Source organism: Morus notabilis, unplaced genomic scaffold (assembly GCF_000414095.1).
Source record: "Morus notabilis unplaced genomic scaffold, ASM41409v2 Scaffold87, whole genome shotgun sequence".
Lineage (NCBI taxonomy): Eukaryota > Viridiplantae > Streptophyta > Magnoliopsida > Rosales > Moraceae > Morus > Morus notabilis.
The window spans coordinates 216250-283995 of record NW_010366183.1 but is presented as its reverse complement, the minus strand read 5'-3'; the positions used below and the strand labels follow the sequence as shown (position 1 = coordinate 283995).

The 67746-nt window shown below is 34.8% G+C and overlaps 9 protein-coding genes across 13 annotated transcripts in view; 5 read left to right on the top strand and 4 right to left on the bottom strand.

The window, feature by feature from the left end:
* The first annotated feature begins 8984 nt into the window (after positions 1-8984).
* On the top strand, positions 8985-14907 carry LOC21405926 (glyoxylate/hydroxypyruvate reductase HPR3). Its single transcript, XM_024173276.1, is given in 8 exon segments — positions 8985-9225; positions 9228-9297; positions 9299-9452; positions 10434-10515; positions 10518-10691; positions 14207-14391; positions 14394-14474; positions 14824-14907. Coding segments are annotated over 8 exon segments (1071 nt in total).
* A 945-nt stretch (positions 14908-15852) lies between these two features.
* LOC21405925 (leucoanthocyanidin dioxygenase) lies at positions 15853-17387 on the bottom strand. The gene is made up of 2 exons (XM_010109764.1): positions 16885-17387; positions 15853-16426 (listed from the first exon to the last, which is right to left on the bottom strand). The coding sequence occupies exons 1-2, from the start codon at positions 17385-17387 to the stop codon at positions 15853-15855; spliced, it is 1077 nt and encodes a 358-aa protein (XP_010108066.1).
* Positions 17388-24347: 6960 nt separating this feature from the next.
* LOC21405924 (PGR5-like protein 1B, chloroplastic) lies at positions 24348-27468 on the top strand. Of its 3 annotated transcripts, none has more exons than XM_024173274.1 (11): positions 24348-24693; positions 24998-25113; positions 25265-25361; positions 25476-25576; positions 25685-25741; positions 25856-25932; positions 26187-26238; positions 26431-26541; positions 26660-26757; positions 26851-26927; positions 27074-27468. In XM_024173274.1, exons 1-10 carry the CDS (start codon positions 24501-24503, stop codon positions 26918-26920), a joined length of 972 nt encoding a protein of 323 aa, XP_024029042.1. In that variant the 5' UTR covers positions 24348-24500; the 3' UTR covers positions 26921-26927; positions 27074-27468. The 3 variants fall into 3 exon arrangements, with proteins under 3 accessions (XP_024029042.1, XP_024029041.1, XP_010108065.1); XM_024173273.1 differs by having other exon boundaries at positions 27060-27468; XM_010109763.2 differs by having other exon boundaries at positions 27047-27468.
* Positions 27469-27716: 248 nt separating this feature from the next.
* LOC21405923 (histone deacetylase complex subunit SAP18) lies at positions 27717-29481 on the bottom strand. Its single transcript, XM_010109762.2, has 6 exons — positions 29255-29481; positions 29128-29160; positions 28472-28582; positions 28294-28389; positions 28064-28138; positions 27717-27969 (listed from the first exon to the last, which is right to left on the bottom strand). Exons 1-6 carry the CDS (start codon positions 29429-29431, stop codon positions 27937-27939), a joined length of 525 nt encoding a protein of 174 aa, XP_010108064.1. The 5' UTR covers positions 29432-29481; the 3' UTR covers positions 27717-27936.
* A 1556-nt stretch (positions 29482-31037) lies between these two features.
* Positions 31038-33112, top strand: LOC21405922 (expansin-A7). Its single transcript, XM_010109761.1, has 3 exons — positions 31038-31212; positions 31561-31870; positions 32800-33112. Exons 1-3 carry the CDS (start codon positions 31038-31040, stop codon positions 33110-33112), a joined length of 798 nt encoding a protein of 265 aa, XP_010108063.1.
* A 1727-nt stretch (positions 33113-34839) lies between these two features.
* Positions 34840-36005, top strand: LOC21405921. Its single transcript, XM_010109760.2, has one exon. The coding sequence runs from the start codon at positions 35073-35075 to the stop codon at positions 36003-36005; it is 933 nt and encodes a 310-aa protein (XP_010108062.1). The 5' UTR covers positions 34840-35072.
* A 2877-nt stretch (positions 36006-38882) lies between these two features.
* Positions 38883-43336, top strand: LOC21405920 (protein FIZZY-RELATED 2). The gene is made up of 10 exons (XM_024173292.1): positions 38883-39589; positions 39707-39829; positions 39962-40066; positions 40587-40766; positions 40977-41039; positions 41145-41339; positions 42011-42112; positions 42201-42263; positions 42344-42412; positions 42800-43336. Exons 1-10 carry the CDS (start codon positions 39056-39058, stop codon positions 42851-42853), a joined length of 1488 nt encoding a protein of 495 aa, XP_024029060.1. The 5' UTR covers positions 38883-39055; the 3' UTR covers positions 42854-43336.
* Positions 43337-44915: 1579 nt separating this feature from the next.
* On the bottom strand, positions 44916-47508 carry LOC21405919 (protein STAY-GREEN, chloroplastic). 2 transcript variants are annotated; one of them, XM_010109758.2, is made up of 4 exons: positions 47015-47508; positions 46704-46877; positions 46270-46437; positions 44916-45611 (listed from the first exon to the last, which is right to left on the bottom strand). In XM_010109758.2, exons 1-4 carry the CDS (start codon positions 47174-47176, stop codon positions 45192-45194), a joined length of 924 nt encoding a protein of 307 aa, XP_010108060.1. In that variant the 5' UTR covers positions 47177-47508; the 3' UTR covers positions 44916-45191. The 2 variants fall into 2 exon arrangements, with proteins under 2 accessions (XP_010108060.1, XP_024029073.1); XM_024173305.1 differs by having other exon boundaries at positions 46270-46431.
* A 20122-nt stretch (positions 47509-67630) lies between these two features.
* Positions 67631-67746, bottom strand: part of LOC21405918 (agamous-like MADS-box protein AGL14) — a 12736-nt gene continuing 12620 nt past the window's right edge. For both annotated transcript variants that reach the window (XM_024173300.1, XM_024173301.1), the window contains exon 7: positions 67631-67746. This exon is cut by the window's right edge and continues 352 nt beyond it. The gene's annotated coding sequence lies outside the window, so the exon portion shown is untranslated.

Here is a 67746-nt window from a genome sequence, read left to right as displayed (position 1 = left end):
ATATATATACTTGCCAACTATGTTGTTAAACCGGCCCCTAAAATAAAGTCTGTTAGATCTGATATTACGTCTGATGTTCCAGATGATGTTGGAATACTGTCCGGAATACGGCTTGATTAATTAAAATCCGGGTTTCTTACTATTCAAATTAATTACTAAGGAAAGACAGTAATGCAGAAAGTAAAATAAATGCACAGGATATGATATCGCAGTTCGGTACGCATACCTACTCTGCGGGGCCACGCCCACACAATAAACAGTTCACTATGTTCCAGAAATTACAGACACTGGACGGACTTATTCACTCAAGGACTCCCTCCTAGACAATGACGCCGCTGTGACGAATCTCCACAGTGATTTGTTTAGCGTGCACCATACGTCTTCTTAACTGCACAGTGAACTCCCTTCGACCGACAGAGCTTCCTCCCAAAAGCAACAAATTCTTCTCTCGAAGAACGATCTCAATAATGCACAAGGCTCACAAAAACTCACCGACTCTTTTCTAGAAATATTCTATTAAACCCATGTATCACAGAGCAACCTTGAGGCCTTTACTTTTATAAAGCTTCTAAACTTCCCTTATTTCACGTTAATCACATAGGCCCCATAACAAATCTCTTAACCCACCAAGATAGCTTATTCAAATTCTCTCCATGATCTTCTCCAAGTAATATGCATGATATCTTATCTACACAAACAACTTTGCTTCATTATCTCCTTGATTTTCCAAAAAAAACGTCCACCGAGTATTGCATGTAAGCCAAGTAGATAATGCCAAAGTAGATTGAAAACATCCAATTGCTTCCAGCCCATTATTGCAGCACAAACATTTATTCTTCAAATATAATTCAAACTTCAAATCTCCATGCGCATAATATCTTCACAATGGCTTAGCCCATTATTGCAGCACAAACATTTATTCTTCAAATATAATTCAAACTTCAAATCTCCATGCGCATAATATCATCACAATGGCTTAGTTATCACATTGGCTCCATGTGGATAACATCACATAAATTCCAAGTGCCAATATATATATATATATATATATATATATATATCCCAAAGATAAACTAAGCTTGATCTCCACTTTAAATTCAAATCCATATCCCCTTTATCTCTTTCTAGAATCACATTTAAATTCAAATAACCAATGCATTATCTTTCTTTGACCAAAGCCTTATCCTTATCTCTCAAAATTTGATTCTGAATCTTCTTCTGCAATACGAAATCTTCTTGAACTTGTTTTTTAAATTTTTACAAGATTGTCAATAAATTTCCAACTAATAAAAATACCTAACAATCTCCCCCTTTGGCCTAAAAAAAATTCAAAAATGACAAAAAATATATGAAATTACATTGTTCTCCCCCTTTTTTGACAAAAATAAGCCAAAGACACAAAAATAAAAAATAAAAAATAAAAAATTCACACCATAGAACCGTCTTCAGCAGCTGATGTCGCAGATCATGTTGTAACATTAGTTGGAACACTCAATGCAACACTTCGCACTAGATATCTTCGAGGGCATTGATCTCTGTAGCTTACTCCCCCTGATCTTTTTATGTGTCTTACTCCCCCTAAATTAGTACATGCTTCTAAAGAAGTATAAGCCTTATGACATCTCAAATCAGATTTCTTTACCCACACACGTCTAGAAAAATTATTTTTCACATCAATCTTCACGTTAGGTGTCTTCTTTGAGTTTGCAGACTTTGGTGGATTAATAAACATACCTTTCTTCAAAGCATTTAAATATTTGTAGCATCTCGGTCTTATGTGGCCAGGTAAACCGCAATAATGGCATGTGGGGACAAACCTTCTATGTCGAAGGGATGAGATAGTAACCTTCTTATTGGAGAAAGTTAGAGGCTTAGGGGTAGGCGTCTTCTTCACAAACACTATTTTGGACGCTGAGCTCTCACCAATATAGCCAAGGCCATGTTGATCACCACTCACTTTTCCTGTCGAGAGAATGTGATCCAATTTTGTGGTGCCAGAATTCATCATCTTCAATGACTTTTGAGTGTGCTCCAATTCAGCTCTTGTCTCCTATAACATTTTCTCTTTTTCAGTAGCCTGCTTAAGTACATCCTTTTCTTTAATAAGCTCATCGACTCACTCCCGCAAAGACTTATTCATTTTAACCACTAAAACCCATTTGTTGAACATGGTTTCATATGCCTCCTGGATTGTTTCCTCAGTCAGTTCTTCTCCATCACTGGATCCGTCAGAATCTGAAAAATCTTCGTTTTCTTCTGATTTTCCAGAGTGTGTTGCAGATGATGTTGCAGATGATGTGTGACACGATCTATAACACTGCAATTTGGAACATCTTGGTAGACATTGAACGCAACATAGTTATTCACATGATCATCATCTTCCTGGTTGCCTTCAGAATCCTCGTCACTCCATGTGACGTTGAGAGACTTATTCCTCTTCTTGAGAGTGTTAGCACACTCAGACTGAATGTGACCGTAACCGTCACACTCCCGACATTAAATTCCCCTATTCTTCTTCTTATCATTGGAGGAATTTGTAGCTCCCTTATTTTTCTGAAAATTGTTGGAGTTGTTGAAAGTTGGAGTTTGGTTCTTCTCGTTGAACTTTTTCATCACCCTGTTGAAATTTTTAGTCAATTGAGCAAGAGACTCCGCTAAGTTTTCATCATCTTCTTCAACATTATCTTCCACTTCGGCTTGGAAAGCAATCCCCTGAGAAATCTCATTCTCCTTCTTATTTTGACTCAGATTCATTTCAAATGTCCTCAGTGATCCCATCAATTCATCAAGTCTCATAGTCTCAGTGTTTTTCGCCTCTTCAATGGCAGTGACTTTGTAGGCAAATCTTTGTGGTAATGATCTCAACGTCTTGCTAACAAGTTTTGCCTCAGGAATTTTTTCACCAAGAGCAAAGGATTCATTAGCTATATCACACAATCATGAATTAAATTCAGAAATAGTTTCAGTTTCATGCATTTGAAGATTTTTGAACCTGGTTGTGAGCATGTTCAATTTTGATTGTCTGACTGCGGTTGTTCCTCCATGCGTTACCTCCAGAATTTCCCATGTTTCTTTTGCCGATTCACATGTGGATATCATTTTGAACTGGTGAACATCCACTCCATTGAATATTGCATTGAGCGCACGTGAGTTGTACTAGCCAACCTGTCTTCATTAGTGCTCCATGACTCTTCAGGCTTGAGAATCTCCTTTCCTTCTGCATCCTTTGTTTCTGGATGCTTCCATCCGATCAGGATTGCACGCCATGCTCTTTCATCTTGAACCTTGATGAAAGCCTTCATCCGAGCCTTCCAATAAGAATAATTTGAGCCATCAAGGAGAGGGGGACGCACAACTGAACCTCATTCCTTAGAAAATCCATTCCAAACATAACAGATCAACTCTCCAAGATCTCACCGAACTTATGGTCAGTGAACCGCTCTGATACCACTTGTTAGATCTGATGTTACGTCTGATGTTCCAGATGATGTTGAAACACTGTCCGGAATACAGCTTGATTAATTAAGATCCGGGTTTCTTACTATTCAAATTAATTACCAAGGAAAGACAGTAATGCAGAAAGTAAAATAAATGCACAGGATATGATATCGCAGTTCGGTGCGCATACCTACTCTGCGGGGCCACGCCCAGACAATAAACAGTTCACTATGTTCCAAAAATTATAGACACTGGACGAACTTATTCACTCAATGACTCCCTCCTAGACAACGACGCCGCTGTGACGAATCTCCATAGTGATTTGTTTAGCGTGCACCACACGCCTTCTTAACTGCACGGTGAACTCCCTTCGACCGACAGAGCTTCCTCCCGAAAGTAACAAATCCCTCTCCCGAAGGACGATCTCAATAATGCACAAGGCTTACAAAAACTCACCGACTCTTTTCTGGAAATATTCTATTAAACCCATGTATCACAGAGCAACCTTGAGGCCTTTACTTTTATAAAGCTTCTAAAACTCCCTTTATTTCACGTTAATCACATAGGCCCCATAACAAATCTCTTAACCCACCAAGATAGCTTATTCAAATTCTCTCCATGACCTTCTCCAAGTAATATGCATGATATCTTATCTACACAAACAACTTTGCTTCATTATCTCCTTGATTTTCCAAAAAAAAACATCCACCGAGTATTGCATGTAAGGCAAGTAGATAATGTCAAAGTAGATTGAAAACATCCAATTGCTTCCAGCCCATTATTGCAGCACAAACATTTATTCTTCAAATATAATTCAAACTTCAAATCTCCATGCGCATAATATCTTCACAATGGCTTAGTTATCACATTGGCTCCATGTGGATAACAACACGTAAATTCCAATAAGTTATTTTTTTACAGGTTTGGATTTTTGGATCATATGAAAAATAAGTCGTTATGTTGCCGAAATTTAGTTAGAATTTAAGAATTTTAATAAATGTAATTTATTTGACAGGTCCGTACAGAGACCTAAGAGCCGATGTCTGCTATAGACAATTGGACGGACATGCATCGTCACGGGGACTCTTGGGTTAATACCCATGCTAAACAGACTTTCGTAAGTAATTTTACTTTTCATATTAAATTTTTTTATACTGAAATAGTGGTTTTATAACACGTAAAAATAATTATAATGTCTTATTATGCAGAACACCCTGGAGGAGGAAAGACAAATGCAGAGAACACAAAGTACTGCAAGCTCGACTAGACCCCCCCTTGATGAGCATGGGGTTTTGGAGCAAGTTCTTGGCATGTGTAAAGGACATAAGATAGGAGTGGGTCCGACGCTCTCCCAAAAGCATTACTCCGAGGCTTCTCCTTCATCTGCTGGTTCATTCTCGGACCCACCTCATCGGCTCAACCTAACACACGTATGGATCGTTATTTAAAGAAATCATACCGGGAACAAATGAAGATTTATGACAATCAGGTGAAGATGTTAGAGTTGGTGTCTAAATTGCAACCCAACATCCAATTACCTACGATTGCTCATCCAGAACCAGTTGACCTAGACGCTCCTCTGCCTCCTTCAGATGATGATATTCCTGATGATGATTCAGCTGTTGGCGATGCTACAAACTTAGACGAATAGTGCCGATATATGTTCTATTTTATTTTTCACTTTATTTAGACTTTTATATTTTTTTGAACATTATATATGCACTTCATGTAGTATTCATAATATATTTTATAAATTTATTTAGATTTACTGTTTTTAATATTAATTTATATTTCACTTTTAATGTATCTTAATAAATTATATTCAGTATGTAACATAATAACGTTTAATTAAAATTATTAAAAATTAATTAATTGCCATTTTTAAAAAAATTAAAAAAAAATTTATTCCAGTTTTTTGCGACGACTTTTTTATACGTGTTGTCGGAAAAAAGGAAGATTATTTGCGACGACATTTTAAAATTGTCGTCGCAAAAAATATTATATCACGAGAATTTCAGAACGGCGTATTAGCAACGCTTGTCATCGCAAAAAAAATAAGTCGTCGCAAATATATTTGCGACGACACTGTGTCGTCGCATAAAAAGTTTTTGCGACTAATTTTTTGCGACGACATATCTGTGACGACATGTCGTTGCGAAAACTATTATTTGCGATGACACTGGGGTTTTTGCGACGACTTTTTGTCGTCGCAAAAACCCCTTTTTCTTGTAGTGAGTGCCAATATATATATATATATATACATATATCCCAAAGATAAACTAAGCTTGATCTCCACTTTAAATTCAAATCCATATCCCCTTTATCTCTTTCTAGAATCACATTTAAATTCAAATAACCAATGCATTATCTTTCTTTGACCAAGGTCTTATCTTTATCTCTCAAAATTTGATTCTGAATCTTGTTTTGCAATACGAAATCTTCTTGAACTTATTTTCTGAATTTTTACAAAATTACCAATAAATTACCAACTAATAAAAATACCTAACAAAGTCTATGATCTATACATAGCCACTACAAGCACAAGTTAGACGAAGTATCTCAGTTTGGCCTTGCTTTCAAGTTTCATCTTATTAAAAAAGTGATCATGATCCTTTTCCTCATTAAATTTCGCTATGTCGGCCTGTGTATACACATACACATATACATATACATATATTTATATATATATATATTTATAGTTATTCATCTTATATATACATACATATATATCTATATATATATATATATCCAGTTTTGGACCTTTTATACATATTTGCTTACTTTTTTATACGTTCCTTCTTTGACAGTACTTAATTAAATGAAGCACCTCTGTGTGCGTGTACGTGGTGTAAAAAAAGATATTATAATATGATATGATCTGTTTAGGAATCAGCTAATATAATTTATATGTCTTCAATGGTTCGGATGATATATAATTTATTGCTGTCAGCTAGGTCATGATCAAAATCAGTTGTACTTTAATTTATTGCTTCTTTTGTTAAGGTAAGGTCTGCCAAAGAAAGAAATAATCCCTTTTTTTTTCCCTTAGAAAAAAAATAACAATACTCTTTTCCCTCCCAAGTTTTTTTACTTCTTTAATTTTTTATTCGCATGTGCAAGTGCTAGTTGTTCAGGTTTATGCCTATCAAACTCATGTGTGGACGCTTTTATTCAAACTTTCTGTAACTACGAATCCATATTGATCACTCCACAAGAAAGCGCGCGCACACACACACACAGAGTACATACAAAAACACATATTAATTAATAACATATGTGTGTGTATTTGTACTAGGGATATGCAAAGTATAATTCTGGTTCAATTGTTTATGTGTAATAAGTTGTTCCACTTTTCTGGTGATGATTCTCAGTATACACGTGTAAGCTGTGACAGTAGCTAGTAATTCATGCTATGGAAAGGTGGGGCTACATTATTATTGACATGAGAAAATGCTAGCGTTATTTTTTCTGTTATTTTTTTTTGTTATTTTCTGCATTTACTATTTGATATGTGGATTTCACTATTTCATTTTATGTTTAAATAATAATATATCATGTTAATAGAGTTCACATGTTAAACAATGAATGTAAAAAGTGATAAAAAGAGTGACAAAAGAAATAACGTTAACATTTCTCTTATTGATATATAGGCAGGAAAAAAAAAAAAGACGATCGCTTTCTCAAGCTTCAATATACATTACCTATCACATCTGAAGAACGCTTATACGCATGCGATATTTGCAATTTTGTTGAACAACATTAGTCAATGTAGTAGTACTTCTGCAAACAACCGTACGTATGTAAATGAGCCCCTTGGCAAATATATTACTGCATTGAATGTGGCATACGATTAATTAGGTTTAGTTATAATACAGAAACTCCAATAACAGCATTATGTGTCAAAGATGTGTGTATATGTATGTGATACATTTTCGATTTTGCCTTTTCTTTGTCCATCATGATCATTTTTGTTTCTATACTAGTATTATTTCTTATACCTTATTTACCCAAAAAAAAAAAAAAAGTTCTTATACCTTTAAAATAGATTTCCTGTTCTCTTTCTTTTAGATTTTTATTATAACCTATATCACAAATTTTTTTTTTCTTATATATAAAGAAAATGTCTGGGGTGGGGACGACCATCGCTAACATTCTTTCTCTAAATGTTACTGCATGATACCCCGGACGCTGACTTGATCAATTGTTGTTAAACCACAAAAATATTATAACTCAAGCAAAAAACTGTGATTTTTGTTAAACGACATCAAATTCCAAAGACATAAGTACAGGATTTTCTTCCTAAAAGACAGTGAAACAACATATATATCATTCAAAAATAAAACCATAACAACTTTGAAAAGAAAAGAGTATAGTTGAATAGTTGATAACATTCCAACATCAACACTAAGTCGTCTTTTTTTAAGTGTACGACAACAAACTTAAAATTTTTAGTGTGCGGCATTTTAATTTTCCAATGGTCTAATTTTTTGTTGTTGTTGATAGCTAGTATCATTTTCTCCCATGTAGTAGTGGTTCCTCATAAGTGTGCAGCATTTTAATTTTCCAATGCTCTAATTTTTTGTTGTTGTTGATAGCTAGTATCATTTTCTCCCATGTAGTAGTGGTTTCTCCATTTTTTGTTGTTGTTGATATCTAGTAGTAGTGGTACCCATGTAGTAGTGGTTTCTCCCATTTGATAGGGAAAGATCATTTGATTGTGAGTGTGGTTTTTTCTATCATTTGATAGAAAAAGATCATTTGATTGTTGAGTGTGGTTTTTTCTACTTTGCCACGTTCAATGGCTGTGTATCACAGAGTTTTAAGAAATTTTGATAGGAAATGAGAACTCTGAAATTATGATATATCTCAACTGAGGAGTGAGGGTCCCTTATGTAGGGTTTAGAGAAGATTATGATTTCGTCTCTTTTCAATGTACGGTACAAAATGCATTTCCGCTTTTTTTTTAAATTTTTTGAGAGTTTTCCATTCGGTTTTTTCAACTTCACAGGAGCACTTTGAGAATCAATTTCTTATTCACCCGTTCACCATTTTAAACATATAAATATATCTTTTCGATATTCTCATAGCGGAGAGCACAATTCCAAATTAAACCGTCACTAACACGAAGTAGATTCAGCTCAAAATCGAACCTCAAAATAGTACCCTGAAAAAAGGGTTTTCAAGTCATTTTTCCAACATCGTTCACTCACTTTGGTCAGTTCACTAATCTTAGAGTGCTTTTTTTTTTTGGTCGTCGTTTCTAATTATTGGTATCGTTTTCACTGTATTGCATGCATTGTCTACTTCGGTATCGCTTTCTCACTTTCTTGTCGTTCAATCATTTTGTTTTATTTTTTATTTTTTTAATGTGCGTTTTCGTCTTGTCATCGTTCCTCATTATTGTGGTCGTTTTTACTGTGCTGTTTTTTCTCTCTATTCAGGCATGGATATGGATTTCCTTTTCCGATCAGCCGCTTATTAGTTACTATATTGTTGTTTTGTATTCACTTCTACTAAGACCTGTCTTCCTTCTCTCACAAACTTCCATGGAAGCTGAACAAAACTCCATTTTCCACCATCATTCCGAAACGAACGATCTTCCATTGCTGCTCATTCAACGCCTTCCTTCCGTGGACCTCCCTTCTCTCACCGATCTCCTCCGCCCCCATTTCCGCCTCCTCGACCCCCACAACCAACCAACCTCCCCTCCCCTCCCTCTCCAAGCCTTCCTCTCCCTCCACGCGTCCACCGCACGTGCCGTCGTCATCTACGGCCCCTGCCCTTTCACCGCCTCCTCCCTTCTCTGGAGCTCGTCGCAGCCACCTCCGTAGGCACCAACAGGATTGACGTCGCCGCCTGTGGCCGTCACCAACGCCGGTGGCGCCTTCACCGAGGACGTCGCCGATTACGCCGTCGCTCTGCTTATCGACATTCTGGGGCGAGTTTCCGCCGGCGATCGGTACGTGCGCTCAGGTCTGTGGCCGGTTAGAGGAGAGTACCAGCTTGGATCTGAGGTCAGTTCTTTTTTTTTTTTTTAATTAAACGCTAAATATTGAGTTTCTCGTTGTGTTTAATTTAAATGGTTAATCTTGGATATTAGTTGGAATTGATGGATTTTTTGGGGATGGTTAATCTTTAATTAGTATTAATAAAGACACAAGTTTGAATTGAGCAATTTTGTGGGGGATTTTACGTACTAGATGGAGGTGAATTTAGTCAACTATTTTCTTAGTCAATCAATCTAGTAAAAGGACAAGCAAGAAATCTACCAATGATGTGTTAGGAATTGATAGTTGTGACAGTTACTAGCTCTAATTAATATTGTTGGGTTTAAATTTACTAAATCCGGTACGGTGAAAAAGAGTAGAAAGATAGCAAATGTTTTCCTAAAATTGAAAGAGAAAACAAATGACAAGATTGCAACTTTTTCTTGAATTCAACCAAAAGATTGAAAGCAAGATTTGTTTCTTTTTCATGAATTCGACCAAAAGGTAAAGCATCTTGGAATTATGACAATCCAAAATAATTTCCTAGTTGACTTTCTACAAGGGGCACTAATCACTATAGTTATTTTGTATCCTTTCCTGATCTAATCTAACAGAAGCTTCTATAGTTATTTGGTCTATTCTAGTATTCTCAATAATAAAATAAAAAAATAAAATAAAATAAAATATATGTAGTTATTTGACATTGGGAAGTTTGGATGGTTGTAAAATTTCTAATTTAAAAGAGTTCTTTTACTTACTAGTTTCCTTTTCTTTGTGAGCTTCTTGTTTGTATAGGAAATTCAATTAAATGTATGTTTGTACCTAAATTTTGAAGGAAATAAGACGATTGCCATGAGGTATTTCAGATTATCAAAGTCGTCTTCCCATTTCCCTGTTCGGCTGTTCCTACTGTTAGGCTCTACTTTCTTGGATTCTACAGGGAATTACTTTGCATAATAATCCAAAATGTTTAAGAACCATTGCAGCCATAACATGTTATGATTTCAGTTAGGAGGAAAGCGAGTTGGGATGGTGGGGCTCGGGAAAATTGGCTCGGCGGTCGCTAAGAGGCTCACGGCCTTTGGCTGCAGGATGCCTACAACTCTAGGACGGAGAAGCAAACTGTGCCATTCCCATTCTTTGCAAATGTCTGGGATCTCGCCTCTGAAAGCAACGTTCTTGTAGTGTGTTGTCCGCTGACGGTGGAAACTCACCACATAATCAACAAAGACGTCATGAAGACGCTTGGAAAGGAGGGAGTTATAAGCCCCGTTCATTTTACCGATTCGAGTTTAAAATTCGATTGCTACATAAAAAAATTTTCAGAAACAGTCATATTTAACTTTTTTACTACAGTAAAAAGTTCTCGCATAAAGTCACATTTCAATCAACGTGGGGCGGGGAGCTCAAGTTGGTGAGCAGAAATTGGTTCGGTTTCTTACGCGAGTGGATGAGAAATTGGTGGTGCCTGATGTGTTTGAGAATGAGCCTGAGGTGCCGAGAGAGCTATTTGATTCGGATAACGTTGTACTTTCTCCGCACAATGCTGTCATAACTCCAGAATCCATGGAATCCCTGAACCAGATTGTCTTAGCCAACTTGAAGGCTTTCTTTTCAGATAAGCCCTTGCTGTCGCCAATTCAGTAAGATTCAAATTTAACGGCTTAGCTGTGTATAGGGAATGCAGGAACATCGTATCCTATCATATTGGTCTTTTCAATAATCAGATATCCACCTTGTGGAATTCAACGTCATTTTAACGTCCATGATGTACTTTGTCAATGCTCATTGGCAATATAAACAAGTTGGAGGGCAATAATATAATGATTCTTCGTGGAAGAGGGAAAAAGATGAGAGATTAGTAGAAAGATTTTGGTGCACAAGCGGGCGTTTTTGTTGTTGTTGTTGTTGTTATTTTTTTTTTTCGTATTTATTTATTTTGAGTAAATATATTGGTATCCGGTTGTCGTCTCTTTTATTTTTTATCCTTGGGTTTATTTTTTTTGGCACTGTTCACTTAGTACTGTCGTTTAACTATTTATGTCGTCTAATATTTTTAATGTCGTTGTGGTCCTCGTTTACTGATTTTCTCGTCGTTTAGGTCTGCCCATCGTTTATTCATTTTCATGACGCCCACTTATTTTTGCGTCATTGTCTTTCCCCTTTTATTATTCTTGCTTTCCAATTATTGTAGGCAATTACTTTGGTGGTGTTGTTGTCCTTTGTTTTATTGGCAATATTTTCTTCTTACGACTTAGTTTGATCATATTTTGTAGGGTGCGTCTATTGACATCCCGTTTGTACTTTTCAGTCATTTTTCGTAAATTTTTTATTATTAAATTACCCATTAATAAAATTACTCTTCAGGACAATCATATTTTGAAAAAAATACTCATTACACACCTCACCTTAAAAAAATTATAATTTTTTAAAATAATTAATAAGAATTTTCATATATATCATTCATCTATAAAGCTAATCTTTATATAGCTCCTTAATTGCCACTTTACTCTTTCTAAAATAAATCGATAATTGATGTATTGAGTAAATAACTGATTAATCAATTTTAAAAAATTGGCCAGATTTTGGTTTTTTGAGTAAACTCTACTGAACTGTTGGTTGCTTTAAAATCTAGGAGTAGTGAATGAATGGAGTATCTAAGCAGGGTTTAGTTCAAAAGAGAGTTTCAAACCTTGGATCAACGACTTGTAAGACCAAATTCTGTAAAAATAAAAATAAAACAAATAAAACAAATTTTCAATTTTGAGTAATCTTCTGCATTCTTGTTTTGTTGCTAGCCGTTGGTGGATAAAGTTAAAATTTGGGGACCTTCCTTGTCACTGTAATATGCAATTTTCTGATAGATTTGAGTTATGGGGAATTTTCTGGTAGTTCTTAAGTCCCAAGATTATGATGCAAATACAGCTATGTATTTGTGTCTATGAGTATGATTTAGTTGAGGATGTTTTCTGGTATGTCTTGTGTGAGGTGTATTTTTTTTTTTTCTTTGAAGGAGAAGTTCTGGATTTTAGCAACTAAATATTGTTTCTGTGATGAAAACCATAATGTGGGTAATAGATCTTCTGTTCAACTCAATACGATTTTTCTGTGAAGGAGTTTTATACTCTTCTTTAGTAAATTGCCATTCTTTTGCTGCTAAGGATGAAACGTACGGCATACTAGATAGCATCATTAAGGGATAATCGCGTCGTGAACATGCTGTAATCCTCCAACTGGAGGGATTTTTTTTTTTTTTTTTTTTCAATTTTAAGAGGGTGTAATAAGTGGCTTAAAAATATGTGTGAAAGGTTTTATGTGGAGTGATTTAATTAGAGGGAATATTTTGAAATTTTAAAAGGAGTGTGTAACAAGTAGAATGGATGGTGGATTAAGAATGCGTATGTAAATACTAAAACGAGGAGCGTCTATTACCCTATTTTGTAATGTTTTCCTTCATATGTCAGTTCTTGTCGGTGTCGTTTACTAACTTTACTGTTGGTTTTCTTCTTTGTGTCGTTTAGCTATTTATTGTCGTTCATGTTCTAATTTATGTCGTTTATTCACTCTTGTGTCGTTTTTCCTTTTTCGTTGTTCATTCATTTTAGTGTTTTATGCTTTTTATTATTTTTGCATTGTTTTCACAGTACTTTTTTGTTGTCGCACTTCCATTTTCTTTTTTTTTTACTCCCCAGTTTAGTGTCGTTTTTAGCTTTGGTTGCGTTTTCTTCTTTGTAGTCGTCTTCATTATCGTACTGTCTTTTATTCCTTTTTTTGTCATCTTTTCATGTTTCCATTCTATTGACGTTTGGATAATTTTGTCGCTTATTCAATTAAGTGTCGTCAGTATTATGTTTTCATTTTCTACTTGCATGTCGTTTATGCCTTTTAAGGTCTTTCATTGTTTTTTTCTAGTGCCGTCTTGGTGTTTGTGTCGTTTATAAATTTGTCGTCCTTCATGCTCGCTGTCTATTCTTTCCTGTGCCGTGGTTCCGTTCCGTTTTATTGTCGTTTTTCAACTTAGTGTAGTTCAATTGTTGTCGTTTTTCCTCTTCTTGTCATGTCGAGTTTCTTTGTGAAATGGACGTCGTGTTGTTGTGTTTTCGCTTTACTTCTTCGTCTCCATCCCATAACGCTCTTATCATTTCATTAAAAAAAAATAAAAACTCAGTGTGTCCCGAGTCTCCTGACGCGTCAAAGTCTTACCCAAAAGTGGACTTACAACACAAGCAACTAAAAGTGGACGTTGTTCTTATATTGAGGGTGAAATATTATGAATTTTGTTTGTTCTGTCTTGTTTGTTCATTCTTTCATCTCTTTCAAAGCCAACGTGGAGAATTAAGCCGTTTAATTCTTAACAAAAAAATTTCATTAGCTTCAATTACAAATATACCATGATATAAGATGGTTATAACATCATTTCAAAGTAATTGGACAAGGTATTTTTTTTCCCCCTACTTTCCTAATTCTTTTTGGCATCATATTGTATTAAGGTTCCAATGATAGTACTTACGCTTGGAATTGCAGCTAGGAGGAAAGCGAGTTGGGATAATATGGCTGGGAAATATAGGCTCTAAATTAAAGTTGCAAAAACACTTGTGCCTTTCGGCTGCAGAATCGCATAAAACTATAGGAAGAAGAATCCATCGGTTCATATCCTTACTACACAACTGTTCATGATCTTGCAGCTAATAGTGACATTCTCATTGCTCGTTGTGCACTCACAAAAGAAACACACCACATAATCAACAATGATGTGTTGAAGGCCTTGGGAAAATGCGGAGAACTGGTGAATGTTGGACGCGGAGCGCTTGTCGATGAGGAGGAGCTTGTCAAGCTTCTGGTGCAAGGGGAGCTTCGTGGGGCGGGGCTCGGTGGGGCGGGGCTCGATGTCTTTGAGAATGAGCCTGATGTTCCGAAAGAGTTGTTTGAATTGGATAACGTTGTGTTTTCTCCTCATTGTGCCGTTGTTTTACGCCAGAGTGCTTTGATGCATTGGAGGAGCTGATCATTGCCAACTTGAAGGCCTTCGTTTCAAATGAGCCTTTGAGGGTCAGTGATCAACTCCTGAATGAGGCTTCTAGATATTTGGTGTTAGAGATCCATTTTCGGTATTGTGTGTTTCTCAATGTTAAACTTATGATTTTAGAATTAAAAATTATGCAAATTTTACGAGATTTGATATGTTATTTATTATTATTGTTGAAAATGTAATCATTACATATGTGTTAGTGCGTCAAAACTGTCACATAATAGTGTGAGACTTGATAAATTTATTTTTATTTTTTATGATCATATAATAATTCTACTGCTACAAGTAGGATGATGCATTATTGTGGTGATGATCATAATAGTATAACTTGTGGATGTATCGGTATAATGTTTTGTTATTTGGTATTAGAGTCAACTTAAAAACACTCTGGTTGTGATATTGTGTTTAGTACCGCAGTCAGTTTCACTTTCTGCGTGTGAATCATCTTGGTGATTGTGACCGTTGTAAAAAAATGGACAAAGATGGTAATTCATCTGCCCAAGTCTCTCTATTCAAGGAAAAAAAAGAAAAATAGAATATGTCTTAACTTCCTTTTCCAACCGCATTAAGGATGGTTGGGTGGATGTGAGTGTGATTGAGTTTACGAATTTTGATTAATATAATAGAAGTTATAGACAACAAAACATATATATATATATATATGTATAAAGGGGAAAAAAAAAGAAAAAAAGAAGATGGTCTAAAATTTCTAGATCCATCATCTTTGCAGACTATATATGTACGCTTCTTTTTTTTTTTTTTTGAAAAGTATTTTTATAATTTTGGTGTCTGAAAAGGGCTATACTTGCATAATGCTATTTTGTATAGGATATACAAGAGACTTTCATTACATAAAAACGACAAACTCCGAGGCGCCTAAAAACGACACCAGGAGCTCTTGACAAAGGAGCTGCAGGGTACAAATTATCATCAGATTGAATACCCAAATAACTTGATACATAAATAAAATATACAATTATAATTAGCAATTAAATGTTATAAAAAAAACTTGTTAGCGAAATTGAAAGTCTAATTAGAATTTACAAGATTCCTTAATTCAAAGCAAATTTTTGGTCTAAAAATTTATCAATCATCGAAGGCTGCAAAGATCTCTCTGGATAATGATAAAGCAAAGCCCTGGTCTCAAAAAGAAGAGAAGAAGACGTACTACAAGAGTATAGCAGATTTACAATTAAAAAAAAAAGGGGTAAATGTGCATAGTTAATTTATTCAAAGCCAGGAGATAGTGATCACAAACAGAAACAATGTGCTTAAGCAGCCACACTGAAGGTAAAATAAAATCGAATAAAATTAAAACATATATATAAGCCCTCCAAGGGGCAACATTTATCAATCATGCACAAAATATAGTTCATGAAAACCCAGCCAAAGAGTCTTTTATTTGGAAATTCTGTTGCTATGAAGGTCTTGAGTCTTCCTGAACAACTTGTGCTCGATATGCTGCGCAAAGGTGCGTGGAGGGTATCGCGGAGGCTCCTCCTCGGAGACCGTCTCTGGCAGCGGCTGGAGGATGATCTTCTCCTTCGGTGGTTCGCAGAAAACCGCCCAAGAGATCCTCACCTTCTCCTTGTTGACGAGCCCCCGGTGGAGAATACTCTTGTACTTGCCATTGCTCAATATCTCTATGGTGTCACCAATGTGCATGATGATTGAGTTAGGAACGCATTTTGCCGTCACCCATTTGCCTTGATAGAAGAGCTGCAGGCCGGGCACCATGTTGTGGAGGATGAAGGTGAGGGCGCTCACGTCGGTGTGGGCCTCGACGCCTAGGGCTAGCTCCGGTTGAGGGCATCTCGGGTAGTAGTTTATCTTCATTTGGAGAAGAAACTCCTCCATCCCTCCAACTTCCTTCTCTAGTCTTCCTTCTTCCAACCCTAACCCTAGGGATAACGTGGAAAGTATGGTGGTCGCAAGCCCCCGCAGTTGCCTAGCGTACTCACTCGTCGCCTCTCTATACACAACACAAGGCAAAAATAGAAAATCAATTATAAAAAATGGTAGTGTATGTTAATCAATTTAATTGTTCAAAATTATTCACCATTAATAATATATAAAGCTATATAAAGATTGTGTTTTTTATCTTTTTTTTTTTTTATCTAATCAATACTCATAGTGTAACAGTAAGGATGTTTTTCCTTTTTCTCCTTTCAGGAATCGTCCAATCTCAAACTCTATAGCTACAATCAGAGAGCTTGCCCCACCAATGAGATATGCGAGGTCGAATTCATTGGTGGTGTGAGTGAAACTGGACCTATTCTTCAGGTGAAATAGAATCAAGACCTTTCTCATTTTATTAACGGATTCCGAAATTTCTTCTACAAATGATGAGAATGGGGATGAGATGGTATATTTTTAAAAAAAAAAAAAAAAAAAAAAAAAAAAAAAAAAGGAAGAGCAAGAAAAACTCACTTGTAGTCAGTTGGTGTCTTGGGCCAAATGGACAAGTCACGCTTGTCCTCAGGGTAAACAAGGTGAAAGAAGTAGTCCTCCCACTCAAGCTGCCCACAAGCATTGTTTGCGAGCTTGCTTCCATAGCCTTGGATCTTCCCTGTTGCCTGGTCGTTCGCGTACTTCTCCTTCTCCTCGATCGGAAGGTCAAAGAATGTCTCACCGGCCTTCTTCACACGCTCGATGAGCTCGTCAGGGATACCATGGTTGACAAGGTGCATGACACCCCACTCCGCGGCCGCCTTCTTTAGCTCCTCATTGCATTTCTCCCTCTCAACCCGGTCCTCAGAGTTTATGCTCTTCAAGTCAATGGTCGGGACCCGAGGCCCTTCCTCTTTTTTCTCTTCTTCGAACACATTTCCGATGCTTGCCAGCTCCTCTTGTGGCCTCACGTACTCTTGCGGGATCACCTCAATCCCACTGCTCGCCAACCTTTCAACTCTTGGAGCCACAGAGATCACCATTATATTGATGTTATATTAGCCTAATTTGTACCACTACTTTTCTTTCTTACCGTAGTACTTGACGTGCTTTGTTTGTGGCTTTTATAAGATGAGTAGGGAAATTAAAGGTGGGTGAGGGAATGAAATAATTAGGGAAGAAATTGTTACTATAATTATTATTTTTTTAAAAAAAAAAATCAGTACATGGTACTATGTTTGTATAGTTTAATGGAGGAAAATTGGATTTGTGGGAATGGCAGTTATTCACGTGACTATATAGTTTGCCAACCTCTATTCTCAATGTCTCCACTCTCCATGGAGAGTAGTAAGAGATATATGAGGCTTTGACTGGAGGATTGAGGCATGGTGGAAGAAAACCCATACTGTTCCAAGAGTCACTCTCTCTTGAATTAATTAACGACTAAAAATTGTTGGGCAAAAACGTCTCCAAAGATAGGAAAATATTCGGACTTTCCAAATTTACATTGTCGGATTTCAAAATGGGAATTTATAGGATCGGTTTGGTAAACTAGTTCAAGTGGTTTGAGCCAAAAAAAAACATTTCAAACTAGTGTTTGACAAATCATTGTAAGTTTTTGTTCAAACCATTTATTTGATATTTTGAACCAAAAAACATCAAAGAAATCTGAGTTTAACCCTCCTTGTTTCAAGTGGTTTGAATCATTTTTTCTTTTCAAACTTTCAATTTCAATAAAAAAAAAATTCAAAACACTACATTTCTTACATGTTTACTAAAAGGACCCATGATAAAAAGGGTAATGATATGGGTGCGATCATACGAAGTTGTGATTTTAGTTTACTTGCATGATAAGAATAATAATATTGTAGAGTTCAGTGACTGAGATTCTGGTTTTGTAGAAAATCATCTCTATGAAAGATCAACCATCATTCTCAACGCTCAAGTGGTGGAGCAGCTTAATTCCAAGACAAATAAAAATAAAAAAATAAAAAAACAAGAAAAGAGCAGTGGGGCAGCTAACTTTGTCATGTAGCTCCTATATTATGTATGCCATTGTAGAATTTAATTTCCTCTTGAAATTTTAGTTTCATATATATATATAGTGTGTGTGTGTGTGTGTGTGTGTGTCGGAACAAAATTAGGAAACTCCAATATTCTATAAAATAATATGATAACTAAATGTGGGGGAGATATCTGAAAAAATTAAGATATTGTCTAACTAGTTGGGGAGTAACGGTTAAAAAATAGATAAATGAAAACAAAATACATTGCGGTTTAAAACATTTAATTAATTACTTAAACAGTTGTTTTTTTATAAAATATATAATTAACTAACTGTTATTAGTCACAATATCTTTGAAATTTAAGATCACACAAATAAGCTTCTCTAAATTGAGAGAATAAAAGTGACCAATGGAACCACTTCAAACTGTATTTATCTCATAATCGCAAATAAAATTAATGTGATTCATGGTCCCTTGTTAACTATGGCAGCTAAAGAACCCAGTTTAGCAGGAAAAAAAAAAAGATCAATGGAAATAACTGATCGGTTTATCTTTACAATCTTGGAAATTATGTATACGCGAAAAGATAAAGCAAAAGTGCTAACAAAACGTGTAGATTTTTTCTTTAAGAAACGTGCTACAATTAACAATGAAATGAAAACATCAACGTTACTTGTACTTAGGGTACAAGTATGGAGCTTCTTATATATGTATGCTTTCCATTGATATTCCTCTTTTTTCAGATAAAAAAATATTAAAACTTTGATATAAATATATTAAAATGAAGTTTATAATATCTCACCGAAACTTTGATATTTTAAAGTCTATTCAGTAAAGCTTTTTTTAGAAGACACGTTTGGTAATTGTAATTAGAAGCTCTGCTAGATATCTAAATTAGCTCTTCTCACATATCATTCAAACACTTTTAAAAATAGTTTTAACACGGGCTTGTTCATTTGCATTTTTTGAATTAGGGTGACTTGAGTTCAGATCTTGATTTGAGTTAAGGTGTATTTGACTATGGTTTGAGTTGAGACTCTAATTTGAGTTTGTATTTGGATGTGCATATTTTGAGTTATAGTTTGAATTAAAAATCTATTTGAGTTTGTGTTTGGGTGGGTCAAAACTTGAATTTATATTTATATAGTATTTTAATAAAAGCTCAATGGTGATGGAAAATTTTAATAGGGTATATGGATGGGTTTTTTTTGTCTTTTCGTTGTGAATGCATAGAAAAAAATCATCTCAATTAGAATTAAAATGAAAAAGTTATGACATTTTGAAATTTTGAGAAGAAAAAAATATGTTATTAACTTTTTTAGAACTGAGTTTCGTGAATGGGATCAACTCAAAAAATGCTGCTGAACTTGAGCCTTCACTTGAGTCTTCACTCAAGTTTGTCCCCCGTGAACACAAACTTGAGCTTGAAATGAGACTCAAATTGGGCTTTCTTGAGTTTAGCACCCCAAACGAACAGAGAAAGCCGAAAACAGCTTGAGGAAGCACCATGATCAAAAGGTCCATAAATTTAAGTACTCTCTTATACCTAATCTTTCGAAGTTACTTTTGTTAATGGTAAAGTATCAGTAAGATTTTTATTTACCCTCACTATTTTTGGATGTAATATAAGTATATATATATATATATATATATATATATATAATGATTAGCCTGCCTTTCATTAAAAACAAAAACTAAATAGTGATTTTCACTTCTTATTAGCTTCTTTATATATAGGGATGGCATATAGAATTTATTCCCAAGTTCCATTTGTTTTAAATTAGCTTGTCACAATAACTTTTTTTTCTGCGATGTATGTGCGTAAACATTATACAAATATATAGAGGAGATTGACTATATAAATATATGTGTATTTGTACACATGCATGTTAGAGTTGGATAATGGAAAACTTGGCAAGAAAGTACACATTTATATATGAAAGTGATGGTCTTTGCGGATATCGCACCCCCACCAATCCATATAAGGAACTTAATAGATTTTCATGCATCTACCAAACATCATTATAATCACGTTTCAGCTAACGCCTTCACCTACCAAACAAGTCAAAACAGTTTTCCCAACCCAAAAAAAGAAAAAAAAAAAAAAAAAAAAAAAAAAAAAAAAAAAAAAGACCAGCAGTTTTAGATGTGTCTTCTATGCAACTTATGTCTTCTTGGTATTTTGAAGTACTTGTAACATGATATTGATATATTGGAAAAGGCAGTGAGTAATGTGAATGACAAAACTTTTGCTGTCTCAAGTGAATATATACTTTTTATCAACCACGTGGAAGTATGTACATGAACAAAATAAACCATATCCCAAACACGAGCTGCATAGACATAAGGTTGAGATCTCCTTTAAGAAATTATTTCACTTGATTACTCCCAACTAGAGCTATAAGTTTGAGTCGAGCTAAACGGGCTGACTTGAGACCGTCACTGTTGGCACGGCCCGGCCCGAACCTTCAGATCGGACTGAGATTTTAAGCCTAAAACCTTACATGTCCCGAACACCCCTTATTTTAATATTTTCTTGAAAATACTTTATAAAATTTCGGGCAGAGTTGACTCTAGGCCAATCGGACTTTAAGACTGGGCTAAGTCGACTATCCTCTCTCTATAACAGGACCACATTGTCCCGAACTTTCTATCCGAGCCGGGTGGCCGAACTTCACCTCTATTCTCAACAAGTCGAAACTGTCAATTACACTATCATAAAACGTGAGCAGAAGTGACATTTTAAAATTTGTTGATTCTAAAAGCTCATTTAGTTCGCTGATTCGAGTTTTTAATTCGAGTTGAGATGTGACTTTATGTGAGAGCTTTTTACTGTAACAAAAAAGCTAAATGTGACTGTTTCTGAAAAAATTTTACTATAGCAGAACTCAAATTATAAACTTGAATCGGTGAAATATACGGGACTTAAATGGGTATAGTACTGTATATTAAGAAGTTTAAAATTTCTTTGCCTTGAGAAGTATAACTGTCGGTAAAGACAATGGTTGTTGCGGAAATTACGAGTCTTCTTATTTAGCTAAGATAAGACTATTAGAAGTCTTTTTCAATAGTCTTAAGGAGAGTATAAATAGGGGGTTTAGTGGCTAAGGAGGGGAGAATCAGATTTGTAGAGAGTGTCTAGTGATGTGCACTATTTTGGAGGTCGGGAGTCCTCGAAACTGCCCATTTATCTTATAATTTTCCATTTCTAGTATTGTTAATGAAGCATAGATTTTCAGGATCCTAACAATGGTATCAGAGCATCTACGATCCATGGAGCTCTTTGAGTTGAGAGAGAAACTTCGGGCTGCTCTAAGAGCTAATCACAAGGTTTCTGGAGGGAGTATGGGGAAACTCCAAGACCATGTGGGGAAGATTCGGACCCAGATGGGTGGCGTGCAGGTGGCGCTACGGAGGATGGAGGCACTGCTGGCGGCGCGGCCGATGGCCGGGGAGGCCGAGTTGGGTCGCGACGGCGAACGACGGGAGGGGGAGAAGTGAGATCACGCGCCTCGAGGTGAGGAGAGCCCAGATTGTGTTGACCCAGGCGGAGTGAAGGTGCCAAATCGGGCAGATCTTCGCCGGGAAGCGCTGATTCGCGAAGATCGAGGCCGCAAGAGGGAGTTCTGACGCCGGAGAGACATGGGTCTCCTGGAGGAGCGCGAGATCTGTTGCGATCTGGGGCTAGGTGGTCCGGATCTACAGCGCGAGGGTTTGTTCGATGATGGGAGGAGGGCAGAAGGAGGTCGCGACCGTCGGGAGAGGGCGGCGGAGCTTGGTCGGCGACGGGAAGTGGAGTGGGAGCCGGAGTTAAAGGAGGAGAGGCTTGCTCCGAGACTGGGACGGCATGGGCACCCTCGGAACAGGGAACCCAGCCCTGATTAGGTCACGGTTGGGGCTGATTCTGGCCCGGTTTGGACCATACCTCGCGATCCCGGCATGGAAGGGGTTGGTTCCGGTGCTACAGAGACAGATTCTGGCGCGACGGAGGCTGGGCTCGACGATTTGGCTGTTGTTTGGACCGGGCCTCGCGATTCCGGCGTGAAAGGGGCTGGTTCCGGTGCTACGGAGGAAGATTCTGGCAGAATTGGAGTGGGGTCCATGAATTCTGATGCCCTTAAGGCTGGGTTTTGTGATTTTGACGCCATTGGGGCTAGCTCCGGCGAGACGATGACTAGGACAGGGAATTCTGATGCGAAATCCGGTGATTTTGGGGCTGAATCCCGAAATTCTGTTCGGAAGTGGGCTGGGTCTAGTGTTTTCGGTATGGGCAGAGTCAATTTTGGGGTTGGGCCTCGTAATTACAATATTAGTAGGCCTAATTCTGGTGCAATGGCAGTCGAGCCTCAAAACTTTAACACGTTTGGGGCTGGGAATGGTACGATTGCAGATGGGAATGAAGAAATTGGTGAGAGTGAGGCTGTAAGGTTGATGTCCTGGTTGGCTAAGAAGGAAACTCCCTTAGTGAGGATCGATTTGCCAATATTTTTTGTGACCATTGATGAGCTTGCGTAGAGAGTTTCAAATGAATTGATAGACTTTGTGGTTGCTTTTCAAGATACAAAGAAGTGGAGAAGAAAGTAATTGATTGGCTCCAATTTGAAGATACGACTTACGAGGATAACATCAATTTGGGGACTCAAATCAAGGAACTAACAAAGCCTTTTATTCTTAATCATTTAGATGTTATTTTTCAATTTTATTTCTTGATTTTCACCTTGAGGACAAGGTGATTCTTTGTGGCGGGGGGAATGTTAGGAACCTAATATTTCGAAGTCTTTTTCAATAGTCTTAAGGAGAGTATAAATAGGGGGTTTAGTGGCTAGGGAGGGGAGAATCAGATTTGTAGAGAGTGTCTAGTACTGTGCACTATTTTGGAGGTCGGAGGTCCTTGAAATCGCCCATCTATCTTGTAATTTTTCATTTCTAATATTGTTAATGAAGCATAGATTTTCAGGATCCTATCAGTCCCACATCATTATGAAGTAAAAAGAAAGGGTTTCTCAGGTCTATACAAAGAATCCAAAGTGTTTCAAATTGTTAGCACGACTTCAAGAATTGATTTTTGGCTTTAGTTGAGGATGGTGGTTACTAAGGACCATATTTAGGATTATGAGGTGTTATAATCCAACAATTTCTCCCTTAACATTTTATCATTTATCATATTAAAAAATTTTCATCCTCTCATCCTTAATATACAATATCTGTTACGTAACAACTAAATGCATCATTGTATCGTAATTATATCCAATAACAAAAATAATCCACTTTTCTTAGTAAAAAGAAAAAGTACTTTTTTTTTTAATAAAAAAAGTCACATCTTAGACATCATATTGACATTAATGATGAGCTCAATATCTTCTATTTATACTCTGTAAAAATTTCTGTTTGGGTGCATAAAAATTCTAATACATCCTTGATTTGCATTAGACATGTACGGGGAAAATTCTTACTTAGGCAATGTCATTGTTATGAAACAAAACTCATACGGGTCCAATTTGAGCAGAAAAACACTTCTAGGCTACTCTCAGTAGACGGCGAATCACATACAAAATATAAACAATTTAACATTATTTTCTATTAAACCCACTAGGCAATAGATTTTAAAGTTTGAAGAGTCGATCAAGATTTACCAAATGTAAGAAGTTCAGGGGGCATATGTGGACTGTGTAAAAAAATATCTCGTTCACTTCACCGATTCGAGTTTAGAATTTGAATTTTGTTACAGTAAAAAGTTCTCAAAAACAGTCACATCTAATTTTTTTACTACAATAACAAGCTCTCACATAAAATCACATTTCAACTCGAATTACAAAATCGAATTAATGATGTGTGAGGCCAGCAAGGAAAGACATGAACAGCATGAAAACGACCAACAAGCTGAGGTGTCAGATTTATGAGACGCAAAACAAAACAAAACAAAAACTGTTGTGAAACGAAACTGTTTTTTTGTGTTTGATATTTGGAAAGCAGAGGACAAAAAAGCCGTTGCATTTCCCTCCACACATTCCACCATTGCCTTATCTCTTGAGTTCTCTTCCATGTCTCTCTCTTTTCTTTCCCTCCAAACACACAAAATAATCAATCCACTCCTCTTCACCTCCCTAGTCCCTGAATCTGAGCCTCCAATTCTTCTGTTGTTTCTCCAAAATGGCTAGCAAGTTAGCCTTCACTTTGACATCTCCAAGACGACCTTTCTCTTCACTTATTCAAAGACCCTTTAATCCTCTCTCTTCTTCTTCTTCGGCAAGAGTTCAGTCGTTTAACTTCAACGGACGACAATTATGCCTTCGTCGCAGGCTCTCTGTGCTAGTTCCCACTAAGGCCACTGCTGACCAAGAAGGTTAGTCATGATCATCTCTATCTCCCCGAGACTTTGATCTCCAGTTTTCTATATGTGTGTGTGTGTGTGTGTGTATATATATATATATATATATATATGTATATATACATATATTTATCTATTCTATTGATTGAGAAGAATATTCCCGTAAAATCTTAGGAATTTTGAAATCTTGTTATGAATAAGATGAGCATTTTGTTTGCAGTAAAATGACAAAATTTGATGAGAATGTTTGGTCTTTATGAACTTTAGATTTATTTGCTTATAAATCCATATACTGACTGACACCGATGTGTTGTTCCAGGCAAGGTTGAAGAAGATGAGTTTGTTGACAGCAAAATTTTGCCATATTGTAACATAGACAAGAAAGAAAAGAAGTCCTTGGGAGAACTTGAGCAAGAATTTCTTCAAGCTCTACAAGTAATTTCATGTCAAATTTTGACTAGAAGAAGTTATTATTCATTTGGGGTGCTAAGGTGTTTTTTTTTTTTTTTTTTTTTTTTTTTTTTTTTTTTTTTTTTTTTTTTTTCTTTCTTCTTCTTAATTTATTATTATTCATGTTCTTCTACAGGCATTCTATTATGAGGGAAAAGCAATAATGTCAAATGAGGAATTTGATAATCTCAAAGAAGAATTAATGTGGGAGGGCAGCAGTGTTGTCATGCTAAGTATGGACTCATTAAATATATATATATATATATATATATACTGTTCAAGATTAAAAAATAATAATTTTTTCTAAGTTCTAACTTTGAAACCATTTTATAATTCTGCAAATGCAGGTGCTGATGAACAAAGGTTTCTGGAAGCTTCAATGGCTTATGTGTCCGGGAACAAGATTATGAGCGACGAAGAGTTTGACAAACTGAAACAAAGACTAAAGGTTACATCAATATAGTTTCTAGCATCAGCTTAACAGATTTATGGAATTATTAGTTGTTCATCTTTCTGGCAATGACATGAAGCTCATTTACTCTTACTTGCTTTACAGAGTGAAGGAAGTGAGATTGTAGTCGAAGGTCCTCGATGCAGTCTCCGCAGTAGAAAGGTGAGTCGATTTCTCTGTGATCTACCTTCCCTTTAAGTTTGGTTTTGCAGAGATCTCAATTTTCTATAGAGGTTTAGATTTCAAAGTCTAATGAATTTTCTTTTTACCTTGTAGGTTTATAGTGATTTGTCTGTTGACTATCTCAAGATGTTCCTATTGAATGTCCCGGCGGCCGTTGTTGCGCTAGGATTGTAAGTGATAACGTCTCCATTGAATTCTCAAACGCTTATCTTAAACATTTAGAAATCAACCTCTAGAGAATAGCCACTGTATGTTGTGCCATTAAACTTCTTTTGATTAACAGAAGAAAGTTGAAGTTTTTAGATACCAGAATGTAATGTCCTCCTTGCTTTGCTGGTGTTAACATTTCCTTCTTAATCAGACTAAATCTTTCCTGCTAAAGTACTAAATTACCTAACTTGTAATTGGTTTCTGATCATACAAGGTTCTTTTTCTTGGATGATATAACTGGATTCGAAATCACATATCTCTTGGAGGTATGTACCAGTACTCATCGTTATATTTGCATATACCCTGTTCCAATCCTGCAAAATAGAAAAGGATTCAGCTGCAAATTCTTCACTTTTTTTTCCGCGCCTTGCAATACTTTTCTAGTACACATCAACATGCTTTACATTTTTCATTCAATTTCCGAACTAAAATTTGTGTAAATTGATTTCGAGCTGCAGTTGCCAGAACCATTTAGTTTTATTTTCACATGGTTCGCCGCGGTGCCCCTCATAGTCTGGCTATCTTTGACATTCACTAATGCTATTGTCAAAGACTTTCTGATCTTAAAGGTAGCCTTTTCTTGTGAATTCTCGGAAGCCATTTCAAGCAAACAACAAGATGTGTTACGGTTTTTTTTCTTTTTTTTTTTCAATATTAACATGTTTAAGGTTCTTCTCTACCATCTAGGGCCCTTGTCCCAACTGCGGAACTGAGAACACCTCCTTCTTCGGGACCATATTGTCGATCTCCAGTGGCGGTACGACCAACAAAGTAAAATGCTCAAAGTAAGTTTGAAGCTATCACCATAATTATAAAGGTGTGATTTTTAGAATAGACTGTATATTCAAACTGACAAAAAATGAAAATTTGTTCCTCAGCTGTGCAACTGAAATGGTGTACGACTCGAATACCCGCTTGATCACATTGCCAGAAGGAAGCAGCGGTTGATTTGCAGGTACATTTTCTATAATGAGATTATAGATTTGCTAATAGTTTATACACATGACGAATCATATACACATTGCTTGTGTGTTTATCCTTGGACAAGAACTTTTTAAAAAAATTATGCGGCAGTTGACAAATACAGGGATATATAACAAGGTGCAGAGACAAATGCATTCTATGGGATATAAAGCTTGTGTCACTGACTTGTTAAGGTGGAAGCCAAGGATGTCACAAATACCTGTATTTAATCCTTTTTGTGGGGAAGGGAATTTTTCTTCATTTTGTAGGGTTGAGCGACATCTAAAGTATGTTGTTATGTGAATATTGTACAATCTGTGTGTATGCTTCTTTACATACCCAACAAGCTTATTTGTAAGGGGACCCAAAAAAAAAAAAAAAAACAGAAAAAAAAAAAGAAAGATTTAAGGGACAGAGAACATAACTAAGCAGGCTGGTCTCCACAAGAGAGAGTGTGTAAACATCGTGATGTAATTCCGTTAGATAATAACATCACATGTACAAATTCTTAGCTGCAGTTTTTTTTTTTTTTTTTTTTTTTTTTTTTTTTTTTTTTTTTCCCCCCTCCTTTGAACACCCGAATGCATACCTCTCTTCAAATTCTTATTTAAGTAATGGATTTGAAATAGCATAGTTCAACTTCCATACAAATTCACCACATTCAAAGCCAGATCATACATTTGAGAAGAGATCTCTTCTTTGGTAGTCTTTGTTTAGTTTTTCATATTTTATCTTTTCTTTTAAACAGTAAAATGGGCCAGAAGATTCTGAGGATAAGCTATTCAAGCAGTAAGCATCCTTCTGTACTAAAAATTCATATAAAGCAATATTTTCCAATGTTTAACATACTTATAACCTACAAATCAGCACCTACACAGCATTGTAGCATATAAACACATCCTCCTGAAACAGCAAATCAAACTAACTCCCAAAAACGACTGATAGATCAGAGACCCCTTCCAAATATGGCACCGAAAAGCAAACATCACCAACTTTATTCTCTATATGATAGCCACATCCAAATAATCCCCAATCTGAATCATCAAAAACCACACTTGTGAGAAATAAGAACATCCATAGAATCAAATTGTGTTGATGTAGTTGGAAGCTTGAAATTCTATTTTGTACCTGGAAATCAAGCCCACCCAATGCCTTGTCATCGTCTATTCGTCTCCCATTTCCACAAGAATGTGTCATCCCCACCTAGAGAAAAGCCATAAAAACCCACAGCGTGTTAGTAAACAATCAGAATAGCTTTAACAACTATGTGAACAAATGGGAAGATTGGAAATTCACTCGACTAGCTAGTATTCAAAAGCATGGAATTCTCACTTCAAAGGTAAAGCTGTACCCCTTACCTGTTTCAACACGAAACGACCACGTTTATCAGGGTATACAAAGGCAAAGGATAGTTTTGCATTTCTTCTCCTAGCTGCTGGAGCTACCTCTTTGACCTGGAAAATAACTGGAATCATTTACAGAACTAAGTTGGTGAAATATGGAACGGGGGGTTACACAACGGTATGGAAGACATACAAGATCAGTTAGCTCGCGTAGTGTTGCATCTTTCCATGTATAAATTTGAACCTCATCTTTGGGTTCCTTGCCCCTCACTGCAAAATCTTCTTCGTTGTGATGGCCTCCAAGCTGCATGGTGTGCGGGAAACGAAAGGCGAGTAAAGAAGTTGAAAAAAAGAGCAAGTGATAATGAAAGTATTTGAATTTTTGTGAAAAGAAAACAAACATGAGTTGTGATTCGAATTAGCGGGCAGAACGGGCCAAAACGTAAGTTACAGTAAAGAAGTTAAGAACCAGGTGTAACACACATCATTGCTACAATCAAAAGAAACATTTAGAATATGATCCTTTTATAATACTACACTAAAATAGGGATACAATATCTAGATATACATTTGGTAAAAACTATCTCCTTCAAAAAAATTAAAAAAAAAAAGGAAAAAAGCTGCTTCTTATATTTTCTCTCTCTCTATAACTAGTTATGTTCAACAAGAACCCATCACTACTCATCTATACTAAATTTATCTTCTTTGTTCTTTCTTTTCAGTTAACCCACAAAAGTTTGTTTCTTTAAATGATAAATCAAGAAAATTTACAAAACACAGAAAAATTTCTCAAGAAAAAAAAAGAAAAAGAAACCCATTAAAGCATGCAAACTATTGAGTTCTACATACCTTCGTGAAAACGCGAAGCAACAAAGGGCAAGTCTGCATCAAATGAAAAAAGAAATTATTATTGAAAAAAAGAAACAAAAAACAATAATTGAGAAGAATAATCGAGAATGTGAAAGAAATTAGGAACCTTTTCGCGATCAACGGGTTCGAATCGGGGGCGAGGGATAACCGGTGGCGGAGCTCTTGAGTGAGGCGGCGGAGGGCCCGGACGTCCACCGGCGGAACCGGTGACCGGGAGCGGTCGGGAGTGAGGCGGCGGCCTAACTCCTCCGGCAATCTTGTCGTCTCTGCTTCGCTTCTCCATTGTTAGGTTTCACTGTAACACTAAACTTCCTTCTACGGTGTTTTACTGTTTTTGTTCTAGAAAGTTTTTCTCCCTCCTATTTACACCACATTTAGGGCTCTTCTCGTGGCCCAACTGAGCCCTAGCTGGCCTCGTAAGTAAAGGGGCTTAGTCATTTCGGCCCAGATTGAGATTTCTTTCAACTTAAACGGCGGTGTCGTTCGACTTCTTTTCTATTTCTTTTTCTATAACGAAAATTTCGGATTTGCTATTTTATTAATTTTGTGACCGGTGCTATCAACTAATTATGCTTAGATTGGGGATAAGCTTGAAAAAGCTTATAATTTCTTGCAATACTTGGTCGGTTAGGTTTGTTTATGATTACTTGATTATACTACAATTTGAATAATAACCTGTCTAAAAGTCAAATACTTTTTTTTTTCCTTTTCAATGTCTAAACTTTTCTTAATTTCAAGTAATCATAAATAATTAAAAGAATTTTGTGGTATAAATAAAAAAAAAAAATACCATTGATAGCGCATAGTTTAAAACATCAGACCTTTCTTTCGAGTTCTGGTTAAGAATTGTCATGTTAAAGACTAATATATTAAGTTATTAACCAAAAATTAATAAATGTTTTTTAGGGGGTGTTTGATAGATGGATTCAGAATCATGATTCTGGATCTTGATTTAGAATAGTATTTGTTTACAGTGATTCAGAATCAGTGTTTGGTTTGGATGATTCTGAATCATAATTCAGAATCTGATATGATGTTATAAACTAGAATCGCTTACGATTCTAAAACCACCCCCCTCTTGATTCAAGGTAATTCAAACCTCTGATTCTGAATCATGGTTTCAGAATCATGATTTGAACCCAAAATCATAAATCATAATTCTAATTCTAAAATCGTGATTAGAATCACCTTAATTTAAATCATCATACCAAACAAACCTTTATTGTTTATCTGAACAAGAATATTGAGACAATAAAGTACGAAAGTAAAAAATCTACCTAAAAAACGAAAGAGACAGTATGGGTAGTCATCGAAATTAAAAATACGGGTGCTAAAAGAATTTAAATATTTAGTTTAAATAAAGTACAAAATTATATGAATTGAAGCCGTACAAATCATTATAAACAAATAAATAAATAAAAGTGAACATTTTATTTTGTAGATAAACTACAACCTTAGCTAGAATGCAGTTATTACCTACCACTTAGGAAGCACAAAGCACATACAAAACCTGCCCGCACGTCCCCTTGCCCATGAAAATATTTTGAGGCAACGAATGAACGGCTGAGATCTTATGGTTGGTTTCTCAATCTAAGCTTCTAAAATATAATAATCATTCTATATAGAATTTTGTACACCTTATTGCAAGACAATATATATGCATACAATGGACCTCAAATTCTTTCACTATATTCTTATAATATAAAACTCTAACTTGACTTGAAGGACATTATCTTCGTGGGGGTCACGAAGGCACATTAGAGAGTTAAGCAGTTGAAGAATTATATAAGGAAGCACGTCCTATCTAATGGCATTGTACTTTGTGATTATAGAAAAAGCCTGCCTTAGGCGTTATTAGAGAAAGAGCTCTAACCAATAGCTCACTAACCATGGCTGCTTTTGCTCATTCATTGTCCTTAATAAGCTTCTTCTTGATGGCACGTATGTTAGCCGGAACAACTGCGGCAAAAGTTGCTTCGCCGCGAACCATCTACTACCGACCAAGCGCTTGGGAAAAAGCTTATGCTACATTTTACGGTGATGAGACGGCACAAGAGACTATGGGTGCGTATAAATTATTATGTTCACAATATTTGTTTATGTTTTATCACGAGGTAGTTTTTAGGTTAATTTTTGTTTTTAAGCAATGTTTTTTATCGGTTTTTATGTCGATTAATGAAAACTTTTTAGAAGTTGGTTGATTTTTACAAAATGTATGCCCATTATAAGATTGTTTTACCAAATATAATCGTGATTATGACTTTGTGAAAAAGTTGAAAACAAGGGTCCAAAATCAATTTAAAAAAGGGAACATAAGAGGATCAATTGGCTAAGGAGATAAAAAGGGAGGCAAAAAAGTTAATAATTAGGATTTTTTTTTTTTTTTTTTTTTGCCCCTAATTGGAATTACAGGAGGAGCTTGTGGGTATGGAAACTTGTTTAACAACGGTTATGGAACGGACACAGCAGCCTTAAGCACAGCATTATTCAACAACGGTTATGCTTGTGGGCAATGCTTTCAAATAAGATGTGTTCAGTCCAAACATTGTTACTCAGGGTTCACCACCATCACCGCCACCAACATCTGTCCTCCCAACTGGTCTCAGGACTCCAACAACGGCGGCTGGTGCAACCCGCCCCGCCTCCACTTCGACATGTCCAAACCCGCTTTCATGAGAATTGCATGGTGGAAGGCCGGCATCGTCCCCGTTCAGTACCGCCGGTACGTATTTACACTTCTTGCTATCACAATAAAATGCATTATTAAACAATCACCAAATCACATGATGTAACAAAACAATTACATATGCCATGTAACGTTATTAATGTGTTTGTTTATGCAACCTGGACATTGTAACAATAAGAGTATGTTTGGTAGGAAAGAAAAATAGAAGGAATGAAGAATGTGGAGGGATTTTGCGAGGGAAAATAATACATGTGGGCTTTACTATTTTTTTCTTTCTACAAGTGGGCAGAAAATGGGATGAAAAATGGAGATAACTCATTAAAGTGAACAAAGTTACTAAATTACCCTTTTTTCCATCAACATCCAAGCAAAAAATTTAAGGGTATAAAAGTAATTTACGAGTAAGATTTTTTCTTTCATCCCAATTTAACTTCTAATACCAAACAAGTGAAGGTAAGCTCATTTTCTATTCATCTTCTCATACCAAACAACATAAAAGAAAATCAATTTTCTTTCCATCATTACTATTTTTCATCACTTTTATATTTTTTTTCTATCTTATTTTTTTTCCTTCCTACCAAACATAGCATAAAAGTAAGTTACCAAAATCTAACGTCTAATGTATATTTGGAAGTAGTAGTTTTTTGACGCGGCAAAATGGGAAGAGTTAAGTCAACTTTGTGGTTAAGGGGGGACCCCCAAAAATTAGAGAGAAACACAATTCTGATTTCAATATTTTAATATTTACATCTGTCTAATACAATTACGAATGTGTCAACTTGTCACTTATTCACGAGCGATAATAAAATAGCCACTAAGACATACGACATATTAAACAAATAATAAAATGAAAATTAAATTGATAAGCTAAAACAAACGACAACGCGAACAAAATTAAAAGAAACAGATTGAGTTATAATGAATTCTCACTTTTATAAGCTAATGCATCTCTCTACGTCTTGTAGAGTGCCATGCGTAAGGAAAGGAGGGCTAAGGTTCAGCTTCCAAGGAAATGGGTATTGGTTGCTGGTGTATGTGATGAATGTGGGAGGAGGTGGTGACATTGCAAGCATGTCAGTGAAGGGAAGCAAAACAGGATGGATAAGCATGAGCCACAATTGGGGAGCTTCATACCAAGCTTTTGCAACTCTCGGAGGCCAATCTCTTTCTTTTAGAGTCACTTCCTACACAACCAAACAAACCATTATAGCTTCGAATGTTGCTCCTGCTGATTGGCGAGTTGGATTGACTTACAAGACTAATGTCAACTTCCATTGATTTCATGGAGGACCCAAAAAAACAAAAACACAGAGATCTCCATTTTTGGTTGATCTGTTGCCCCTAAGGTCTTTCTTCTTTTTGCTTTTTTTTTTTTTTTTTTTTTGGGAGAATTTTCTATGTTTTAATAACCTTTATATATATAAGTATATATCCTTTTGTTGGATGAAAATGAACCCATGTTTTGCTTAAAACCGTTTGGTTTAGTGGCACTGGGATGTTTAAATGTGAAAGAAAGTTGCAGGTTCAATCTCATATTGTATAAAAGAAAATAAACTCATATATATATATATTAGAGCAGAGATGCTCCTGAGTGACCAACTATTTGTTTTGGGCGAGTTGGTTTTCTCATATTGAGTAAATATTGTCTTGCTTATTATACATAATATGTAATGTAACATCTTTATCCACTCTTTTCGTACTTAAAGAATGCTACTTTTGGCTTCTTGAACCTTTCATTCCTCCAAAATGTTTTCAATTTCTGTTCATCTTTTCGGTGAAAAGAGGAATGATTTCATTTCCTCTTGATCACTTTCAATGGACCAAATTCTTTCTCAAACACGGCCAGCAATGCAATCATTCTTGTTTGAACTGTACTTAGTCAATAGGAGACTTGAGATAGGATAAGACAAAAAGTCTTAATCCATAAATCCTACCCGTAATTTGTTGTTATGAGTCTAACGTTAGATTACACCAAAATCATATTTTAAAACAAAAGGAAAACAAACTTAACGAATTTTAATGAATATCTAAGAATCAAAGTTGCGTCCATTTTTCTTAATTAACTCGCAATGGAAGGATCAATTGTTTCATTTAACGTCTTCTTTAGTTGTTAGCTTGCTCCGTTGCTCTATGAATCATCTTGTGATCTTTTGACGGTCAAAATGCAAGAAAAACTCACCCCTCTCCCCAATCCAAAATCTTAAATACTTCTAAGCATGATCATAACATGGAAAAACACAAAGGAAATTGGCCCCGTACAAGCAAACCAAATGGAATGGCATGCTTACTAACGTGAGCCCCACAAAGTCTCCAAAGTGGGAAACACGTATTCAAACACAAATAAGAGTGCTAAGCCACCAAAGAGCAAACCAATCGAGGGAAAAAAAAAAAAAAAAAAAAAAAAAAAAGGAGAGAAAATTTTAGTGATACGATATGGAAAAATGATCTATCAATATTGCACAACTTTTTTTAGTCGATGGATTACATGAGACTCGTTACGAGATTGAAAATATAAAAATTTAATAAAATTTGATGAAAATCTAATAAAATTATATATTTATTGTATTGTTAGAATATTATTTTATACCCCACCACATAATTACTAAGAAAAATAAAATAAAACAAATGCTCTCATTTCATTTGCCTAAGCACGCCAAGCCCTTCTTTACCTCCTATAGCCATCAAGTGTTATCATCGCCCACGCTACAAAATCATTTCTCCCAACCCAGCCATGTCAACTTTTATTTCACTTTACCTTTTTTTCTTTCTCTCTTCTTTTCCTTTTTGGTTTGACATCTCTATTTTTTGGTTTCCAAGACAGAGAAAGCAAATAGTTTTTCCTTCTGTCCAAACAATGAGCTGAGCAAAGTCTTCTTCAGCCGAACTCCGGCCCAAAAAAAAAAAAAAAAAAAAAAAAAAAAAAAAAAAAAAAAAATGAGGCCAACTTTATTGTTAAAGTTAAACCACCAAACTTCTATCCCTTCTCTTAAGACCAACATAATGAGAAAGAAGGTTCAAACTTTCTTCAAACTTTTACTTGCTTTCTCTCTAAACAACCAAAGCTTTATGAACTATAAACTCAAGCAAACACTCCAAACCTTACGCTTTGCCACTTTTTCCTCTTACATCAAAAATTTGAACCAATTTTGGATTACATTCTTCAAAGAAACCAAACTAAGTTCTCTCTAAAAAGAAAAAAAGGAACAAAAAAATCTCAAAACTGAACCAATTCTCTCACATGGGCACTTTTTTATCTCTCACTCTAGTGATTCTCTCATGGGCATTATTGCCATCAACGAGAACCGAAGCTCAAGGCATCAGATCATCTCATCTTCTAGACCTTCTCATTAGAGACTACACTTTCAAGTCCTTCAACACCACCTTACCAACCGGACTACCTTACTTGGTCCGCTTACCGGCCAACTTCTCCGGAATAAAGGTCAACACAGCGAGGTTCCGCTGCGGCAGTCTCCGGCGATATGGCGCGAAAGTCGTGGAATTCCACCTCGGGGTTGGCGTCACCATTCACTCATGTGTGGAGAGGGTCATGATAGTTAGCCAAAACTTGGGATACAATTGGTCGTCCATATATTACCAGAACTATGACCTATCAGGTTACCAACTTGTGTCCCCTGTTTTAGGCCTATTGGCTTACAATGCAGGCACTGATCTGAACTCCGGTAACCCTTTCGAGCTCGGGATCATCGCCACTGAAGCCAACCCCATTAAAATAGACTTTAAGAACGTCACAAGGGTGGTCAATAATTCCTCCATAACTCCATTGTGTGCTAGCTTCGAGAGTGATGGAAAAGTGACACTGGCAAAGCAAGCATCTCCTTATGTCTGTGTGGCCAAGAGGAATGGCCACTTTGGGCTGATTATAGAGAAGCCGTCACCGGCGCAGCCACAGAGCAAGAAGGAGAAGCCTTGGAAAGTCGCCGTAGGAAGCTCGGTGGGCGCGGCGTTAGGCGCTTTTCTTTTAGGATTGCTTCTTGTGGCCATGTTTGTGAGGGTTAAGAAGAGGTCAAGAATGGATGAGTTGGAGAGAAGGGCTTATGAGGAAGAGGCGTTGCAGGTCTCAATGGTTGGACATATTCGAGCCCCGACGGCTTCCGGCACCCGAACGACGCCTTCCGGGATGGAGAATGAGTACTTGGCTCCTCCTCGCTGAGTTTATGATGAATGGTCATTGTTCTTTTTTGTGTTTTGTGAATTTTGTGATATTGATTCTTTTTGTAACATTAGCTGAGGAGTTCTTTTACTACATTTTGTATTGGTTTTTGGACAATGTAGAGTTTAGACCAAAATTCTTCTTGTAGGTTCCAGGTCAGGATTCAGGTGAGATCCATTTCTTACCTTCCAAAAGCAAGTTGAGATTTTTCCTTTCCTTTTTGCAGTTCTTTGTAAATCACATTTTAAACAACAGAGTAAATTTGAAAAACCCAGAAGTTCTTTTCTTTTCATGTTTAGTACTATGCCAAGTTTATGAGCAACAGAAAGGACTAATTTAGAACTTAAAAATAACTCAAGTTTTCCCAAAAGTCATTTTTTTTTTTAATTGCGAATAAATGAGAATCTGAACTTGTAGTTTTAGACTTGCAATTCTGTGAAGATTAAGGTGAGAAAGTTGAGGAAATAGTTTAACAAACTGAGGGCACGTTCAGTTCGCTGATTCGAGTTTTTAATTTAAGTTAAAATGTGATTTTATGTGAGAGTTTTTTACTGTAGTAAAAAAGTTAAATGTGACTGATTCTGAGAGCTTTTTACTGTAACAAAACTTAAATCGGTGAAATGAATGGGGCCGGAAAATTCAGAGTGGCGTGGTCAGAATAAAACGGTAATTTATTGATGACTTCTAATTGGATGAAGCATCGTTAGCATTGTAAGAGAATGCCAATCCCTATGTGGGAATAATAAAAACTAGGTAATTCAAGTGGGAAATACAAGAAAATATTATATCTATATTAGTTTTCTTCCTCCTAAGAAAATATAAATACATTTATACATAGTTTTCTTCTTCTATAGAAAGATTATATCTATCTTAGTTTTCTTCCTCCTAAGAAAAGACAAATACATTTATACATTTTTTTTTCTTTAGTGTTTTTTCTTCTTAAGAAAAGATTATATCCATAAATAACTTTCTTCTTCTTAGGGATTAAAAAATAACGGGGAATGGATTTTTACAACTTCTTCTTTGTGGATGTTTTGCCATTATAGGTTTCCATTAAGGTTGAAAAATTGATGGCAAATGCATTTTTTACAACTTTCACTAGTGGGGCTCTAATTATAGCATTGGACCACAATGAGTTTCCTTTTACCAAATGGTCCTATTATATATAGTTTCTTTTTTCAAAAAAAAAAAAGAAAAAGGTCATATAGATTGAAGCGTTTAGTTCTGAAAACTAGCAATTTGGTATAACTTGAGAATTACATTAAAAATTGAAGTTCAATCTTTTTTTTCTTTTTCTGCTTGACCTCATTGCAGAAAATAAAGGGCTTGTTTTTTTTAGCGAAAAACTCAAAAAAAATCAATTCGAGTTACAACTTTATTCGAGTACATGTTCTTTTAAGTTTAAATTTGAGTTCAAATTCGAGTTTAGGACTAAAACTCGAGTTCAAGTTTTCCCTTCAACTCGAGTTCAGAAACTCGAACTCAAATTAATGAACAGTATTTTTTCTATTCTTAAAAATGTTATAACTTTTTCGTTTTAATTCTGATTGAGATGATTTTTTTTATGCGTTGATAACGAAAAGACGAATAAAACCCGACTCATATACCCTATTAAAATTTTTCATCAGCATTGAGTTTTTATTAAAATATTATCTAAATACAAATTTAAGTTTTGACTCACTCAAACACAAACTAAGATTCTTATCTTAAACCATAACTCAAATGTACACAAAAACACAAACTCAAATTACAAATTCAACTCAAACTATAACTCAAATTTAACTCAAAAATTATACTCAAATTAAATTCTAAAAGAACAAGTCTAAAGAAATGCCTCTGATTTGCAGAACTCTTCGTTGGTCATTGTTGAAGAATGATTTGATGGCAACTAATTAAATAAACCAATAGAAGCGAGTAATGGTCTTTACTTGTCCTTTCTCATGGCTTTTATTTTATTTTATTCATTTTGGCAGCCAGATGTGTAGTATTAAAAAAAAAAAGATTCCTTATCACAAGGTCATGTGATTTGATCTACAATCATTTCCCCACTGCGAAGATGTTTCTTAACTGTATTTCAACTTCAATTATTGACACTAACATAAATTCAGAACATTCACTGAACTCTTAACAGAAAAGATGTATCTAACAATTGAAAATTAATTTTTTTTTTTTACCATAACTAGTAAAAAGATTTTGGTAAATTAAAGAGTTAAGATCTCTGATATAACTTTATTCTTTTCTAATTTTTTTTATTTGGAAAAAAGTGTAATTTTCTTAGTTAATTAATAATCATCTTTCTTTAAGCAAAAAAAGAAATAATTCATCTTGCTAGCTTTTAGGGAGAGCAATAACAATTAATAACTTGAAGGAAGGGACATGAAAGCGAACTCCTAAAATAACTCTAACAAGATTTAAAAGAAAAAACAAAACTTTTTAAAAAAAAAAATTGGGATAGAACTTTTTCTTATATATTAGGTTTTTATGAAGATTTTTTTTTTTTTTAATAATTTTGATAAGGGGTCTTCAACAAATAACTTGATAAATAGGGGAGAGGGAAAATAAAAAATAAAAAGATGAGTGGGCAATAGAAGACCTCTTCTAATTGTCATTGCTGGCGTAATGGATTCCCAAGAACACAAGTTTGGCATAAACAATTGACTCTTTAAATTAAAAAAAAAATGCAATAATTGAGATTATCGAAAAAAACAAAGCAATAATAGATTCTTTGACGTTTAATCTTCAAATTAGGAATATAATTATATTCTTTTTTGCTAATTAAATAAGTTTCCTATGAAGCAACAAAAAAATAAGCAATAATTGCAACGCAGTTAGTTAATAAGGAAATAAACACCCAAAAAAGAAATGGAAAAGAAAAAAAAGCGAGTTAGTAAGGTTATTTTCCCGGGAAAATTAACTGCGTCTTTACTCTTTACTCTTTAGATTTCCCGGGAAAATTAACAGCTTTTCTCTCTCTCTCCTCTCTCGAATCTGGATCGTCTCCTACATCTCTAACAAATCTCTCTAAGCTCTCTCCTCTCTTCGATCCTCCAATGGAGGATCATTCCGTGCCACCACTGAGCAACAACCAAAGCCCGCATTCGCCTCCCTCGTCTTCCTCGCAGCTGAATCTCCCCTCCGCCATGTCCAGGACCTCCCTCGCGCTCGAAACCCTAACTCCGTCCCGCCAAATCGACCGCATGATCAACTCCAACCACTCGCAGTCTCCGTCGCGAACCATCTACTCCGACAGATTCATCCCTAGCAGATCCGGCTCCAACTTCGCCCTCTTCGACATCTCTCCGCCGGCAAACTCGCCGGCCGATGGCCGGGAGGACCACTCCAGCGCCTACGCCGCTCTCCTTCGGACCGCGCTCTTCGGTCCCGAGGCCGGCGTCGCGGCTCCGGTCACGCCGGAGAAGAGAAGCTTCGCGATGAGTCAGCCGAGCCGGAACATCTTCCGGTACAAGACCGAGACTCGCCGCTCGATGCACTCGCTTTCGCCGTTCGGATTCGATGACGCCGTCCCGGGAGTTCACAATAGTCCCGTAAAGGCTCCGAGGAAGGTTCCGAGGTCGCCGTATAAGGTGAATCTGCGATTGATTCGGATTTTCGGTGTTGAGATTTCCTGTCTTGATTGTTAAAGTTTTGTGCTTTGGTACTTAATTCTTTGGATTCATGGAAATTTCTTGTGCATTGTTTAGGTTTTGGATGCGCCTGCATTGCAAGACGATTTCTATCTGAATCTTGTGGATTGGTCTTCGCATAATGTTTTAGCTGTGGGATTGGGCAATTGCGTTTATTTATGGAATGCTTGTAGTAGCAAGGTTAGCTATTTTGGTTGGAATTTTCTGCTCTTGCGATTGTTATAACAATGTGCTTTCGTTTGGTGTCTTATTGGATCATTTTGGAGTGTTAGTTTGTAAGATGTTTGATCTATAATGGTATTCTGTTTGCAGGTGACTAAGTTATGCGACTTGGGAATCGACGACAGTGTCTGTTCTGTGGGTTGGGCTCAGCGTGGGACGCATCTTGCTGTTGGTACTAGCAATGGAAAAGTCCAGGTTAGATGTTATTACTCAATTGGTTCGTGCTCACATTTGGATTTCGTGTTTGTGTATATGGATTAGTCAATATCAAAAAGCTGGTTAAGAAATGAGAAGTGCAAGTTGAAGGTTGTTATTATAAGCAACAGAACTATGAACAAAGATGAAGAACATGATTAACCAATCAAAATAATGCAAGGAATGATGATGAAGCTGAAAGTGTATGCTAATTTTTATGTATCTGTGACTAACTAATAGTTTTCAGTTTCACATTGAAAAAAAATGAGAACTTTACAGAATTACATTAGATTCTACAAGAGGAAGCCGCAGAAATTGAAATTTCAGAACTTAATATCGATTCTCATTTGCTTTAGTGACCAATTAGCAGAAATTGAAATTTCAGAACTTTTATTTTTATTCATTGTTTGGTTTATAGAAATTGATTTTATTTTAGTTATGCTTCTTTATAACTCTTATCTAATATTTGGTATCTGATATATTCAAAAACATTTGCTAATTCACTGTTACCTTTGTGTAGATTTGGGATGCATCTCGCTGTAAGAAGGTAAGAACGATGGAGGGCCATCGATTACGTGTTGGGGCCTTGGCTTGGAGTTCATCTTTGTTGTCTTCTGGTAGCCGGGACAAGAGTATTCTTCTACGAGATATACGTGCTCAGGATGATTTTGTTAGTAAACTTTCTGGCCACAAGTCAGAGGTCAGACTCCTGTGTCTATCAGCTCGAGTGAACTTCCATCTCAACCTGTCAACTATAATTTTTTCAGCAATTCAAGTAGCATTTACTGATTTTAGATGAAAAAATTGACATCATATAATCAGTATTTCTAGTTTTACCTTTCTCTAGCTTGCTGTTGTGCTTCTCCAATTCTTAAAACACAGCGTAATGGTGAATTGATGTGTCTTTTAGGTTTGTGGATTGAAATGGTCGTATGATTACCGCGAGTTAGCATCAGGGGGTAATGATAATAGAGTATGTGATCCTAACTATTTTTAAAATTTCTTTGTGCTCGACTTCTCTTAGCTTATGTTAATTCTCTTTAATTTATGACTAATAATTGATCTGATTGATGCACAGCTGTTTGTCTGGAATCAGCATTCAACTCAGCCAGTATTGAAATACTGTGAGCATACAGCAGCAGTGAAAGCCATTGCATGGTCTCCCCATCTTCATGGACTTCTTGCATCTGGTGGAGGAACTGCAGACAGATGTATTCGTTTCTGGAATACAACCACTAACTCACACTTGAGCTGCATGGACACCGGAAGCCAGGTTGCTTTTCTGGCTCTGGCCGTAATGCCCTTCTCATTTTATTTGAAACTTGCATGGGACACTGATAGGATTCTAGTTAGTTTTGTTAGTGCAAGTTGGCTAGAAATTCTGTTAAGTCAGTTAGAGTTGTTAGAAATATAAGGGTAGCATAAATAAAGTGTTTAGTAGCTGATGAAGTGGGGTTTTAGTCATGGATTGGGCTTTGCGAAAACCAATTATAGGGAGAGGGGGTCGGTCTCTCGAATACCAACCAAAGTTGGGGTTTGTGAGTGTACACGTGTAGAATTCCATATTTCTTCTTCAATACAAGTTCAATTCAGTTCATTTTCTGAGTTTTGGATCAAGAATCGTATCAGACACCTGAAATTTGTTTATGAAGATTGTAGAAACAGAAATTCAGAAACCTGTTTTAAGCTGACGCTTGATGATGTCCTCCCTTATTTTCTTAGCAACAAACACATTTGCCATGTACTTTGGTACCTTAGCTTCCTTATATGTTACATAGGCAATGATATTCCAATATCTGAGCTTTGGTGAAAGTTTTTGTTGGACTCTTCTGAAAAAAGAAAAAAAATGATAAAAGAAGATTGTTGTTCTAAATATATATTTGATAGGGGAAAAAATCGTGTTTTAGAAGTGGGTATCTAATCTCTTTTACTTCATATTTGCAGGTCTGTAATCTTGTATGGTCTAAAAATGTGAACGAACTTGTGAGCACCCATGGATACTCCCAAAACCAGATAATAGTTTGGAGATATCCTACCATGTCAAAGGTATGAATGCATAGTTCTATTTTCATAATTACACACCCCGTGTTTTAGTTCCACTTTACTGATGTTCTACTCTGTTCTTCTAATGCAGCTGGCAACTCTCACGGGTCATTCCTACCGTGTCCTATATCTTGCTATCTCACCAGACGGACAGGTATAAAATTTTCTTTTGCTTTAACGCAAATGCTTCAAATGTTTGCCCGTCTCTTGATTGCTAAAACGTCTAGTTTTCAGACAATTGTCACAGGTGCCGGAGATGAAACACTTAGATTTTGGAACGTTTTCCCTTCTCCTAAATCTCAGGTAAATGATTTTTTAGTTGATGGCGAGAATTCATAGAAGTTCCGCACTGTTAATTATGTCTGTAGTTTCGAAGTCCTTTCTCAAGTTTGTTTTGAGTATAGAAACCATTGGGAAAAGTTTTATAAGTGAATTTCTTGAGAACTGCTTCTCTGATTCAATTTTTTATTCCAAATTCGTACAAGCTTATGCATCGGTAGTTTTATTTGACGAGATGTTAAACGTTACACATAAACTGCTCCTTACAGAAAATAATTGCGTCCGTCCACATCCATATGTTGTTAACAATTTGAACTGAAATTTATGCACGGACAATACATTTTCATCTAGTTGTCTCTACTTCAGACAGATTGAAGAAATAACTTGTGAATTTATAACTTCTTATTGCAGAACACAGACAGTGAAATTGGAGCATCATCTCTTGGAAGAACCGTTATTCGGTAACCGCAGGCGTTCTGCTAGCTTACTGCTTACTTGGCATCCTCCAGAACTTGTCGTGCCTTCACAGGATGAGCAAAGAATCTGATTATCTCGCCACCTGAAATTCATCATGCTCAAAGAGCTACATCAAACTGTTGCCTAAAATCAAGCACATGGGCGGCCGGGATTCTGCCGGGACTGAAAGGCTTAAGGAGGAGTTGAAAAGAGTGGAATTTCCCTTGTTCCACTCCAAAAAAGATTATTCTTACATATATATATATATTTTTTTGTTTCCCACTTAATAGAGGTTTGTATATAGAGGGAGGTGTTGTCAATTACTTGTACCTGCTCGCTTGCGTTGTATATTTGAAAGAGAAAAACACTATATTTATGTTTTTAAACATTTTGGTGTAGCACATTTAAAGAATTCTCATTGTAAATAAATTTATCATTCTTCTTCACAATTTTGTAGCTTTCTTGTTCCAGCCACGAGAGGTATTTTCTGTCTTAGGCAAGCTGCAACTAATTGAATGAGGTTGTTTATCAGATTGGAGTTATAAACATGAAATTACGCACATCGTTTAACACCCAAAAAAAAAATTAAAAAAAAGACAAGATAAAAGAATCTTTTGAAATTAGCCATGTCGTGTAAAAACTAAAATTAGCACAATTTCTAAGCTTTCTGTGATTAGTTGTTAGTTTAACCTTCCAATAACTCGGGATGATGCTACGTTAGCGACCAATATTATTTACTTGGTTTTGTATATAATCTTTTTTTTTTTCAACTTTGGATAAGAATCCGAATTAAGGATCCAATACTACTGGAGTATGATTTTGAAAATTCCACATGAACTTGACTATACGTATAATAAGAAAGCTGTTGGGATTTGTTTCTCACATTTTTGTTTGATTCTAATTATAATTGATTGGCATTATTTTGGGAAATACAAAAGCTACTCGTATGATTTTGAAAATTCCACGTGAACTTGGCTATACGTATAATAAGAAAGCGACTCAATTTAAACATTATACGTAAACTCTATGAATATTGGAGAGATTTTTTGATACGCTTAGCATATCGGTAGGTCAGATTTTTCTAATTATTATAGTGTACTTTTTTATTTTTTCATTATTTTATATAAATGTGATGAATATAAAACATGACCTACCGATTTATTAACGTATCAGAAAAAATTCTTAGATATTTTTGCATATTTTTTTGAGAAAAAAGTAGAAAAAATTGACAACTGACGGTGGTGTCAATATGGACGGCCAAACTTTGGTCAATCAAAATGTAAAATAGCACGAGTTTGACACGACACTAATAGTGGCTTAGCATGAATACATGGCACTTAGGGCCCGTTCGGCTCGCTAATTCGAGTTTTTAATTTGAGTTGGGATGTGATGTTGTGTGAGAACTTTTTACTGTAGCAAAAAAGTTAAATGTGACTATTTCTGATAGCTTTTTACTGTAGCAAAACTCGAATCAGCGAAAAGAACATGACCATAATATGTAAGACAAAAAAAAAGTATTTCTAGTCCCACCTCTCTTGGTCTTTTTTTGTGTTTTTAGGAAAACTTCTATGGGATATTTGTACTTTGAGGTCCCTCTTTATATTGATGTGTCTCAAAATTTAGTAAATATTAAAGCCTTTTACTTTTCACCACTTAAGTTTTATTGTTACAATATTTTCTCTTAAAAAATTGAAATTTAACTTTTTTATTATAATATTTTTCTCTTACATACACAATTTAAGTTTTCAACTTGAATTGTGAACCACACATATCATAAATTATTCATGAAGAAAGAAATCGTATCATAATTATATTGAATTAAAAGAAATTAATTTATTAATGTTTCTATCTAAACTTGATCAACAAATACATGCCAGACAGTTTAAAATCCAACTAGATACAAGTTTACTGGTTGGGAAAACGAAAGGACAAATTTTTACAAGGATCACAAATAGTAATAATAATGGTAAAATTCGAACAACAACAACAATGCTCTATTTATGAGAGCTTTTTACTTCTATTTTTCTACTGACTAAAAATAAAAGTAAAAACTCTACATAAACATGCCCAATGAATGATAGTAATATCAACATTTAACTTGAATTCTTTGTATAGACTAATGACATTCTCCGACAAAATAACATATATCTAGAGAGACTAATTCCACTGGTTCTTGTGGAAGAATTTGTTGCGCTGAATTAACTAGGTAATACTTACATGATTGAGCCAACAAACAAATTTTGCACACACCCATAAAAAATAAAATTAAAATTAAAATAAAAAGTCAGCAAGCTCCATCTTTCTACTTAATCATCATCATCATCATCACCATCATCATCATCGTCATCTAGATTATTTGTTCGGTTTGTTGCTGACAAATCTGGTGGGACCCACGGGGAGTTTTTTCATCCAAATTGGCAACCTCTTCCGACCATTGATATAAGGTGGCCACCGTAGAAGACGTCATTGGAGGGAAACAACACTCGCATTCCTCTTGGCATCGTTGGGGCAAGTCCCAGTTGCTTATTGGGGTTGCCTCCTTAATTTTCTTATTATTATTATTATTATTATTATTATTATTATTATTCTCTTTGTCATCAAAGTTGTGATTGTGGGTCCCATCGGCAGCATCCTTTAGTGGGCCCCAACACTCGACTTTGTTGAATTCTGGAACGTTCGAGTGGAAGTAAACCCACACCAGGGCTTCCTGTAGTTCCGGGTAGTTCTTCAACAGGTTCTCATCCCCGTGAACGAAGGCCTTCAATACCTGTTTTTTTTATATTTTTTTTCATATGAAATAAATTCTTATTTAGGGATCACTAATCAAAAGTGTAATTAAGAGGTTTAATAGTAACTATCATCATAAATCAGCAATATTATGATACGTCACCAATGATTCCCGTCCCAATATAAATGCAAATATAAGACCTTCACGCAATCACAAAGGGCCCCACGTAATTTTATTTTATTTACCGATTTTTTATAGCTAAAAATAATTTTGGGATGATAAAAGGAGTGAAATGTTTAGTTTTAGTTAAGTAAGTTCGCTAAAAAAGAGGATTATGGTACGTTAATATATTAATAGATTAAATTTTTATCTATTAAATCTACATAAAAATGTATAAAAATTAAAATATATATATATAAATTTAACAATTAAAAAACTTGATTTATTGGTGCACGACGACGTACTAAAAAATCTATAAAAAAAAAAACTTAATAAATCCATTAATATTTTTTTAAAAAAATTAATCACCTAAGTTAATACGGAGAATTATAAATCGTGAGAGTTTCTTTGATTTCTCACCTTTTTTTTTTCAAAAATATGGTTCTTATGTGATTTGACAATAAAAAAAATAGATAATTATTTAATGAAAGATTTGTGATGTTTAAAACTTGCTAAATCAAAAGATGAGTTCAATTACCACAGGAAGTTCTTTGGAGAAGATGAAGAATCTGAGCCTAGCACACAAATCTAACAAGAAATGGCCTCCACTTATGTGACAATGAACATGAAGAGACATCTTTCCTTTCACTTTCTTCCACTCTGCCACAACTTCATCTCTCTGTAACTTGTTATACCATCCCTGCAACTACAATTATTCAAACCAAAAAAAAAAAAAAAAACCCAGACTTTAATTTAATATTCCACAAATTTTTCCACTTTTTTCATATCCCACAACGAATTAAAAAGGGCTAATAAACAAAGAACATCAAAATAAAGATATTTGAGTTGTGTATGGAAAAAAATATATTAAAATAAAAAAATAAATTTAAATTTATATAAAAAAATATCATAATAATATAACTTAAATTGTATAAATAAACACATCTTTTGATATATATACTTACTAATTACCTGAGGGTTGTTTATTGTTTGGGAAATGGCCAAGGTGAGTTTAGAGGTGACATCACTATGTGTAAGTGTGTAGGTTCTAGGGAGATTCCCAGGGTGCTTCTTTTCATCAACTCCTAAGAAAAGTACTTTCAACTTTGATGCTTCAAATATTGCTGGCCCAAATAACCTTGCAACCTAAAAATATTGAATAATATTAAAAAAAATCACTCCAATTAAAAAATATAAAAGAAAAATAAAAACAATAGACAATACATACATATACATATATATATATATATATATGTGTGTGTTAGAGAGGGAGTTACACATACAGGAACAATAGCACGGTTAATATTGTTCTTCTTGTTGGATCGTGACTTTCTTCTAGACGCGGAAAAGAGACGATTTTGGTGCTCATGAATACGAGAGAATGAATTATTATTTGGTTTTAGCTTTGATGGGAGGAGAGAAGAAGCAGCAGTCAGAGAACCCATGATCTTTTTCTCTCTCTAAAACTGATTATGATCAGCTCCAGCTTTCTCGGAAGACCCAAACAAATTATTTAAGAAAAAAATCTCTTGAACATAAAAACAAGAGGCTTTGGAGTGAAGGCTCGGCAATTCTCTTCTCTTTAACTTGCTTTTGCTTTGGGAGTTTCTCTTCTTTTCTTTTCTTTTATTTTCTTTTTTTTTTTTAAGCTTCAACTATAAGGTTTGCTTGTTAGTTAAGCCTTGTGAAAATAGTGACTTGGGAGATCTGGTTTTATGGAGAGAGAAAGAGGAGAGAGATAGAGGGTTGCTTATTTCGGGAACGTTACTGTTGCTTGGAGTTGTAGGCTTTCTTCAATTGACCACACGAAAACTGGCTCAAGGATAGACAAATTACTAACACGTGTCATCAATGTATCATCGATAGTAAGTGTAACCGTAAGGACGTTGTTTTTCAGGTTTTTTTAACGAACGCCTCCTGAACTTTTTAAATTTAACAATTTATTTCTTTTTCTTTTTTTTGACAAATGATCTCTTCAATTTAAAAATTTTTACGATTAAGGACTGATCCAAAATGATGTATATATATATATATATTTTAGGATTCTAATCAAGTGATGCGCGTGTGAGTATCTGAGGATAGTGAAGATTATTTTTTACTCAATTTATTCATTTATATTAATGTCATAGTCATTTAATGTGTCTAAATACAATCGTTTTAATAAACAACTCTTAAGTCTCGTTTATTTCGTGAATTTAAATTTTCAATTCGAGCTTAGATGTGATATTTTCTAAGAATTTTTCACTGTAGTAAAAAAACAAATTAGATATGACATCTTCTGAGAGCTTTTTACTGTAAAAACCTAAAACTGAAAACTCGAATCGGTGAAATGAACGATGCCTTAATTTTCAAAGGTCATTGCTCTCAACAGAGGCTCTAATGGTGAAAAATGACTTTCATTTCCGTAACACATACTCACATACGCGTCACATGATCAAAAGTGTCAAAATAACATACAGTTTGGTCATTTAGTAAGTGATAGTATAATCTCTAATCTTTTTTTTTTTTGCAAAACGACTTCTAATCTTTTTAAAAAGTGACAATTTGGTCATTTTCATCAAATTCTATTAAATTTTTAATATAACATGTCACGTGACCCATACGTAACTCTTTTTCAGTAAAATGACTTAAATGCCCTCATTAGAAAAAGCCGCCTTCTTCTTCTTCTTCTTCTTCTTCTTCTTTCCTCAAATATCATCTCCAAATCCAACAAATCGAAGCTGTAAATCCCTCTTTCATCTCCAAATTTCACCATTTTTCCTCTTTCTCACACAGATAAACAGCTTTTCCTCCACTTTCTCACAAATCAACAATTTCAGATTAAAACCAAAAAAACTTTTCAAACAAATAATCAAAACCAAAAAATTGCAAGCATAAATTTGTAAAAACAATTGCAATAAATTAATTACCCAAAAGCCTTTGAAAATATTTTTCATTCCTTCGTCAAAAACCCAGAATTAAAGTAGATACTGTTGACGGTGTTTTTTCGACAACTCGTGATTATCTCTCCAAGAACCCTCACAACGACACTCGAGGTTCGACTAAGGATTAAAACTAAAAAATAATGTAAAGGAGACAATGATTTTATAGTGGTTCGGGAATAACTCTTTGCCTAATCCACTTGTGAATGCACTAACATCTCAGCAGATTACAAGCTTTCTTTTTGTAATGAAATGGTGCGTAACCCTTTTTTGGGTTTTCTTGGCTCTATTTATAGGCCTTTACATGTGATCGTGCCTTCTCAGTTCCCAAGGAGGAAGCCATCTTCCGTCCTCGATTTGCGGGATGGTAGGTGAGTTTTCATGATGATAACCTCAGGAAAGGCAGATGATCCTTCTCATCTGCCGTATGATTTCCTGACTCCTGCAGTAGCAGTTGGACCAGTACTTCCTTCCCCGAGTTGACAAGACCGTTGATAGGTTTGACTGGGCATGCTGTCTCGACGCAGTGGCCCTCAGAAGTCGAGTCATTATGCTCGACACCTCTCGCCACATATGATCTCTCGACGTAAAGGGCACCTTAGCTACAGCTGTTCCCTCGACGCCAGCAACCAATTCTCAACGGGGAGTCCTCAGCGCCTGTCATCCGAGAGAGTGGTCGACGTCTCGACCATGGTGTAACAGATACATATATATAATCCGAACTCTAATATAGAATTAAAGTAGCGACACAATTACCGGCTCAACCAAAATCTGAACTTTGACATCTTCGTTGAAGCTCCACCAGCTTCCGCCTGGCAAGATTGACCTTACAAAAGCCATCCACCTATGGAGTTTCTCGGATAAGTCAACCTCGGCCTCCCTGCAGCTTTCTAAATACTCCTCTGCGTCGTCGTGGACCGAGTAGCCGTTAATCGATGCTGATTTCAGTGGCGGTGAAGGAACAGGTCTTGAATTGGATAAATGGAGAGATTGAAAGGGAGATAGAGACAAAGATGGCCGGAACGTCGACGCGGAGGTGAAATGGAGATTTTTGTGGTGAGTTCTGATAAGAGGACGTCTGTGATTGAGCAAGGGGAGGAGGTGAGGCTGCGTATTGCATATCAGAATCGCCATAGTTTAAAACATGAAGTTGCAGAGCGGAATCGCCATGGTTGAAAACATGAAGTCGCAACTCTGTTCCTGTGTCCCCAGCGACGTAGCGACCAGCTCCGGCGACCCCAGCATCGGCCTCAACAAACCACTTCCCCATCGCGCCCAACCCCGACCACCTTCGTGGCGACCAGCTCCGGCGAACCCATTTTCCAACGCGCCCAACCTCAACCAGCTCCAACCTAGATCTGCCAGCCTTGACGTCGAGAGAGAAAGATGCTGAAGAAGGAGAGTGTTTTTGGAGATGAAATTTGGAGAAAAAAAGAAGAAGAAAAGAAGAAGAAGAAGGCGGCTTTTATAATGGGGGCATTTAAGTCATTTTATTGAAAAAAAAATTTACGCGATGAGTCACGTGACATGTTTTGTTAAAAATTTAACGAAATTTAATGGAAAGAATCAAATTGTCATCTTTTAAAGATGTTGTGGGTCATTTTTTTAAAAATAAAAATTAGAGATCAAACTGTCACTTACTAACAAGTTTAGAGACTATATATGTAAATTATTTTTTTTTCTTTTATTAAAATGGCACGTGGTGATGTCAGAATCAAGCAAGAAATTAGCTAAAGCTGACCTTGTGGGGTCTTTTGACCGTACGCGGTCTGATTTTGCATTTTCCACGTGTTTCTAACCTTTTCTTAAAATTTTTTTTTTTAGGAGAGACGTGGTTCTAACTGGAGGCTACAGTTCGTTGTGGTTCTCAGCCATACAACATTACACTAATAAGATCTTTTTGTCGTCCAATTAGTTTTGTAATTTGGTGCCTCTAATATATTCTCAATAGTTTGACACTTGCAATTTTATATCTATCTAGTCTTTCTAGTCTAAACTAGTCTAGTCTAGTATAAGAAATAGGGAGAAATCTTTTATTAGAATAAGTATAGTTTCTAAAACTAAGAACATTGTACCACTTTAATTCTCAAATTTCTTTTGACAAATTACTTTTTAACTTTCAATTTTTTGATGGTGTTACTCTCTGACATTAAGGAACGATATCAAATTTAATGTAAATTATCGCATTTCCATCGGATAATGATTAATAAAAGATTTACAAAAATAGTTACATAAATGTAAAATATTTTAGTTTTTGAGATCTTCAATAACAATAAAAAATAATTTTGCGTTTAATGCAATTATTCCGGTAAGATTTTCATTTATTATGCGATTGAGAGATGATTATTTTTCTAAAATTTAAAAAAATTGTCAATTTTAATGATCAAGAGCCAAAACTTTCAAAAAATCAAAAATCAAGCAGTAATATATACCAAGGAAAAAGAAGTTAAGTGACCGAAATAAAATAATACTTATAATTCATGGACTAAGAGAGCTAATAACTAAAAACATTTATTATAGGTAATATATAATACTGAATATCCAATTCATAATGCGAATGGAATGTTCAAAATTGGTACGGTGTTTTCTAAATAAAAGTACGATTCGTAATGAATGAATTAACACGTTTTCTTTTTGTAACACTCTCCAAATTTTATCATAGATTTTTATGAGATCTTGTTGTGAACTCTATAATTATTATGTGTTTTATGATTTTCTCATGACAATTAAGGAGATTTAGATATCCTTAACTCATGCATCATCCGACGAAATTATTATCCAAGGGTAATTTTTCTTAAAAAATATTATTTGGAGTAAAATTAGTAAATTAAATTCTGATTTGAATTTCTAATATCGGATTCTTAATCGGAACATCAAAATTAGTCAAGAGTGTAATTTTTATAAAGATTCCATTTCAGGGTCAAATTTATAATTTTGGCAAAATACAGAATCGAAACATAATTTTTGAAAATATGGGATCCAAAATGCGATTATAAAAAATGTGTAGGTTAAAACAAAAAAACTAATGGAGTTTTCAAAAGTTTCTAATTGGTTTTTTGGGAGTCACCATACACCACAACCAATAGAAATTTAATTGGGTTAAAAATAAAATTAAATAATTAAAAAAAAGAGAAAACCGACCTTACTATCTTTTTCAAAAAAATAAAGAATCCCGTAACTGTCTAGATGAGCCATAGAAAACCTACCAAATACATTCAAAACTCCAATTGTCCATCAAAATCTTTCTCCCAACTCATAGTACTAACACCTCCCTTGATTTTCTTGAGTTGGAGATGATTTTTGAGCCCTAGAAAGCTCTCAAAAATTGGGTTTAAGCCCTAATCTGAGAATAGATGTTTGTAAATTGATTTTGGTATGTTTTCCTCTCCAATACTTATTCATTGATCAATTTCTTTTGTTGGGTGAGTTCTAATCTGTTTTTAAATGATTATGCATGATATCTAATACCTCTAAATCTACTATTCAAGCCAAACATGTTTTCCCAATCCAAGGCATGAGTTAATAATCAAAATAAAGCCAAACTTCGTCGTTTCTTCAAGGGTGAGAGTTCTCAACCTTTAAAAACCCATGAAACTGAGTTAGATTGTGTATTTTGATTATGGAGTTTAATTTTTTATGATCATTAAGCTTATTTTATAGTTGTTTGAAGTTTGCTTGCTATATGTTTGACAAAATGATCATGAGTAAGTTTTTGTGACCAGCTGTGAAGTTTCTATTTTTTCAGTTATTTTATATATTGTTTTGTCTCAGTTGATTTTTTTCTTAAAATAGACATCCTAAGCTTTAAGTGAGTTTTGAATTACTCAAAAATAATTTTTCTAGAATTAGATATGATTTGTACAAATTCATACAAAAATCTGTCAATTCCTTACGGTAATTTTTAATATGGATTACGGACTATTTTTTATTATTTTATTGAATATGAAACCTAGCTTATAATATCTCTAAAGAAAGCTCTATGAGTGTACTTTGATTGAGCTGTGGTCCCATAATTTTTTAATCTACCTATAATATGTTATGAATATTTTCGTAGGAGTCGAGGAATCTATCTTTTGATAGACGTTGCTCTATGGTCAACATTTGTGCTATTAGATATGGAGTTGATACTTTGATATTAACGATCGGTTAGATATATGGATTTTTATGGTTAAAAATTAAGCTTATAGTTATTTAAATATCTATAAATATGTATGTAATTTGAGTGTCATATTCGATGACGAAAAGTTTGACAAAACAAAGATTTTGGTTGGTTTAGTTGAAAATCTAACTATTCATGCTAGATTATATTTTTGGTAATGTCTAAGGATAATGAAAGCTCATGTTATGAGGTTTTGTTCTTTTAGTTTTCTTAAAAAAAAAAAATTATATCTATAAGATTTAAGGATTTTAATTAAATATTTTGGTTTGATGGATTTTCTTTTAAAAAAATTACAGTCATATTATGAATTAAGCACTTGTTTTTACTTTGTTAAGGTATGGACAAGGTTATTAAACTCCAAAGAGTCTTCTTTAACCTCAAACCATGTTTTTTGAAAACAATAGGCGAGATTGTAATTACAAGTTTCCGATTAAGATATGAAAAAGAAACAATATGGTTTCCTATTTTTAGGAATTTGTTAACAATTCTAGAGTGTTGTACTACTCTTAAAAGAATAGGCGAGATTATAATTACGAGTTTCCAATTAAGATATGAAAAAGAAACAATATGGTTTCCTATTTTTAGGAATTTGTTAACAATTCTAGAGTGTTGTATTTCTTTTAAAAGGATTTGTAACACTCCAATTAACAGGAAAATATTTACTAAAATTAGGTGAGCACTAGTCATTGTGTGTGAATCGAACGAAGCGTAAGGAGCTTACGTTTGGGATATATGAATGCTTAAGATAAGTAGAGTACTCACTTGCAGCACAAGTGATGCTTACGATTTACTTGTGACCTATATTTGTTATTCTATGTAAGAATATCATGATCTTTTATGACAGTATGAAATATGAATATAATAATGCCTTATGTACTATTTTTATTGTTTAGCGTGCTGCTTATGATATTCATGAACATGATATGGAAACATTTAACTTCTCTGTGAATGTTTTATGCCTATTATGCTACAACGAATATGTTTGTTATGCCTCAATGAAAAATATCTAATTGTATGTGAGCATTAAGGTTTCGCATGTTTTATGGTGATTATAAGAATGCACATGACGTGGTATATAAAATGAGAATATGCGTAATTTAATTATGTGAGCATCTAAATAACATGCCTCATATATGAAGTAGCATGGTAAGATAGGGCATGATTTTGTTGGCATGACATTCACTTATGAACATTGGCATATAGTAAGATATGATTAGTTTTTCATAGTAGTGGGCACTGCCGGTCTGTTAGAAGAGCTAATATGATAGTTATGATTTAAATAAGTCTGCTAGATAGACTTTATGATCTTTGATCCAGGGTTCTAGATCTGGTGACTCTAGTGGTCGTTGGATCTGTGTTTAAGTCACGGTGTTGAATTTCCTGAGCCTTGGCCGGGCAAGAATGGATAAAGCCTTATGAACACCCACGTTACTACTTATGTGAATGTTAATGGATTGTGACTTGAGTGTTATAGGTAAGCCACATGTAGTTAGTGGTACACTCATGGAAGTTGAGTCTGATTTGTTAAATGGTACACGATGTCCGTGTGTGCGATTCTTTAGACCCATCAGGCTGGAGTCTAAGACCCCCACATTATTAAGCATCAGCCGTATAAGGCAGACCCACGGGCCCATTAGTACGTGCATGATAAGATACTAATTTATTGAGTATGTGATAAGTTATGCACCTTGTTATGACATAATAATATTGTGTCACGATTTATTATAGAATGATTAGTTCATGATAGTATATGATATGAGGTTATGTTATGAGTATGAGAGTATGATACGACATGGTAAGATTATTGCATGATAAGACCATATTGATTTAAATTATGTATGTTTCTTAGTTAGATTTAACTATGATCATGTTAAATGGGAACATGTGATTAATATTGTGATTATGTTGTCTTCCAATATTCTCTTGATTGTTGTGAACCCCTAATTAGAAGGTAAATATGGGTACGCTAGATTATTCGGGGTAGTTATGTGTTTTAGATTTTAGTTACTATCAACGTGTTATTATCTTATGCACGATTGTGTTTATGGGAGTACATGACTGATTGGGAAAGCTTCGGTTTACGGTAAGAAGTTGATTAAGATTTATGATATGGTATGATTATGGCCATGGTATGTTAAGATTAAGACTTATGATTATGATTATAGTATGTTAGATTATGATTTATGATGCCATATAATTATGATTATGGTACATTAAGACTATAACTCTCATACGTTTGAGTATGACTTATGAAAGTCAAAGTAATAGTCAATGGATAACATGAATATTTAATATGACGAGTTTATGGGTATTGGAGTATAATACACTCTTTTTTGAAACATATTAGGATACAAAGTATGTTATGTTAAAATTACTTATCGATTGGTAAAAATTATGAATTATAATACTATGTATGTTGAGAAAAATTATAAGGAATTGAATTAGGTATTCGAATTAATATTGCTTATGTCTACATTTACATTCACGTCTCTTTTCTATTGAGCAATTATTATGTTACATTACATTCATATTTAGAGTAGTTAGTCTACTCGCTTACTGAGCTTTCTAGCTCACTAGGATTCCTTGTATTGCAGGAAAAAGGAAAGAAAAATGTTAAGATAAAAGCTTAGTGATCGGGGGAAGTGAATCGAAGTGAATGCACATATGGGATAAGACTTGTAGTGGCCAAATTTTGATATTAGTTTTTGAGAATTGGCCTTACGGCTTTAATAGGATTTCCACAAAATTATGTTTATAATTAAAGAACCCTTTTCAAGCACCTTTCTCCTTTTAAGTTTTAGAATTTTCGTGTTTTGATTAGGAATTTGTAAGCTTTTAAAAGTTTAAATATTCTGCATTATTATGACTATGTTATATATATATATATATATATATATATGTTTGTGTTAGAAATTACACCCTTTTTGATCTGCACAATTAGGATGAAAGACAACACTAGAAAACCAGCCAAACAAGAAGAACGGAGAACATCAAAATAAAGAAACTAATTGAAAGCGACCAGTTTTACTTGGTTCAGATCAATGCGATCATACCCCAGGGGAGGAGTTTGTACTCCAGTCCAAATCCACTATCAGAGTTGTCAGTACACCTCAATCTTTCCCCAACACTCAATCTTATACAAGACTCTCTTTGCACGCAAGTTTCTCACAATTTCTCTCAAATTCTCAGGAAATAAACACTCACTTAAAAAAGCCCAAATTACAAGCCCAGAATTCTCTCTCAGAAGAAAACTCTAATCTCAAGTGCTCATGAGTAAAAAACTCTCAGAATAATTACATTACAATCTAACAACCCTTATATGTTTATTGATAACCAATTACAACATGACAGCTCAGCAACTAAAATATAAGTTGATAAATGAAGCTGCAGTCTTCAGCCACCAACTTGTTTGACTTTTCTCTAACTGCTTCACTGTCTTGATCAATTAGAGACACCAACTTTCAACAACTCTCCACCTTGGTTGACAATTGATTAACATAATTAGACTGGAACTCCTACCACAGCAATGAGTGCTACATAACTAAAATCCTAAGCAAGTTCAATGCATCCTCGAACTTGCTTACAAGAATCACTTTAGTCAGCATATCAGCAAGATTCACATTTGTTGAAATCTTCTTTATATCCACTAGTTTTCTTGCCAATATATCTCTCACAAAATGTAGCCTCACGTCTATATGTTTTGTTTTCTCGTGGAATACACTATTCTTTGACAAGTGTATTACACTTTAAGAATCACAGTGGATTGGAATTGCAAGTTGATCAAATCCCAATTCACTTAATAACCTTTTCAGCTACAACACTTCTTTAACAACATCAGTCATAGCAATATATTCTGCCTCTGCAATAGATAAGGCCACCACATGTTGTAAACTTGACTTCCAACTTATGGTATTTCCACCAAAGGTGAACACATACCCAAAAAGAGACCTTCTCTTATCTAGATCTCCAACATAGTCTGACTCACAGTAGCCTTCTACTTTACATTCCTCATCTCTGCCTTTAGTGTATACTAATCTCAATCCAGTAGTTCCTCTGATGTATCTAAGCAGCCACTTAACTGCTTGCCAATGCATTCTTCCTGGTTTACTCATGAATCTACTTACTAGTCCAACTCCAAATGCAATGTCAAGCTGAGTACTAACCATTTCATACATTAGGCTTCCTATATTGTTTGAATAAGGGACATTCTTCATATGTTCCTCAGCAGCAGCATCTTCATCTTTAACCGGAATTAGCTTGATATGTGTACCAATTTGAGTAGATACAGACTTGGCATTGGTCATACCAAAGACTTTGATGACTTTCTCTAAATAACCCTGTTGCGATACAGTGAGAACTCCTCTACTTCTATCTCTGTAGATGTCCATTCTAAATATCTTTCTTGCAGGTCCTAAGTCCTTCATCTCGAATTCAGAATTTAACACTTACTTTAATTTCTGAATTTCAGTTATGTCGTTGCATGCTATGAGCATGTCATCAACATAAATCAAGAGGTAGATGTAGGACTTATTCTTCAATTTGGTAGGATATACACAGCTATCAAATTTGCTTCTAGAAAATCCTTATTTCTGCATAAATTCAACAAATCTCCTATACCATTGCCTAAGAGATTGTTTGAGTCCATACAAAGATTTTCTAAGAAGACATACCACATTTTCATCACCATTTTTATATCCCCTAGGTTGTGACATAAGTATCTTCTCATCTAAAGTACCATGTAAAAAGGCTATTTTTACGTCTAATTGCTCAAGCTCCAAGTTCTTGATTGCAGTAATGGCCAAAATGATTCTGATAGAGCTGTGTTTGACTACAGACGAAAAAACTTCATGGTAGTCAATTCCTTCAACCTGAGATTACCCTTTGGCCACGAGCCTTAACTTCTATCTAGGCAACTCAAATCCTAGAATACTCGGCTTCCTTTTAAAGATCCATCTACAGCCAATAACATGTTGTCCTCTTGGTTTCTGTACCAGATCCCAAGTGTGATTCTTTTCAGTGAACTCATTTCTTCATCCATAGCCTTCTTTCATTTATCCTAATCAGCACATTTCCGAGCCTCATAATAATTAGCAGGCTCATTTTCTTCAACAGCATCAGCTGTATTGAGGTTAAAAGCTATTAAATTCGCTTGAGCAAATCTGGATGGTGGCTTTATTTGTCTTCTGGCTCTATCTTTAGTCAGAACATAGTAAGCCAAGTCAGGTTCTTCATTAGTAGTTTCAGCTGCTTCAGTGTCCTCCAAGTCTGTCATATCAGGAATTCGCTCATCTTAAACAGTAGTAGGTGGTGCAGTAGGTAGACTGTCAGAAGCTCCACCTTGATTCAAATTGCTTTGTTCTTCTGTACCAACTGTCTGATTCTGATATGGTGTTTAATCATTTGTCTCAAATTCAACCTCAGCTTGAGATGCATTAGGTTTTGCAGGAACTTGCAAAGCTAGTTCATTCTTATCCTGCATGTTAGTCTTATAATACCCAATTTCATTGAAAACAACATCCCTACTGATTACACTTTTTCTGTCCTCAATGAGCCAAACCCTATATCCTTTAACTCCATAAGGAGAGCCAAGAAAGACGCCTTTCTTAGCCCTAAGATTTAGTTTCCCCTGATTCATATGCACATATGCAAAGCAACCAAAAGGTCTCAAATGATCATAACTAGGTGTTGTCCCTGACCACACTTGATATGGGACTTTGTAATTTAATGCAGATGATGGTGATCTATTAATAATGTAACAGGTAGTAGCAGCAGCTTCTGCCCAAAAAGATTTGGATAATCATGACTCTATAATCATACACCTGACTTTATTCATAATTGTCCTGTTCATACGTTCCGGTAATCCATTTTGCTGAGGGGTGCTAATGCAAGTATGTTTCCTATCAATACCATTCCTAGCACAGAATTCATCAAACTCTTTGTGACAGAATTTTAAGCCATTGTCAGTTCTCAATCTCTTAATTTTCTTACTAGTTTGGTTTTCTATCAGTGATTTCCATTCTAGGAATTTGTTAAATGCATGATCTTTTGTTTTAAGAAAATAGATCCACACTTTTCTAGAAAAATCATCTATAAAAGAAATAAAATACTGACACTTAGAGAGAGAGAATGGTACTTGCGGAGACCCCCAAAGATCAGAATGAATATAGTCAAGTGTATATTTGGTTCTATGAATTGTTTTACCAAATTTGAGTCTATGTGATTTTCCCAGAATACAGTTTTCACAAAAATTCAGCTTGATGATTATGTTCTTGTCTATCAATCCCTGCTTGGCCAATTCCTCCATGCCTTGCATGCTCATGTAGGCTAGACGCGTGTGCCATAACTCGGTTTGATCTTCCTTAGTGATTGAAACAGAAAATTCTCCACATACAGTGGAACCTTGAAAGATGTAAATACCATGTTACAGATAGCCTTTCATTACCACCATTATCCCTTTCATAACCTTCAGAATTCTGCCTTGTGATTTGTATGAGCAACCACTGGAATCCAACATACCTAATGAAATTAGGTTTCTTTTTAGATCAGGGATAAGTCTCACATCCTTGAGAGTTCTAATTGTCCCATCCCACATCTTGATCTTTACTGATCCAAGACTAACCACTTTGCAAGCAAAATTGTTGCCCATCAACACCTTTCCTCCCTCAAGGTCAGTATAGTTAAGAAGCCAATCTTTTATGGGTGTCATATGGAATGAACACCCAGAATCCAAGATCCATTGGTCCTTAGGATCAGCACTTGAAACTGACAGAACATCTGCAATGTCAAGCCCATTTGACAAGTTTGCAGAATCAAGGATTCCAGAATCCTCTGATCTTCCACTATCAGAGTTGTCAGTACACCTCAATCTTTCACCAGCACTCAATCTTGTACAATACTCTCTTTACACGCAAGTTTCTCACAGTTTCTCTCAAATTCTCAGGAAACAAACACTCACCCAAGAAAGCCCAAATTACAAGCCCAGAATTCTCTCTCAGAAGAAAACTCTAATCTCAGATGCTCACGAGTAAAAAACTCTGAGAATAATTACATTACAATCTAACAACTCTTATATGTTTATTAACAACCAATTACAACATGACAACTCAACAACTAAAATATAAGCTGATAAATGAAGCTGCAGTCTTCAGCCACCAACTTGTTTAACTTTTCTCTAACTGCTTCGCTGTCTTGATCAATGGGAGAGGGATTTGTTGCTTTCGGGAGGAAGCTCTGTCGGTCGAAGGGAGTTCACTGTGTAGTTAAGAAGACGTGTGGTGTACGCCAAACAAATCACTATGGAGATTCGTCACAGCGGCGTCGTTGTCTAGGAGGGAGTCCTTGAGTGAATAAGTCCGTCTAGTGTCTGTAATTTCTGGAACATAGTGAACTATTTATTGTCTGGGCGTGACCTTACAGAGTAGGTGTGCGCACCAAATTGTGATATCATATTGTGTGTTCATTTACTTTCTGCACTTTATTCTGCACTTTATTTTACTCAAGCAACTGAACATAATTAACTCAGATCTAACAAGTGGTATCAGAACGGTTCACTGACCATAAGTTTAGTGAGATCTTAGAGAGTTGATCTGTTATGTTTGGAATGGATTTTCTAAAGGAAGGAGGTTCAGTTGTACGTCCCCCTCTGCTTGATGGTTCGAATTATTCATATTGGAAGGCCTAGATGAAGGCTTTTATCAAGGCTTAAGATGAGAAGGCCTGGCGTGCTGTTTTGAATGGCTGGAAACATCCAGTAACTAAAGATGTAGAAGGAAAATAGACTCTCAAACCCGAAGAGTCCTGGAGTACTGATGAAGACAGGTTGGCCATCTACAACTCTCGTGCTCTCAATGCAATATTCAATGGAGTTGACATCAACCAGTTCAAGATGATATCTACATGTGAATCGGCAAAAGAAGCATGGGAGATTTTGGAGATTGCTCACGAGGGAACTGCCGCCGTCAGATAATCCAAATTGAATATTCTCACAACCAGGTTTGAAAATCTCCGAATGCATGAAAGTGAAACTATTTTTGAATTTAATTCACGGTTGTGTGATATAGCTAATGAATCCTTTGCTCTTGGTGAAAAAATTCCTGAGGTAAAACTTGTCAGCAAGACGTTGAGATCTTTACCACAAAGATTCACCTACAAAGTCACTGCTATTGAAGAGGTGGAAAAACTGAGACTATGAGACTTGATGAATTGATGGGATCACTGAGGACATTTGAAATGAATCTAAGTCAAAATAAGAAGGAGAAGGAGATTTCTCAGGGGATTGCTTTCCAAGCCGAAGTGGAAGATAATGTTGAAGAAGAAAATGAAGACTTAGTGGAGTCTCTTACTCAATTGACTAAAAATTTCAACAGGGTGATGAAGAAGTTCAACGAGAAGAATCAAGCTCCAACTTTCAACAACTCCAACAATTTTTAGAAAAATAGGGGAGCTACAAATTCCTCCAATGATAAGAAGAAGAATAGGAGAATTCAATGCCGGGAGTACAACGGTTACGGGCACATTTAGTATGAGTGTGCTAACACTCTCAAAAAGAGGAATAAGTCTCTCAACGTCACATGGAGTGATGAGGATTCTGAAGGTAACTAGGAAGATGAAGATCATGTGAACAACTATGTTACGTTCAATGTCTACCAAGATGTTCCAAACTGCAGTATTACAGATCGTGTCACAACTCATGTTGCAACATCATCGACAACATCATCTGCAACACACTCTGGAAAACCAAAAGAAAATTAAGATTTTTCAGATTCTGACGGTTCCAGCGATGGTGAAGAACTAACTTAGCAGATAATCCAGGAGGCATATGAAAGCATGTTCAAAAAATGGGTTTTGGTGGTTAAAATGAATAAGTCTTTGCGGGAGCCAGTCGATGGGCTTATTAAAGAGAATGATGTACTTAAGATGGCTACTGTAAACTATGAATTTTGGGCTATTGAAAAGGAGAAAAAGCTGCAGGAGACAAGAGTTGAATTGGAGCACACTCAAAAGGTATTGAAGATGATGAATTCTGGCACCACAAAATTGGATCACATTCTCTCGATAGGAAAAGCGAGTGGTGATCGACATGGCCTTGGCTATACTAGTGAGAGCTCAACGTCCAAAACAGTATTTGTAAAGAAGACGCCTGCCTCTAAGCCTCCGACTTCCTCTAGTAGGAAGGTTACTATCTCATCCCCTCGACATAGAAGGTTTGTCCCTACATGCCATTACTGCGGTATACATGGCCACATAAGACCAAGAAAGATGCTACAAGTATTTAAATACTTTGAAGAGATATATGCTTATTAATCCACCAAATTCTGCAAACTCAAAAAAGACACCTGACGTGAAGATTGATGTGAAAAATAATTTTTCTAGACGTGTGTGGGTAAAGAAATCTGATTTGAGATGTCATAAGGCTTATACTTCTTTAGAAGCATGTACTAATTCAGAGGGAGTAAGACACAGGAAAAATTCAGGGGGAGTAAGCTACAGAGATCAATGCCTTCAAAGATATCTAGTGCAAAGTGTTGCACCGAGTGTTCCAACTAATGTTACAACATGATCTGCGACATCAGCTGCTGAATATGGTTCTAGGGTGTGAATTTTTTATTGTTCTTTATTTTTTTTCGTTGTGTCTTTGGCTTATTTTTGTCAAAAAGGGAGAGAACAATGTAATCCTTTACGCTTTTTTTTTTGAATTTTTAGGATCATTTGTTAGTTTTGCCAAAAAATGTCAAAGGGGGAGATTGTTAGGTATTTTTATTAGTTGACAATTTATTGGCAATCTTGTAAAAATTCAAAAAATAGGTTCAAGAAGATTTCAGATTGCAGAAGAAGAATTCGAATCAGATTTGAAGTTACAGATGCATATTTTGTTGAGTTGAGATTTGAAGAGATAAGGATAAAGGCTTGGTCAAAGAAAGATAAGACATTGGTTGAGATTTGGAGAGATAAAGATAAAGCATTAGTTATTTGAATTTAAATGGGATTCTAGAATGAGATAAGGATCAAAAGAGATAAGGATCAAAAAGATTATGTCGAGATTTTATTGTGATGATTATCCAGTTTTTTGGCTTTTGGTTGGATTCGAATTTGAAGTGAATTCGAATTGTAATCCAAGATTGATTTGGCCAAAGAAAAATCTATATATATACATATATATATTTGGATTTTACGGGAGATTAACTTGGAGCCAATGTGATATCTAAGTCATTGTATAGATATATGTGTGCGTGGAGGCATTGACGTGGAGATGGCTGGAGAAGATTTTGGAAAAATATAAAGAGAATCGGAGCTTTAGTTTTAAATTAGATTCTCGTGATCTTTTGGAGATATTATTAAAAGGCTTTGGTTTCAACTATAGAGAATATGGGTTTAATAGAATATTTTCAGAAAAGAGTCTGTGAGTTTTTGTGAGCCTTGTGCGTTATTGAGATCGTCCTTCGGGAGAGGGATTTGTTGCTTTCAGGAGGAAGCTCTGTCGGTCGAAGGGAGTTCACCGTGCAGTTAAGAAGACGTGTGGTGTACGCTAAACAAATCACTGTGGGGATTCGTTACAGCGGCGTCGTTGTCTAGGAGGGAGTTCTTGAGTGAATAAGTCCGTCCAGTGTCTGTAATTTTTGAAATATAGTGAACTGTTTATTGTTTGGGCGTGACCCCGCAGAGTAGGTGTGCGCACCGAACTGCGATATCATATTGTGTGTTCCTTTATTTTCTGCACTTTATTTTACTCGAGCAACTGAACGTAATTAACTCAGATCTAACAAGTTTGTATGGAAAAAAATGTGTAAATATGATATGATATGTATGTATGTACGTTATGTTTTCTCATCACGATTCATCGCTGGCCTAGCATCGACTGACTGGTGATGGATGGTGACACTTTTACATTAATTAATTTAAATTATCTGAGCTTTACCGACAAATTTCTAATAGTGAGAATATATGACAAAGATGTACTATGAAGTAAGAAAGTTTATGATCATTCACTTCAAGAAGGAAACAAAGAGACACAGCCCATGATCATAGACTTTCGAAGTACAATAATTACCCCTAGTATAGTGGTGTAAAATTCTCATTTTTCTCCCTATGGTATTGTTATATATAATAACGAACGAATTTTAACTTGATTTTCATCATTGAGTTAAGAAAAATAATAAATGTAGATTATAAATCTTAATATGACGTTTTCTTTCTTGAAAAATTTGGTAACAAAGTTGGGACTGATACATGATTATAAGAAGTTGCGGCTATTATATATATATATATATATAAGATAATTGTATGATGTGTAGATAATTAATTTATTTTCTTGCTAAAACGGGTCTACAATGTTAAGATCACATGTGGAAGCCATGGTTCTTCTCTATTCAATGGAGATGCATTGTACGATATTAATAATGGCTAGCTACTCATATCTTCCAAGTATTTTGTACAAAAAAATGTGCATATATAGAAGTCTTTATTTATGAATAGTACAATTTATGAAATGGCAATTGGGCACAGGCATCGCTTAACCTTTTTTTTTTTATTGAATCTTTCCACGTAATTAACCTCTCAAAATTGTAATAATAGAAAAATATATATCTGCAAAGAATTACAACAGTTGATTAAATATTAATTAAAGCCAAATCTTTTACGAAAAATTTAAGTTATTCTGCTAATTAAGTTTATTCCATTTGAACTCAAAAAAGCTGAATAAAATAATTTCTAGTACTTGAAATTAAATCAAACACAATGTCTCGTTCATTTCACCGATTTGAGTTTTATTACAGTAAAAAGCTCTCAAAAACAGTCACATTTAATTTTTTTATTACAATAAAAAATTTTCATATAAAATAACATCTTAATTCGAATTAAAAATTTAAATCAACGAACTAAACAACCCTCCCACTATTTCCTTTCTGTCAGTAGATGTTTCTCCAATATATTGCATCACATGGCTTTTTTTGTTTTTTGTTTTTTTGCTACTATATTGCATGTGACTTGAAGAGTACTAAGGTCTCGTTCACTTCGCGAATTCGAGTTTTTAATTCGAGCTGAGATGTGACATTTTCTGAGAATTTTTCACTGTAGCAGAAAAAATTAGATATTACATTTTTTGAGAATTTTTTAGTGTAAAAACTTAAAATTGAAAACTCAAATCGGTGAAATGAACAAGGTCTAAGTCTTTTCAGTTATTTGGAAAAAAAAAAAAAAAACAACACGGGGAATCTTTTGAACAGAACATCTTGAAATGAATAGAGAGAATAGTGTCTATAACATGAACATCAAAATGGACCGTAAGACAACTGCCTATCTTCTTCTGTCGAGTCTCTTCCATTTCCTTGCACATTTTCCACAAAAGATTGCCCGTTCCCAAAAGGTATTGTGACTTGTGAGACCGACATATCACAATTTTTATGAGAAATTTTTTTTCCTATATATTAGATTTCTGTGTAGAAAATTTCATGTTTAATCATTATTTTTTGTGTCTATTGTTTATGTCATTATATAAAATATTTTTAATTTCATTACAAAAAATAACTTTATAAATTACGAAATATAATCTATAAATTATAAAAAGATAATTTACAGAATATGAAAAGATAACCAACATGTTATGAAAAATAACTAACATGTAATGAAAATTAACCAACATGTTACGAAAGATAATTTATAAATTATGAAAAAATAACCTATAAATTATTAATGATATAAGATAAATTTATAACAGTTATAAAAATAAAATAATGTTACTTTAATAATTACATTTTTTTTTATTTTTTCTCTTAAAAATTAACTATCAGCATGTTTTATTTTTAACGGTTAAAAAGTGAATTTAAGATTGTTGTGCTTTTAAGAAAATCACTATTTTTACTTAAAGTAAAAATTAGAAGCGGAAGCCGAATCTAAAGCCTACAAACTCTAACTTCTTTAAATAATTTAAAAAGTGCATTAGTCTTTTGTACAAAGTGCTTTTTGTCCGCCTTTTAATTAAACTCTATAGTTGCATAGATTTTTGTGTAATTGTAAAAGTAATATACACACATTTAATTTGTTAATTTAAATTTTTAATTTAAATTAATATATAATTTTATGTGAAAATTTTTTATTATAATAAAATAATAAATATTATTATTTTTGAAAACATTTTAATGTTATAAAACTTAAATTTTAAATTTAAATTAATGAAAAACACAGGATCGTGATCAATAGAAAAAGTTGTTTACTTTTTATATTTAAAATTTTAATTTGATTTTAACTAAATTAAACGGTTGAAAATATCGTACTCTACTATTCGTATGAGATCTACTGTTGAAGAACTTTTATAATCATGAAGCTCAAAATAATGAGTTGGTTGTGTCATAGCTATATAAAAATGAGGTAGGTCGGCTTTGAACAGCTGTAATAGTATCTCAGCTGCAAATTATTTTTGACAGTTGATTGGGATTTGAAAAACCACAACCATATACCAAACTAGCTACTTTGTGAGGCTACCTAACATTGAAAAAGGGAAAACTACTCCTTTTGTATTTTCTTCTTATTGAATAGAAAGAGACGTTTAGTTTATAAATTAAAATTATAATATTAAAATTATTTTTAATTTATGTATATTTTTTATAAAAAAAATATTATAATAAATTATGAATTATGATTTAAATTATGATATAAATCTTTTTATCAAATGTCATAGAAGAAAATGAAATGGGAAGTTTTTTTTTTTTGTTGGAGGGTTATGATTTCCCCATTAGCCAGTACCACACTCACAAATAAAATCTTTTTTTTTTTTTTTTGTTAAAGTCAAATAAAATCTTGATTTGAACTATTTTTCATCTCCCCATAGAGCTTTACTTTTTTAATAAATATGAAGAGAGGGAGATACTAGCAACACGTTTTAATTAAGTTGACAATTGTTAGATTTTCTATTTTATACCAAGCGCCCCCACTCGGATCCAATGAAATAAAAAAACGGAAATAATAGAAAATAAATCAATATGAAAAGTTTAAAAAAGTATATAGGCTAATTTTTAGTTATAAAAATTAATAAATCATAACTTGTCAAGTTATGGTTCATAATCAGATAAGTTATAGATAAATTTATCAAGTTATGGTTCATAATCAGACAATTTATAGATAAAAACCGTGAATTATAGATAATAACTTATCAAGTTATGGTTTATAACCAGACAAGTTATGGACAAAAACAGTAATCTGATCTATTTATTAACTTATGTAAACTATTGACTTATTAATTTTAATTCATCTCAAGTCTTAACTTATTTCCCTCTTTCTCTCATAAAAAAATAAGCTGTTCCAAAGAAATACAAGCCGAGAGCTAAAGAAAACGATCCCCCACACGCATCATCTAGTAGATTTAAATTTTTTTTTTTTTTCAACATTACTCTTGGGAAAATTTGAGAAATGCAACTCAAATAACGTCATCTTTATATTTATGCCACTTAAACATATAAACTTAAAATCTACGCTACTAAATTCACTTAAAAGTATCTAATTTATTAATGTTTAGTAATATAAATGTACAGATTTTAAATTTCGATGACATGCCATGTAATTTTCTCATTATGCTTCTATCAAAATCGAATGCACGCATGCAATGCAAACAAACACACAAACCCAATTATGGAGCTCCATTGTTTGAATATCTGTCTCCAACCCAGATGCAGAGCCCAAGAAAAGGAATGAAAAATGAAAACACTATGCTGATAGCCCAAAAAAAAAATCGTAGGGATTGGGTAACTCGTCATTTAAACCAAATATATATATATATATATATATATATATATGAAACTCGCAAGCCCAAAACTAGTGAACGTGGCAGAATATAAGAACATATATAAGTTACAATTTTCAGTAATATACAGACGCAAGTGCGGTGAATCATATACATTACTTTTCCAAACTATTCAGTAGTTTTAACGGACATAATACAACAACA

Excerpts from the sequence above, each read along its gene's own strand:
- LOC21405924 (XM_024173274.1), top strand. The coding sequence starts at position 24,501 with ATGGCTAGCAAGTTAGCCTTCACTTTGACATCTCCAAGACGACCTTTC. Across the intron at positions 25,742-25,855 it reads GCAGTCTCCGCAGTAGAAAG|GTTTATAGTGATTTGTCTGT; the intron begins GTGAGTCGATTT and ends TTTACCTTGTAG. Across the intron at positions 26,758-26,850 it reads AACAAAGTAAAATGCTCAAA|CTGTGCAACTGAAATGGTGT; the intron begins GTAAGTTTGAAG and ends TTTGTTCCTCAG.
- LOC21405925 (XM_010109764.1), bottom strand. The coding sequence starts at position 17,387 with ATGGTGATCTCTGTGGCTCCAAGAGTTGAAAGGTTGGCGAGCAGTGGG. Across the intron at positions 16,427-16,884 it reads AAGACACCAACTGACTACAA|AGAGGCGACGAGTGAGTACG; the intron begins GTGAGTTTTTCT and ends TGTTGTGTATAG.
- LOC21405920 (XM_024173292.1), top strand. The coding sequence starts at position 39,056 with ATGGAGGATCATTCCGTGCCACCACTGAGCAACAACCAAAGCCCGCAT. Across the intron at positions 39,830-39,961 it reads GGAATGCTTGTAGTAGCAAG|GTGACTAAGTTATGCGACTT; the intron begins GTTAGCTATTTT and ends TTCTGTTTGCAG. Across the intron at positions 42,264-42,343 it reads CTATCTCACCAGACGGACAG|ACAATTGTCACAGGTGCCGG; the intron begins GTATAAAATTTT and ends TCTAGTTTTCAG.
- LOC21405923 (XM_010109762.2), bottom strand. The coding sequence starts at position 29,431 with ATGGAGAAGCGAAGCAGAGACGACAAGATTGCCGGAGGAGTTAGGCCG. Across the intron at positions 29,161-29,254 it reads AACCCGTTGATCGCGAAAAG|ACTTGCCCTTTGTTGCTTCG; the intron begins GTTCCTAATTTC and ends CATTTGATGCAG. Across the intron at positions 27,970-28,063 it reads TGGGTGGGCTTGATTTCCAG|ATTGGGGATTATTTGGATGT; the intron begins GTACAAAATAGA and ends TTGATGATTCAG.
- LOC21405921 (XM_010109760.2), top strand. The coding sequence starts at position 35,073 with ATGGGCACTTTTTTATCTCTCACTCTAGTGATTCTCTCATGGGCATTA.
- LOC21405922 (XM_010109761.1), top strand. The coding sequence starts at position 31,038 with ATGGCTGCTTTTGCTCATTCATTGTCCTTAATAAGCTTCTTCTTGATG. Across the intron at positions 31,213-31,560 it reads GACGGCACAAGAGACTATGG|GAGGAGCTTGTGGGTATGGA; the intron begins GTGCGTATAAAT and ends TTGGAATTACAG. Across the intron at positions 31,871-32,799 it reads GTCCCCGTTCAGTACCGCCG|AGTGCCATGCGTAAGGAAAG; the intron begins GTACGTATTTAC and ends TACGTCTTGTAG.
- LOC21405919 (XM_010109758.2), bottom strand. The coding sequence starts at position 47,176 with ATGGGTTCTCTGACTGCTGCTTCTTCTCTCCTCCCATCAAAGCTAAAA. Across the intron at positions 46,438-46,703 it reads AAACAATAAACAACCCTCAG|TTGCAGGGATGGTATAACAA; the intron begins GTAATTAGTAAG and ends GAATAATTGTAG. Across the intron at positions 45,612-46,269 it reads TCTCCAAAGAACTTCCTGTG|GTATTGAAGGCCTTCGTTCA; the intron begins GTAATTGAACTC and ends TAAAAAAAACAG.